We start from the raw sequence: 72,089 nt of genomic DNA, 5'->3' as shown, positions 1-72,089 counted from the left end.
GAAAACAGGCTAAACCCGGGAGAAAACATTGATTCGAAGCAGTAAACAGCTATGTTACTCTTTCTATGGTCAATATATGTAACAATCCAATGCATTAGACTAATTATATGAGTTCTGGTTGAATTTGGAGTGTTTAGACACCACTTTTACCCATTTTCTCCCGAAATAGGCTAAAACCGAGAAAACATTGTTTCGAAGCAGTAAACAGCTTTGTTACTGTTCTAGGGTCATAATGTGTGACAATCCAATGCTTTTGACTAATTGTAAGAGTTCGGGATGAATTTGGAGTGTTTAGACAACACTTAAACCCGTTTTATCCCAAAACAGGATTAAACCAAGAAAACAGGCTAAACCCGGGAGAAAACATTGATTCGAAGCAGGAAACAGCTACATTACTCTTTCTAGGTTCAAAATATGTAACAATCCAATGCATTAGACTAATTATAAGAGTTCGGGTTGAATTTGGAGTGTTTAGACACCACTTTTACCCATTTTGTCCCGAAATAGGCTAAAACCAAGAAAACATTGTTTTGAAGCAGTAAACAGCTTTGTTACTGTTCTAGGGTCATAATGTGTGACAATCCAATGCATTTGACTAATTGTAAGAGTTCGGGATGAATTTGGAGTGTTTAGACAACACTTAAACCCGTTTTATCCCAAAACAGGATTAAACCAAGAAAACAGGCTAAACCCGGGAGAAAACATTGATTCGAAGCAGGAAACAGCTACGTTACTCTTTCTAGGTTCAAAATATGTAACAATCCAATGCATTAGACTAATTATAAGAGTTCGGGTTGAATTTGGAGTGTTTAGACACCACTTTTACCCATTTTGTCCTGAAAGAGGCTAAAACCGAGAAAACATTGATTCGAAGCAGTAAACAGCTTCGTTAATGTTTCTAGGGTCATAATGTGTGACATTCCAATGCATTTGACTAATTCTAAGAGTTCGGGATGAAGTTGGAGTGTTTAGACAACAGTTAAACCCGTTTTATCTAAAAACATGCTTAAACCGAGAAAACAGGCTAAAACCGTGAGAAAACATTGATTCGAAGAAGTAAACAGATATGTTACTCTTTCTAGGTTCAAAATATGTAACAATCCAATGCATTAGACTAATTATAAGAGTTCGGGTTGAATTTGGAGTGTTTAGACATCACTTTTACCCATTTTGTCCCGAAACAGACTAAAACCAAGAAAACATTGATTCGAAGCAGTAAAAAGCTATACTACTTTTTCTAGGGTCAAAATATGTAACAATCCAATGCATTAGACTAATTATAAGAGTTCGGGTTGAATTTGGAGTGTTTAGACACCACTTTTACCCATTTTGTCCTGAAACAGGCTAAAACCGAGAAAACATTGATTCGAAGCAGTAAACAGCTTTGTTACTGTTTCTAGAGTCAGAATGTGTGGCAATCCAATGCATTTGACTAATTGTAAGAGTTTGGGATGAATTTGGAGTGTTTAGACAACACTTAACCCCGTTTTATCCCACAACAGGATTAAACCAAGAAAACAGGCTAAAACCAAGAGAAAATATTGATTCGAAGAAGAAAACAGCTATGTTACTCTTTCTAGGTTCAAAATATGTAACAATCCAATGCATTAGACTAATTATAAGAGTTCGGGTTGAATTTGGAGTGTTTATACACCACTTTTACCCATTTTGTCCCGAAACAGGCTTAAACCGAGAAAATATTGATTCGAAGCAGTAAACAGCTTTGTTACTGTTTCTAGGGTCAGAATGTGTGACATTCCAATGCATTTGACTAATTGTAAGAGTTCAGGATGAATTTGGAGTGTTTAGACAACACTTAAACCCGTTTTATCCCAAATTAGGATTAAACCAAGAAAACAGGCTAAAACTGAGAGAAAACATTAATTCGAAGCAGTACACAGCTATGTTACTCTTTCTATGGTCAATATATGTAACAATCCAATGCATTAGACTAATTAAATGAGTTCTGGTTGAATTTGGAGTGTTTAGACACCAGTTTTACCCATTCTGTGCCGAAATAGGCTAAAACCGAGAAAACATTGTTTCGAAGCAGTAAACAGCTTTGTTACTGTTCTAGGGTCATAATGTGTGACAATCCAATACATTTGACTAATTGTAAGAGTTCAGGATGAATTTGGAGTGTTTAGACAACACTTAAACCCGTTTTATCCCAAAACAGGATTAAACCAAGAAAACAGGCTAAACCCGGGAGAAAACATTGATTCGAAGCAGGAAACAGCTACATTACTCTTTCTAGGTTCAAAATATGTAACAATCCAATGCATTAGACTAATTATAAGAGTTCGGGTTGAATTTGGAGTGTTTAGACACCACTTTTACCCATTTTGTCCTGAAAGAGGCTAAAACCGAGAAAACATTGATTCGAAGCAGTAAACAGCTTCGTTAATGTTTCTAGGGTCATAATGTGTGACATTCCAATGCATTTGACTAATTCTAAGAGTTCGGGATGAAGTTGGAGTGTTTAGACAACACTTAAACCCGTTTTATCTAAAAACATGCTTAAACCGAGAAAACAGGCTAAAACCGTGAGAAAACATTGATTCGAAGAAGTAAACAGATATGTTACTCTTTCTAGGTTCAAAATATGTAACAATCCAATGCATTAGACTAATTATAAGAGTTCGGGTTGAATTTGGAGTGTTTAGACATCACTTTTACCCATTTTGTCCCGAAACAGACTAAAACCAAGAAAACATTGATTCGAAGCAGTAAAAAGCTATACTACTTTTTCTAGGGTCAAAATATGTAACAATCCAATGCATTAGACTAATTATAAGAGTTCGGGTTGAATTTGGAGTGTTTAGACACCACTTTTACCCATTTTGTCCTGAAAGAGGCTAAAACCGAGAAAACATTGATTCGAAGCAGTAAACAGCTTCGTTAATGTTTCTAGGGTCATAATGTGTGACATTCCAATGCATTTGACTAATTCTAAGAGTTCGGGATGAAGTTGGAGTGTTTAGACAACACTTAAACCCGTTTTATCTAAAAACATGCTTAAACCGAGAAAACAGGCTAAAACCGTGAGAAAACATTGATTCGAAGAAGTAAACAGATATGTTACTCTTTCTAGGTTCAAAATATGTAACAATCCAATGCATTAGACTAATTATAAGAGTTCGGGTTGAATTTGGAGTGTTTAGACATCACTTTTACCCATTTTGTCCCGAAACAGACTAAAACCAAGAAAACATTGATTCGAAGCAGTAAAAAGCTATACTACTTTTTCTAGGGTCAAAATATGTAACAATCCAATGCATTAGACTAATTATAAGAGTTCGGGTTGAATTTGGAGTGTTTAGACACCACTTTTACCCATTTTGTCCCGAAACAGGCTAAAACCGAGAAAACATTGATTCGAAGCAGTAAACAGCTTTGTTTCTGTTTCTAGAGTCAGAATGTGTGGCAATCCAATGCATTTGACTAATTGTAAGAGTTTGGGATGAATTTGGAGTGTTTAGACAACACTTAACCCCGTTTTATCCCACAACAGGATTAAACCAAGAAAACAGGCTAAAACCAAGAGAAAATATTGATTCGAAGAAGAAAACAGCTATGTTACTCTTTCTAGGTTCAAAATATGTAACAATCCAATGCATCAGACTAATTATAAGAGTTCGGGTTGAATTTGGAGTGTTTAGACACCACTTTTACCCATTTTGTCCCGAAACAGGCTTAAACCGAGAAAACATTGATTCGAAGCAGTAAACAGCTTTGTTACTGTTTCTAGGGTCAGAATGTGTGACATTCCAATGCATTTGACTAATTGTAAGAGTTCAGGATGAATTTGGAGTGTTTAGACAACACTTAAACCCGTTTTATCCCAAATTAGGATTAAACCAAGAAAACAGGCTAAAACTGAGAGAAAACATTAATTCGAAGCAGTACACAGCTATGTTACTCTTTCTATGGTCAATATATGTAACAATCCAATGCATTAGACTAATTAAATGAGTTCTGGTTGAATTTGGAGTGTTTAGACACCAGTTTTACCCATTCTGTGCCGAAATAGGCTAAAACCGAGAAAACATTGTTTCGAAGCAGTAAACAGCTTTGTTACTGTTCTAGGGTCATAATGTGTGACAATCCAATGCATTTGACTAATTGTAAGAGTTCGGGATGAATTTGGAGTGTTTAGACAACACTTAAACCCGTTTTATCCCAAAACAGGATTAAACCAAGAAAACAGGCTAAACCCGGGAGAAAACATTGATTCGAAGCAGGAAACAGCTACATTACTCTTTCTAGGTTCAAAATATGTAACAATCCAATGCATTAGACTAATTATAAGAGTTCGGGTTGAATTTGGAGTGTTTAGACACCACTTTTACCCATTTTGTCCTAAAAGAGGCTAAAACCGAGAAAACATTGATTCGAAGCAGTAAACAGCTTCGTTACTGTTTCTAGGGTCAGAATGTGTGACATTCCAATGCATTTGACTAATTGTAAGAGTTCAGGATGAATTTGGAGTGTTTAGACAACACTTAAACCCGTTTTATCCCAAAACAGGATTAAACCAAGAAAACAGGCTAAACCCGGGAGAAAACATTGATTCGAAGCAGGAAACAGCTACGTTACTCTTTCTAGGTTCAAAATATGTAACAATCCAATGCATTAGACTAATTATAAGAGTTCGGGTTGAATTTGGAGTGTTTAGACACCACTTTTACCCATTTTGTCCTGAAAGAGGCTAAAACCGAGAAAACATTGATTCGAAGCAGTAAACAGCTTCGTTAATGTTTCTAGGGTCATAATGTGTGACATTCCAATGCATTTGACTAATTCTAAGAGTTCGGGATGAAGTTGGAGTGTTTAGACAACACTTAAACCCGTTTTATCTAAAAACATGCTTAAACCGAGAAAACAGGCTAAAACCGTGAGAAAACATTGATTCGAAGAAGTAAACAGATATGTTACTCTTTCTAGGTTCAAAATATGTAACAATCCAATGCATTAGACTAATTATAAGAGTTCGGGTTGAATTTGGAGTGTTTAGACAACACTTTTACCCATTTTGTCCCGAAACAGGCTAAAACCGAGAAAACATTGATTCGAAGCAGTAAGCAGCTTTGTTACTGTTTCTAGGGTCAGAATGTGTGGCAATCCAATGCATTTGACTAATTGTAAGAGTTTGGGATGAATTTGGAGTGTTTAGACAACACTTAACCCCGTTTATCCCAAAACAGGATTAAACCAAGAAAACAGGCTAAAACCAAGAGAAAATATTGATTCAAAGAAGAAAACATCTATGTTACTCTTTCTTGGTTCAAAATATGTAACAATCCAATGCATTAGACTAATTATAAGAGTTCGGGTTGAATTTGGAGTGTTTAGACACCAGTTTTACCCATTTTGTCCCGAAATAGGCTAAAACCGAGAAAATATTGTTTCGAAGCCGTAAACAGCTTTGTTACTGTTCTAGGGTCATAATGTGTGATAATCCAATGCATTTGACTAATTGTAAGTGTTCGGGATGAATTTGGAGTGTTTAGACAACACTTAAACCCGTTTTATCCCAAAACAGGATTAAACCAAGAAAACAGGCTAAACCCGGGAGAAAACATTGATTCGAAGCAGTAAACAGCTATGTTACTCTTTCTATGGTCAATATATGTAACAATCCAATGCATTAGACTAATTATATGAGTTCTGGTTGAATTTGGAGTGTTTAGACACCACTTTTACCCATTTTCTCCCGAAATAGGCTAAAACCGAGAAAACATTGTTTCGAAGCAGTAAACAGCTTTGTTACTGTTCTAGGGTCATAATGTGTGACAATCCAATGCTTTTGACTAATTGTAAGAGTTCGGGATGAATTTGGAGTGTTTAGACAACACTTAAACCCGTTTTATCCCAAAACAGGATTAAACCAAGAAAACAGGCTAAACCCGGGAGAAAACATTGATTCGAAGCAGTAAACAGCTATGTTACTCTTTCTATGGTCAATATATGTAACAATCCAATGCATTAGACTAATTATATGAGTTCTGGTTGAATTTGGAGTGTTTAGACACCACTTTTACCCATTTTCTCCCGAAATAGGCTAAAACCGAGAAAACATTGTTTCGAAGCAGTAAACAGCTTTGTTACTGTTCTAGGGTCATAATGTGTGACAATCCAATGCTTTTGACTAATTGTAAGAGTTCGGGATGAATTTGGAGTGTTTAGACAACACTTAAACCCGTTTTATCCCAAAACAGGATTAAACCAAGAAAACAGGCTAAACCCGGGAGAAAACATTGATTCGAAGCAGGAAACAGCTACGTTACTCTTTCTAGGTTCAAAATATGTAACAATCCAATGCATTAGACTAATTATAAGAGTTCGGGTTGAATTTGGAGTGTTTAGACACCACTTTTACCCATTTTGTCCTGAAAGAGGCTAAAACCGAGAAAACATTGATTCGAAGCAGTAAACAGCTTCGTTAATGTTTCTAGGGTCATAATGTGTGACATTCCAATGCATTTGACTAATTCTAAGAGTTCGGGATGAAGTTGGAGTGTTTAGACAACACTTAAACCCGTTTTATCTAAAAACATGCTTAAACCGAGAAAACAGGCTAAAACCGTGAGAAAACATTGATTCGAAGAAGTAAACAGATATGTTACTCTTTCTAGGTTCAAAATATGTAACAATCCAATGCATTAGACTAATTATAAGAGTTCGGGTTGAATTTGGAGTGTTTAGACATCACTTTTACCCATTTTGTCCCGAAACAGACTAAAACCAAGAAAACATTGATTCGAAGCAGTAAAAAGCTATACTACTTTTTCTAGGGTCAAAATATGTAACAATCCAATGCATTAGACTAATTATAAGAGTTCGGGTTGAATTTGGAGTGTTTAGACACCACTTTTACCCATTTTGTCCCGAAACAGGCTAAAACCGAGAAAACATTGATTCGAAGCAGTAAACAGCTTTGTTACTGTTTCTAGAGTCAGAATGTGTGGCAATCCAATGCATTTGACTAATTGTAAGAGTTCAGGATGAATTTGGAGTGTTTAGACAACACTTAAACCCGTTTTATCCCAAATTAGGATTAAACCAAGAAAACAGGCTAAAACTGAGAGAAAACATTAATTCGAAGCAGTACACAGCTATGTTACTCTTTCTATGGTCAATATATGTAACAATCCAATGCATTAGACTAATTAAATGAGTTCTGGTTGAATTTGGAGTGTTTAGACACCAGTTTTACCCATTCTGTGCCGAAATAGGCTAAAACCGAGAAAACATTGTTTCGAAGCAGTAAACAGCTTTGTTACTGTTCTAGGGTCATAATGTGTGACAATCCAATGCATTTGACTAATTGTAAGAGTTCGGGATGAATTTGGAGTGTTTAGACAACACTTAAACCCGTTTTATCCCAAAACAGGATTAAACCAAGAAAACAGGCTAAACCCGGGAGAAAACATTGATTCGAAGCAGGAAACAGCTAAATTACTCTTTCTAGGTTCAAAATATGTAACAATCCAATGCATTAGACTAATTATAAGAGTTCGGGTTGAATTTGGAGTGTTTAGACACCACTTTTACCCATTTTGTCCTAAAAGAGGCTAAAACCGAGAAAACATTGATTCGAAGCAGTAAACAGCTTCGTTACTGTTTCTAGGGTCAGAATGTGTGACATTCCAATGCATTTGACTAATTGTAAGAGTTCAGGATGAATTTGGAGTGTTTAGACAACACTTAAACCCGTTTTATCCCAAAACAGGATTAAACCAAGAAAACAGGCTAAACCCGGGAGAAAACATTGATTCGAAGCAGGAAACAGCTACGTTACTCTTTCTAGGTTCAAAATATGTAACAATCCAATGCATTAGACTAATTATAAGAGTTCGGGTTGAATTTGGAGTGTTTAGACACCACTTTTACCCATTTTGTCCTGAAAGAGGCTAAAACCGAGAAAACATTGATTCGAAGCAGTAAACAGCTTCGTTACTGTTTCTAGGTCAGAATGTGTGACATTCCAATGCATTTGACTAATTCTAAGAGTTCGGGATGAAGTTGGAGTGTTTAGACAACACTTAAACCCGTTTTATCTAAAAACATGCTTAAACCGAGAAAACAGGCTAAAACCGTGAGAAAACATTGATTCGAAGAAGTAAACAGATATGTTACTCTTTCTAGGTTCAAAATATGTAACAATCCAATGCATTAGACTAATTATAAGAGTTCAGGTTGAATTTGGAGTGTTTAGACATCACTTTTACCCATTTTGTCCCGAAACAGACTAAAACCCAGAAAACATTGATTCGAAGCAGTAAAAAGCTATAATACTTTTTCTAGGGTCAAAATATGTAACAATCCAATGCATTAGACTAATTATAAGAGTTCGGGTTGAATTTGGAGTGTTTAGACACCACTTTTACCCATTTTGTCCCGAAACAGGCTAAAACTGAGAAAACATTGATTCGAAGTAGTAAACAGCTTTGTTACTGTTTCTAGAGTCAGAATATGTGGCAATCCAATGCATTTGACTAATTGTAAGAGTTTGGGATGAATTTGGAGTGTTTAGACAACACTTAACCCCGTTTTATCCCACAACAGGATTAAACCAAGAAAACAGGCTAAAACCAAGAGAAAATATTGATTCGAAGAAGAAAACAGCTATGTTACTCTTTCTAGGTTCAAAATATGTAACAATCCAATGCATTAGACTAATTATAAGAGTTCGGGTTGAATTTGGAGTGTTTAGACACCACTTTTACCCATTTTGTCCCGAAACAGGCTTAAACCGAGAAAACATTGATTCGAAGCAGTAAACAGCTTTGTTACTGTTTCTAGGGTCAGAATGTGTGACATTCCAATGCATTTGACTAATTGTAAGAGTTCAGGATGAATTTGGAGTGTTTAGACAACACTTAAACCCGTTTTATCCCAAATTAGGATTAAACCAAGAAAACAGGCTAAAACTGAGAGAAAACATTAATTCGAAGCAGTAAACAGCTATGTTACTCTTTCTATGGTTAATATATGTAACAATCCAATGCATTAGACTAATTAAATGAGTTCTGGTTGAATTTGGAGTGTTTAGACACCAGTTTTACCCATTCTGTCCCGAAATAGGCTAAAACCGAGAAAACATTGTTTCGAAGCAGTAAACAGCTTTGTTACTGTTCTAGGGTCATAATGTGTGACAATCCAATGCATTTGATTAATTGTAAGAGTTCGGGATGAATTTGGAGTGTTTAGACAACACTTAAACCCGTTTTATCCCAAAACAGGATTAAACCAAGAAAACAGGCTAAACCCGGGAGAAAACATTGATTCGAAGCAGGATACAGCTACGTTACTCTTTCTAGGTTCAAAATATGTAACAATCCAATGCATTAGACTAATTATAAGAGTTAGGGTTGAATTTGGAGTGTTTAGACACCACTTTTACCCATTTTGTCCTGAAATAGGCTAAAACCGAGAAAACATTGTTTCGAAGCAGTAAACAGCTTTGTTACTGTTCTAGGGTCATAATGTGTGACAATCCAATGCATTTGACTAATTGTAAGAGTTCGAGATGAATTTGGAGTGTTTAGACAACACTTAAACCCGTTTTATCCCAAAACAGGATTAAACCAAGAAAACAGGCTAAACCCGGGAGAAAACATTGATTCGAAGCAGGAAACAGCTATGTTACTCTTTCTAGGGTCGAAATATGTAACAATCCAATGCATTAGACTAATTATAAGAGTTCGGGTTGAATTTGGTGTGTTTAGACACCACTTTTACCCATTTTGTCCCGAAACAGGCTAAAACCGAGAAAACATTGATTCGAAGCAGTAAACAGCATTATTACTGTCTCCAGGGTCAGAATATGTGACAATCGAATGCATTTTACTAATTGTTAGAGTTTGCAATGAATTTGGAGTGTTTAGACAACACTTAAACCCGTTTTATCCCAAGGCAGGCTTAAACCGAGAAAACATGATAAACCCGGGAGAAAACATTGATTCGAAGCAGTAAACAGCTATACTACTTTTTCTAGGGTCAAAATATGTAACAATCCAATGCATTAGACTAATTATAAGAGTTCGGGTTGAATTTGGAGTGTTTAGACACCACTTTTACCCATTTTGTCCCGAAACAGGCTAAAACCAAGAAAACATTGATTCGAAGCAGTAAACAGCTTTGTTACTGTTTCTAGGGTCAGAATGTGTGGCAATCCAATGCATTTGACTAATTGTAAGAGTTTGGGATGAATTTGGAGTGTTTAGACAACACTTAACCCCGTTTATCCCAAAACAGGATTAAACCAAGAAAACAGGCTAAAACCAAGAGAAAATATTGATTCGAAGCAGTAAACAGCTTTGTTACTGTTTCTAGGGTCAGAATGTGTGACATTCCAATGCATTTGACTAATTGTAAGAGTTCAGGATGAATTTGGAGTGTTTAGACAACACTTAAACCCGTTTTATCCCAAATTAGGATTAAACCAAGAAAACAGGCTAAAACTGAGAGAAAACATTAATTCGAAGCAGTAAACAGCTATGTTACTCTTTCTATGGTCAATATATGTAACAATCCAATGCATTAGACTAATTAAATGAGTTCTGGTTGAATTTGGAGTGTTTAGACACCAGTTTTACCCATTCTGTGCCGAAATAGGCTAAAACCGAGAAAACATTGTTTCGAAGCAGTAAACAGCTTTGTTACTGTTCTAGGGTCATAATGTGTGACAATCCAATGCATTTGACTAATTGTAAGAGTTCGGGATGAATTTGGAGTGTTTAGACAACACTTAAACCCGTTTTATCCCAAAACAGGATTAAACCAAGAAAACAGGCTAAACCCGGGAGAAAACATTGATTCGAAGCAGGAAACAGCTACGTTACTCTTTCTAGGTTCAAAATATGTAACAATCCAATGCATTAGACTAATTATAAGAGTTAGGGTTGAATTTGGAGTGTTTAGACACCACTTTTACCCATTTTGTCCTAAAAGAGGCTTAAACCGAGAAAACATTGATTCGAAGCAGTAAACAGCTTCGTTACTGTTTCTAGGGTCAGAATGTGTGACATTCCAATGCATTTGACTAATTGTAAGAGTTCAGGATGAATTTGGAGTGTTTAGACAACACTTAAACCCGTTTTATCTAAAAACATGCTTAAACCGAGAAAACAGGCTAAAACCGTGAGAAAACATTGATTCGAAGAAGTAAACAGATATGTTACTCTTTCTAGGGTCAAAATATGTAACAATCCAATGCATTAGACTAATTATAAGAGTTCGGGTTGAATTTGGAGTGTTTAGACATCACTTTTACCCATTTTGTCCCGAAACAGACTAAAACCAAGAAAACATTGATTCGAAGCAGTAAACAGTTTATTATTGTCTCTAGGGTCAGAATGTGTGACAATCCAATGCAATTTACTAATTGTAAGAGTTATGAATGAATTTGGAGTGTTTAGACAACACTTAAACCCGTTTTATCTAAAAACATGCTTAAACCGAGAAAACTGGCTAAAACCGAGAGAAAACATTCATTCGAAGCAGGAAACAGCTACGTTACTCTTTCTAGGTTCAAAATATGTAACAATCCAATGCATTAGACTAATTATAAGAGTTCGGGTTGAATTTGGAGTGTTTAGACACCACTTTTACCCATTTTGTCCCGAAATAGGCTAAAACCGAGAAAACATTGTTTTGAAGCAGTAAACAGCTTTGTTACTGTTCTAGGGTCATAATGTGTGACAATCCAATGCATTTGACTAATTGTAAGAGTTCGGGATGAATTTGGAGTGTTTAGACAACACTTAAACCCGTTTTATCCCAAAACAGGATTAAACCAAGAAAACAGGCTAAACCCGGGAGAAAACATTGATTCGAAGCAGGAAACAGCTACGTTACTCTTTCTAGGTTCAAAATTTGTAACAATCCAATGCATTAGACTAATTATAAGAGTTCGGGTTGAATTTGGAGTGTTTAGACACCACTTTTACCCATTTTGTCCCGAAACAGGCTTAAACCGAGAAAACATTGATTCGAAGCAGTAAACAGCTTTGTTACTGTTTCTAGGGTCAGAATGTGTGACATTCCAATGCATTTGACTAATTGTAAGAGTTCAGGATGAATTTGGAGTGTTTAGACAACACTTAAACCCGTTTTATCCCAAATTAGGATTAAACCAAGAAAACAGGCTAAAACTGAGAGAAAACATTAATTCGAAGCAGTAAACAGCTATGTTACTCTTTCTATGGTCAATATATGTAACAATCCAATGCATTAGACTAATTATATGAGTTCTGGTTGAATTTGGAGTGTTTAGACACCAGTTTTACCCATTTTGTCCCGAAATAGGCTAAAACCGAGAAAACATTGTTTCGAAGCCGTAAACAGCTTTGTTACTGTTCTAGGGTCATAATGTGTGAAAATCCAATGCATTTGACTAATTGTAAGAGTTCGGGATGAATTTGGAGTGTTTAGACAACACTTAAACCCGTTTTATCCCAAAACAGGATTAAACCAAGAAAACAGGCTAAACCCGGGAGAAAACATTGATTCGAAGCAGGAAACAGCTACGTTACTCTTTCTAGGTTCAAAATATGTAACAATCCAATGCATTAGACTAATTATAAGAGTTCGGGTTGAATTTGGAGTGTTTAGACACCACTTTTACCCATTTTGTCCTAAAAGAGGCTTAAACCGAGAAAACATTGATTCGAAGCAGTAAACAGCTTCGTTACTGTTTCTAGGGTCAGAATGTGTGACATTCCAATGCATTTGACTAATTGTAAGAGTTCAGGATGAATTTGGAGTGTTTAGACAACACTTAAACCCGTTTTATCCCAAGGCAGGCTTAAACCGAGAAAACATGATAAACCCGGGAGAAAACATTGATTCGAAGCAGTAAACAGCTATACTACTTTTTCTAGGGTCAAAATATGTAACAATCCAATGCATTAGACTAATTATAAGAGTTCGGGTTGAATTTGGAGTGTTTAGACACCACTTTTACCCAATTTGTCCCGAAACAGGCTAAAACCAAGAAAACATTGATTCGAAGCAGTAAACAGCTTTGTTACTGTTTCTAGGGTCAGAATGTGTGGCAATCCAATGCATTTGACTAATTGTAAGAGTTTGGGATGAATTTGGAGTGTTTAGACAACACTTAACCCCGTTTATCCCAAAACAGGATTAAACCAAGAAAACAGGCTAAAACCAAGAGAAAATATTGATTCGAAGCAGTAAACAGCTTTGTTACTGTTTCTAGGGTCAGAATGTGTGACATTCCAATGCATTTGACTAATTGTAAGAGTTCAGGATGAATTTGGAGTGTTTAGACAACACTTAAACCCGTTTTATCCCAAATTAGGATTAAACCAAGAAAACAGGCTAAAACTGAGAGAAAACATTAATTCGAAGCAGTAAACAGCTATGTTACTCTTTCTATGGTCAATATATGTAACAATCCAATGCATTAGACTAATTATATGAGTTCTGGTTGAATTTGGAGTGTTTAGACACCAGTTTTACCCATTTTGTCCCGAAATAGGCTAAAACCGAGAAAACATTGTTTCGAAGCCGTAAACAGCTTTGTTACTGTTCTAGGGTCATAATGTGTGAAAATCCAATGCATTTGACTAATTGTAAGAGTTCGGGATGAATTTGGAGTGTTTAGACAACACTTAAACCCGTTTTATCCCAAAACAGGATTAAACCAAGAAAACAGGCTAAACCCGGGAGAAAACATTGATTCGAAGCAGGAAACAGCTACGTTACTCTTTCTAGGTTCAAAATATGTAACAATCCAATGCATTAGACTAATTATAAGAGTTAGGGTTGAATTTGGAGTGTTTAGACACCACTTTTACCCATTTTGTCCTAAAAGAGGCTTAAACCGAGAAAACATTGATTCGAAGCAGTAAACAGCTTCGTTACTGTTTCTAGGGTCAGAATGTGTGACATTCCAATGCATTTGACTAATTGTAAGAGTTCAGGATGAATTTGGAGTGTTTAGACAACACTTAAACCCGTTTTATCTAAAAACATGCTTAAACCGAGAAAACAGGCTAAAACCGTGAGAAAACATTGATTCGAAGAAGTAAACAGATATGTTACTCTTTCTAGGGTCAAAATATGTAACAATCCAATGCATTAGACTAATTATAAGAGTTCGGGTTGAATTTGGAGTGTTTAGACATCACTTTTACCCATTTTGTCCCGAAACAGACTAAAACCAAGAAAACATTGATTCGAAGCAGTAAACAGTTTATTACTGTCTCTAGGGTCAGAATGTGTGACAATCCAATGCAATTTACTAATTGTAAGAGTTATGAATGAATTTGGAGTGTTTAGACAACACTTAAACCCGTTTTATCTAAAAACATGCTTAAACCGAGAAAACTGGCTAAAACCGAGAGAAAACATTCATTCGAAGCAGGAAACAGCTACGTTACTCTTTCTAGGTTCAAAATATGTAACAATCCAATGCATTAGACTAATTATAAGAGTTCGGGTTGAATTTGGAGTGTTTAGACACCACTTTTACCCATTTTGTCCCGAAATAGGCTAAAACCGAGAAAACATTGTTTTGAAGCAGTAAACAGCTTTGTTACTGTTCTAGGGTCATAATGTGTGACAATCCAATGCATTTGACTAATTGTAAGAGTTCGGGATGAATTTGGAGTGTTTAGACAACACTTAAACCCGTTTTATCCCAAAACAGGATTAAACCAAGAAAACAGGCTAAACCCGGGAGAAAACATTGATTCGAAGCAGGAAACAGCTACGTTACTCTTTCTAGGTTCAAAATTTGTAACAATCCAATGCATTAGACTAATTATAAGAGTTCGGGTTGAATTTGGAGTGTTTAGACACCACTTTTACCCATTTTGTCCCGAAACAGGCTTAAACCGAGAAAACATTGATTCGAAGCAGTAAACAGCTTTGTTACTGTTTCTAGGGTCAGAATGTGTGACATTCCAATGCATTTGACTAATTGTAAGAGTTCAGGATGAATTTGGAGTGTTTAGACAACACTTAAACCCGTTTTATCCCAAATTAGGATTAAACCAAGAAAACAGGCTAAAACTGAGAGAAAACATTAATTCGAAGCAGTAAACAGCTATGTTACTCTTTCTATGGTCAATATATGTAACAATCCAATGCATTAGACTAATTATATGAGTTCTGGTTGAATTTGGAGTGTTTAGACACCAGTTTTACCCATTTTGTCCCGAAATAGGCTAAAACCGAGAAAACATTGTTTCTAAGCCGTAAACAGCTTTGTTACTGTTCTAGGGTCATAATGTGTGAAAATCCAATGCATTTGACTAATTGTAAGAGTTCGGGATGAATTTGGAGTGTTTAGACAACACTTAAACCCGTTTTATCCCAAAACAGGATTAAACCAAGAAAACAGGCTAAACCCGGGAGAAAACATTGATTCGAAGCAGGAAACAGCTACGTTACTCTTTCTAGGTTCAAAATATGTAACAATCCAATGCATTAGACTAATTATAAGAGTTCGGGTTGAATTTGGAGTGTTTAGACACCACTTTTACCCATTTTGTCCTAAAAGAGGCTTAAACCGAGAAAACATTGATTCGAAGCAGTAAACAGCTTCGTTACTGTTTCTAGGGTCAGAATGTGTGACATTCCAATGCATTTGACTAATTGTAAGAGTTCAGGATGAATTTGGAGTGTTTAGACAACACTTAAACCCGTTTTATCTAAAAACATGCTTAAACCGAGAAAACAGGCTAAAACCGTGAGAAAACATTGATTCGAAGAAGTAAACAGATATGTTACTCTTTCTAGGGTCAAAATATGTAACAATCCAATGCATTAGACTAATTATAAGAGTTCGGGTTGAATTTGGAGTGTTTAGACATCACTTTTACCCATTTTGTCCCGAAACAGACTAAAACCAAGAAAACATTGATTCGAAGCAGTAAACAGCTTATTACTGTCTCTAGGGTCAGAATGTGTGACAATCCAATGCAATTTACTAATTGTAAGAGTTATGAATGAATTTGGAGTGTTTAGACAACACTTAAACCCGTTTTATCTAAAAACATGCTTAAACCGAGAAAACTGGCTAAAACCGAGAGAAAACATTCATTCGAAGCAGGAAACAGCTACGTTACTCTTTCTAGGTTCAAAATATGTAACAATCCAATGCATTAGACTAATTATAAGAGTTCGGGTTGAATTTGGAGTGTTTAGACACCACTTTTACCCATTTTGTCCCGAAATAGGCTAAAACCGAGAAAACATTGTTTTGAAGCAGTAAACAGCTTTGTTACTGTTCTAGGGTCATAATGTGTGACAATCCAATGCATTTGACTAATTGTAAGAGTTCGGGATGAATTTGGAGTGTTTAGACAACACTTAAACCCGTTTTATCCCAAAACAGGATTAAACCAAGAAAACAGGCTAAACCCGGGAGAAAACATTGATTCGAAGCAGGAAACAGCTACGTTACTCTTTCTAGGTTCAAAATTTGTAACAATCCAATGCATTAGACTAATTATAAGAGTTCGGGTTGAATTTGGAGTGTTTAGACACCACTTTTACCCATTTTGTCCTGAAAGAGGCTAAAACCGAGAAAACATTGATTCGAAGCAGTAAACAGCTTATTACTGTCTCAAGGGTCAGAATGTGTGACAATCCAATGCAATTTACTAATTGTAAGAGTTCGGAATGAATTTGGAGTGTTTAGACAACACTTAAACCCGTTTTATCTAAAAACATGCTTAAACCGAGAAAACTGGCTAAAACCGAGAGAAAACATTCATTCGAAGCAGGAAACAGCTACATTACTCTTTCTAGGTTCAAAATATGTAACAATCCAATGCATTAGACTAATTATAAGAGTTCGGGTTGAATTTGGAGTGTTTAGACACCACTTTTACCCATTTTGTCCTAAAAGAGGCTTAAACCGAGAAAACATTGATTCGAAGCAGTAAACAGCTTCGTTACTGTTTCTAGGGTCAGAATGTGTGACATTCCAATGCATTTGACTAATTGTAAGAGTTCAGGATGAATTTGGAGTGTTTAGACAACATTTAAACCCGTTTTATCTAAAAACATGCTTAAACCGAGAAAACAGGCTAAAACCGTGAGAAAACATTGATTCGAAGAAGTAAACAGATATGTTACTCTTTCTAGGTTCAAAATATGTAACAATCCAATCCATTTGACTAATTATAACAGTTCGGGTTGAATTTGGAGTGTTTAGACACCACTTTTACCCATTTTGTCCCGAAACCGGCTAAAACCGAGAAAACATTGATTCGAAGCAGTAAACTGCTTTGTTACCGTTTCTAGGGTCAGAAAGTGTGACAATCCAATGCATTTGACTAATTGTAAGAGTTCGGGATGAATTTGGAGTGTTTAGACAACACTTAAACCCGTTTTATCTAAAAACATGCTTAAACCGAGACAACTGGCTAAAACCGAGAGAAAACATTGATTCGAAGCAGTAAACAGCTATGTTACTCTTTCTAGGGTCAAAATATGTAACAATCCAATGCATTAGACTAATTATAAGAGTTCGGGTTGAATTTGGAGTGTTTAGACATCACTTTTACCCATTTTTTCCCGAAACAGACTAAAACCAAGAAAACATTGATTTGAAGCAGTAAACAGCTTATTACTGTCTCTAGGGTCAGAATGTGTGACAATCCAATGCAATTTACTAATTGTAAAAGTTCGGAATGAATTTGGAGTGTTTAGACAACACTTAAACCCGTTTTATCTAAAAACATGCTTAAACCGAGAAAACTGGCTAAAACCGAGAGAAAACATTCATTCGAAGCAGGAAACAGCTACGTTACTCTTTCTAGGTTCAAAATATGTAACAATCCAATGCATTAGACTAATTATATGAGTTCGGGTTGAATTTGGAGTGTTTAGACACCACTTTTACCCATTTTGTCCCGAAATAGGCTAAAACCGAGAAAACATTGTTTCGAAGCAGTAAACAGCTTCGTTACTGTTTCTAGGGTCAGAATGTGTGACATTCCAATGCATTTGACTAATTGTAAGAGTTCGGGATGAATTTCGAGTGTTTAGACAACACTTAAACCCGTTTTATCTAAAAACATGCTTAAACCGAGAAAACAGGCTAAAACCGTGAGAAAACATTGATTCGAAGAAGTAAACAGATATGTTACTCTTTCTAGGTTCAAAATATGTAACAATCCAATCCATTTGACTAATTATAACAGTTCGGGTTGAATTTGGAGTGTTTAGACACCACTTTTACCCATTTTGTTCCGAAACCGGCTAAAACCGAGAAAACATTGATTCGAAGCAGTAAACTGCTTTGTTACCGTTTCTAGGGTCAGAAAGTGTGACAATCCAATGCATTTGACTAATTGTAAGAGTTCGGGATGAATTTGGAGTGTTTAGACAACACTTAAACCCGTTTTATCTAAAAACATGCTTAAACCGAGAAAACTGGCTAAAACCAAGAGAAAACATTGATTCGAAGCAGTAAACAGCTATGTTACTCTTTCTAGGGTTAAAATATGTAACAATCCAATGCATTAGACTAATTATAAGAGTTCGGGTTGAATTTGGAGTGTTTAGACATCACTTTTACCCATTTTGTCCCGAAACAGACTAAAACCAAGAAAACATTGATTCGAAGCAGTAAACAGCTTATTACTGTCTCTAGGGTCAGAATGTGTGACAATCCAATGCAATTTACTAATTGTAAGAGTTCAGAATGAATTTGGAGTGTTTAGACAACACTTAAACCCGTTTTATCTAAAAACATGCTTAAACCGAGAAAACTGGCTAAAACCGAGAGAAAACATTCATTCGAAGCAGGAAACAGCTACGTTACTCTTTCTAGGTTCAAAATATGTAACAATCCAATGCATTAGACTAATTATAAGAGTTAGGGTTGAATTTGGAGTGTTTAGACACCACTTTTACCCATTTTGTCCTGAAATAGGCTAAAACCGAGAAAACATTGTTTCGAAGCAGTAAACAGCTTTGTTACTGTTTCTAGGGTCAGAATGTGTGACATTCCAATGCATTTGACTAATTGTAAGAGTTCGGGATGAATTTGGAGTGTTTAGACAACACTTAAACCCGTTTTATCCCAAAACAGGATTAAACCAAGAAAACAGGCTAAACCCGGGAGAAAACATTGATTCGAAGCAGGAAACAGCTATGTTACTCTTTCTAGGTTCAAAATATGTAACAATCCAATGCATTAGACTAATTATAAGAGGTCGGGTTGAATTTGGAGTGTTTAGACACCACTTTTACCCATTTTGTCCCGAAACCGGCTAAAACCGAGAAAACATTGATTCGAAGCAGTAAACTGCTTTGTTACCGTTTCTAGGGTCAGAAAGTGTGACAATCCAATGCATTTGACTAATTGTAAGAGTTCGGGATGAATTTGGAGTGTTTAGACAACACTTAAACCCGTTTTATCTAAAAACATGCTTAAACCGAGAAAACTGGCTAAAACCAAGAGAAAACATTGATTCGAAGCAGTAAACAGCTATGTTACTCTTTCTAGGGTCAAAATATGTAACAATCCAATGCATTAGACTAATTATAAGAGTTCGGGTTGAATTTGGAGTGTTTAGACATCACTTTTACCCATTTTGTCCCGAAACAGACTAAAACCAAGAAACCATTGATTCGAAGCAGTAAACAGCTTATTACTGTCTCTAGGGTCAGAATGTGTGACAATCCAATGCAATTTACTAATTGTAAGAGTTCGGAATGAATTTGGAGTGTTTAGACAACACTTAAACCAGTTTTATCTAAAAACATGCTTAAACCGAGAAAACTGGCTAAAACCGAGAGAAAACATTCATTCGAAGCAGGAAACAGCTACGTTACTCTTTCTAGGTTCAAAATATGTAACAATCCAATGCATTAGACTAATTATAAGAGTTAGGGTTGAATTTGGAGTGTTTAGACACCACTTTTACCCATTTTGTCCTGAAATAGGCTAAAACCGAGAAAACATTGTTTCGAAGCAGTAAACAGCTTTGTTACTGTTTCTAGGGTCAGAATGTGTGACATTCCAATGCATTTGACTAATTGTAAGAGTTCGGGATGAATTTGGAGTGTTTAGACAACACTTAAACCCGTTTTATCCCAAAACAGGATTAAACCAAGAAAACAGGCTAAACCCGGGAGAAAACATTGATTCGAAGCAGGAAACAGCTACGTTACTCTTTCTAGGTTCAAAATATGTAACAATCCAATGCATTAGACTAATTATAAGAGGTCGGGTTGAATTTGGAGTGTTTAGACACCACTTTTACCCATTTTGTCCCGAAACCGGCTAAAACCGAGAAAACATTGATTCGAAGCAGTAAACTGCTTTGTTACCGTTTCTAGGGTCAGAAAGTGTGACAATCCAATGCATTTGACTAATTGTAAGAGTTCGGGATGAATTTGGAGTGTTTAGACAACACTTAAACCCGTTTTATCTAAAAACATGCTTAAACCGAGAAAACTGGCTAAAACCAAGAGAAAACATTGATTCGAAGCAGTAAACAGCTATGTTACTCTTTCTAGGGTCAAAATATGTAACAATCCAATGCATTAGACTAATTATAAGAGTTCGGGTTGAATTTGGAGTGTTTAGACATCACTTTTACCCATTTTGTCCCGAAACAGACTAAAACCAAGAAACCATTGATTCGAAGCAGTAAACAGCTTATTACTGTCTCTAGGGTCAGAATGTGTGACAATCCAATGCAATTTACTAATTGTAAGAGTTCGGAATGAATTTGGAGTGTTTAGACAACACTTAAACCCGTTTTATCTAAAAACATGCTTAAACCGAGAAAACTGGCTAAAACCGAGAGAAAACATTCATTCGAAGCAGGAAACAGCTACGTTACTCTTTCTAGGTTCAAAATATGTAACAATCCAATGCATTAGACTAATTATAAGAGTTAGGGTTGAATTTGGAGTGTTTAGACACCACTTTTACCCATTTTGTCCTGAAATAGGCTAAAACCGAGAAAACATTGTTTCGAAGCAGTAAACAGCTTTGTTACTGTTTCTAGGGTCAGAATGTGTGACATTCCAATGCATTTGACTAATTGTAAGAGTTCGGGATGAATTTGGAGTGTTTAGACAACACTTAAACCCGTTTTATCCCAAAACAGGATTAAACCAAGAAAACAGGCTAAACCCGGGAGAAAACATTGATTCGAAGCAGGAAACAGCTACGTTACTCTTTCTAGGTTCAAAATATGTAACAATCCAATGCATTAGACTAATTATAAGAGGTCGGGTTGAATTTGGAGTGTTTAGACACCACTTTTACCCATTTTGTCCCGAAACCGGCTAAAACCGAGAAAACATTGATTCGAAGCAGTAAACTGCTTTGTTACCGTTTCTAGGGTCAGAAAGTGTGACAATCCAATGCATTTGACTAATTGTAAGAGTTCGGGATGAATTTGGAGTGTTTAGACAACACTTAAACCCGTTTTATCTAAAAACATGCTTAAACCGAGAAAACTGGCTAAAACCAAGAGAAAACATTGATTCGAAGCAGTAAACAGCTATGTTACTCTTTCTAGGGTCAAAATATGTAACAATCCAATGCATTAGACTAATTATAAGAGTTCGGGTTGAATTTGGAGTGTTTAGACATCACTTTTACCCATTTTGTCCTGAAACAGACTAAAACCAAGAAACCATTGATTCGAAGCAGTAAACAGCTTATTACTGTCTCTAGGGTCAGAATGTGTGACAATCCAATGCAATTTACTAATTGTAAGAGTTCGGAATGAATTTGGAGTGTTTAGACAACACTTAAACCCGTTTTATCTAAAAACATGCTTAAACCGAGAAAACTGGCTAAAACCGAGAGAAAACATTCATTCGAAGCAGGAAACAGCTACGTTACTCTTTCTAGGTTCAAAATATGTAACAATCCAATGCATTAGACTAATTATAAGAGTTAGGGTTGAATTTGGAGTGTTTAGACACCACTTTTACCCATTTTGTCCTGAAATAGGCTAAAACCAAGAAAACATTGTTTCGAAGCAGTAAACAGCTTTGTTACTGTTTCTAGGGTCAGAATGTGTGACATTCCAATGCATTTGACTAATTGTAAGAGTTCGGGATGAATTTGGAGTGTTTAGACAACACTTAAACCCGTTTTATCCCAAAACAGGATTAAACCAAGAAAACAGGCTAAACCCGGGAGAAAACATTGATTCGAAGCAGGAAACAGCTACGTTACTCTTTCTAGGTTCAAAATATGTAACAATCCAATGCATTAGACTAATTATAAGAGGTCGGGTTGAATTTGGAGTGTTTAGACACCACTTTTACCCATTTTGTCCCGAAACCGGCTAAAACCGAGAAAACATTGATTCGAAGCAGTAAACTGCTTTGTTACCGTTTCTAGGGTCAGAAAGTGTGACAATCCAATGCATTTGACTAATTGTAAGAGTTCGGGATGAATTTGGAGTGTTTAGACAACACTTAAACCCGTTTTATCTAAAAACATGCTTAAACCGAGAAAACTGGCTAAAACCAAGAGAAAACATTGATTCGAAGCAGTAAACAGCTATGTTACTCTTTCTAGGGTCAAAATATGTAACAATCCAATGCATTAGACTAATTATAAGAGTTCGGGTTGAATTTGGAGTGTTTAGACATCACTTTTACCCATTTTTTCCCGAAACAGACTAAAACCAAGAAAACATTGATTTGAAGCAGTAAACAGCTTATTACTGTCTCTAGGGTCAGAATGTGTGACAATCCAATGCAATTTACTAATTGTAAGAGTTCGGAATGAATTTGGAGTGTTTAGACAACACTTAAACCCGTTTTATCTAAAAACATGCTTAAACCGAGAAAACTGGCTAAAACCGAGAGAAAACATTCATTCGAAGCAGGAAACAGCTACGTTACTCTTTCTAGGTTCAAAATATGTAACAATCCAATGCATTAGACTAATTATATGAGTTCGGGTTGAATTTGGAGTGTTTAGACACCACTTTTACCCATTTTGTCCCGAAATAGGCTAAAACCGAGAAAACATTGTTTCGAAGCAGTAAACAGCTTCGTTACTGTTTCTAGGGTCAGAATGTGTGACATTCCAATGCATTTGACTAATTGTAAGAGTTCGGGATGAATTTGGAGTGTTTAGACAACACTTAAACCCGTTTTATCCCAAAACAGGATTAAACCAAGAAAACAGGCTAAACCCGGGAGAAAACATTGATTCGAAGCAGGAAACAGCTACGTTACTCTTTCTAGGTTCAAAATATGTAACAATCCAATGCATTAGACTAATTATAAGAGGTCGGGTTGAATTTGGAGTGTTTAGACACCACTTTTACCCATTTTGTCCCGAAACCGGCTAAAACCGAGAAAACATTGATTCGAAGCAGTAAACTGCTTTGTTACCGTTTCTAGGGTCAGAAAGTGTGACAATCCAATGCATTTGACTAATTGTAAGAGTTCGGGATGAATTTGGAGTGTTTAGACAACACTTAAACCCATTTTATCTAAAAACATGCTTAAACCGAGAAAACTGGCTAAAACCAAGAGAAAACATTGATTCGAAGCAGTAAACAGCTATGTTACTCTTTCTAGGGTCAAAATATGTAACAATCCAATGCATTAGACTAATTATAAGAGTTCGGGTTGAATTTGGAGTGTTTAGACATCACTTTTACCCATTTTGTCCCGAAACAGACTAAAACCAAGAAACCATTGATTCGAAGCAGTAAACAGCTTATTACTGTCTCTAGGGTCAGAATGTGTGACAATCCAATGCAATTTACTAATTGTAAGAGTTCGGAATGAATTTGGAGTGTTTAGACAACACTTAAACCCGTTTTATCTAAAAACATGCTTAAACCGAGAAAACTGGCTAAAACCGAGAGAAAACATTCATTCGAAGCAGGAAACAGCTACGTTACTCTTTCTAGGTTCAAAATATGTAACAATCCAATGCATTAGACTAATTATAAGAGTTAGGGTTGAATTTGGAGTGTTTAGACACCACTTTTACCCATTTTGTCCTGAAATAGGCTAAAACCGAGAAAACATTGTTTCGAAGCAGTAAACAGCTTTGTTACTGTTCTAGGGTCATAATGTGTGACAATCCAATGCATTTGACTAATTGTAAGAGTTCGAGATGAATTTGGAGTGTTTAGACAACACTTAAACCCGTTTTATCCCAAAACAGGATTAAACCAAGAAAACAGGCTAAACCCGGGAGAAAACATTGATTCGAAGCAGGAAACAGCTACGTTACTCTTTCTAGGTTCAAAATATGTAACAATCCAATGCATTCGACTAATTATAAGAGGTCGGGTTGAATTTGGAGTGTTTAGACACCACTTTTGCCCATTTTGTCTTGAAAGAGGCTAAAACCGAGAAAACATTGATTCGAAGCAGTAAACAGCTTCGTTACTGTTTCTAGGGTCAGAATGTGTGACATTCCAATGCATTTGACTAATTGTAAGAGTTCGGGATGAATTTGGAGTGTTTAGATGATGTTCATATATTTTACCATGTTTTCCCTTAGTTTATTCACATCTTTTGCATCTTTTGCTAGCCATTTTCATCATTATTGTGTAGCTTTAGGACTAATCATGCATTAGAGTTTAGTTGCATTGCATTTGCATCTTTTCATGCATAAACAGGTGATTTTGGAGCTTAAGGAGCATGGAAACAATCCTGAAGAGAAGTGAAGCAATCTTGAAGGGAAAGCAAGAGAGTTAAGGCTGAAGAACCAAGGTCCAGAGTTCAACTCGACCAAGCACTCGACCGAGTGGGTAGATGGACTCGACCGAGTGGAGTGTGCACGAGAGAAGCCAGCTCGACCATGGACTCGACCGAGCACTGGTCGAGTTGACCGAGCTGTTGACTACTTTGACTTTTTCTATTTTTAGGGCTTCTACCTCCTCACCTATATAAGGCCTTGTACCTGCAGCCACCAAAGTGTGCAACTTTTTAGATATTCCCTAAACCTAGTTTTTACCTTTTTTAGTTTTATTCCTTTTGCATTTTTATTTTTAAGATCTTGTACTTCCTTATGAAAGAAGACTAGATTCTTATATTTTGTTGGTTCTATAACTTTCAAGATATTGAGAATTTGAGTTTCATCCTTTCATCAATATTGAAGATCTTTGTTTAATCTTTCTAATAATGCAAGTTTCAATATTTTCTGGGTTTTTGACTTTGATCACCATGTATTGTTGTGAGTAGTTTCCTTAGGATCTTGAGGATGGGTTAGGATGGATTGATCTTGTGGTTTGTGTGACTTGGTCAAGCTTGATTGTTGTAGATCTCTTCCAGGGTAGATGATCTTAATGCTGATTCTATATCTGAGAGGGTAGAGTCTGATTTCAAGCTTCTTAGCATCACACCAATGTTTAGGAAGCATAGATAAGGCTAGATCTAGAGCTTACCATTAGGCTTGCTAAGAGATTAGAGGTCTTGTTTGGTTTGAGATGTATTGCTTAATGCCTGCTTGTGTAGATTCTTTACTGTGTGAGAACAAGTCTAGAATTGCATAGGTTTGATTGTTTCTTGACCATGAGAGTGGGAGAAACTTGTCTTAGATTAATATGTCTAGAGGTTAGCTCAAAGTTTGCTTGAGATTTGTTGACCAAGTTAGATAACCACAATGATTAGTCCATCCCATGAATCCATCCTCAGGACCTTCTTTGTTTATTGAAATCTTAGTCCTAATCTTGTTGCTTGCTTGTTGTTTGATTGGATTTAGCATTACTCTGTTTTTATTGCATTGCTCTGTTTCTGCGTCTAGTCTAGCTCGACCACCTACTCGACCTACACTCGGTCGAGTGCTGCTCGAGTTCATCCCCAGAACTCTGTGTCTATGATTTGTGCTTGTCTTGTTTCATTCCTGTTTCATTCCAGTTGCATACATTTAGTTTTCAGTTCATTAATTATCTTGCATTAGTTCATTAGTAGTAGTCTCTGTTTCTGTTCTTGCTTTATCACTGTTTCAATCATTCAGTTTCATTTGCATCTAGTTGTTAGTTCTTGTAGTTTATTTTCTGCATTTTACATTTTCTTCCTAGGATTCTTAGTGACAAACAATATTTACATTTGTCTTAACTTAGATTCATATGCATATCTTAATTGTTCACAAACACTCATTTAGGATTGATACCTCTTGTACTGCAATAGCATAAGGGGAATTGAAACACCCATCCATCATTCCATTCATATCTCACCATTGCATACATCATCATTCACACCACTATATAAATCATGTTTCAATTTGGCGTTGTTGTCCATTTGAGTGTGTTTTTGTGACATTTAGGATCCATATTCGTCTAAGATTAAGTTCTTTTATACGCTTGTGAGGTTGCTGTACTCGAATCTTCTGTTTCTGGGTTGAAGTTCCATTTCAGGTACCACTCGACCAGTCACTCGACCATCACTCGACCGTGTGGTGATCGAGCACCTGCTCGAGCCAGAAGCCGGATCTCTATAACCATCATTTTCCAGTCGACTTGACCTCCTACTTGAGCCTGTGCTCAGTCGCTTGCCTAGCAAAAATCGTTTGTGTCTGTTAATGCACACAAGGTCTAAAGGAAAGGACAATCTTCTTAGGCCTATTGACAACATCAACAACAAGACCAAGAGTTTAGGAGCTAAGCAAAGGAGAGTTGTTCAGCAACAACAAGAGGTTATAGTAGCTATGGATCAACAGGATCAGGTTCAGAGACCAAGGAACATTGGTGCTGGAGATGCACCCAACACTCACAACCAAAGAGCTGGCATTGTGCCACCAACTGTTGCCAACAACAACTTTGAGATGAAGAGTGGATTGATCTCAATGATTCAGGCCAATAAATTCCATGGATTGCCTATGGAGGATCCACTAGATCATCTTGATGAGTTTGACAGAATCTGTGGTCTTACCAAGATCAATGGAGTAAGTGAAGATGGTTTCAAGCTGAGGTTGTTCCCTTTCTCACTTGGGGACAAGGCTCATTTATGGGAAAAGACTCTCCCTACTGGTGCAATCACTACTTGGGATGCATGCAAGAAGGCTTTCTTGGCCAAGTTTTTCTCCAATGCTAGGACAGCAAGACTAAGGAATGAGATCTCTGGATTTGCTCAAAGGAGTAATGAAAGCTTTTGTGAAGCTTGGGAGAGATTCAAGGGATACCAAACTCAGTGTCCTCACCATGGTTTCAGTGTGGAGTCTTTGTTGAGCACATGGTATAGAGGAGTGCTTCCCAAGTTCAGAATGCTTCTTGATACAGCCTCCAATGGAAACTTCCTCAATAAGAATGTGGAAGAAGGCTGGGAGTTAGTAGAGAACCTTGCACAGTCTGATGGGAACTACAATGAGGACTATGACAGAACCATAAGGTCATCATCAACTGATCAAGAAGACAAGTACAGGAAGGATCTGAAAATGGTGAATGAAAAGCTTGATAGGATCTTGTTAAGTCAGCAAAAGTCTATTCACTTTGTTAGTGAAGAGGAGCCTCCAGTTCAAGAGGGAGAGAATGAGTTTGCTGAGTTATGCTATATGCAAAACCAAGGAGGTTTCAAGGGTTATAACCAAGGAGGGTTTAGGAACAATAATCTGTCCTATAGGAGCACAAATGTGGCCAACCCACAAGATCAAGTCTACCTTCCTCAACAGCCTCAACAACACCAAAACTATGTCCCCAAACAACAGCAACAGGTGTTCCAGCCCCAGTTGTGTCCCCCACCAGGGTTTCAGACTAACCAAGGCCAGGAACAAGACCTTAGAGCCATGGTACAACAGCTGTTGATTGGTCAAACACAAGGGAAGATAGAGGAAGCCAAACAGTTTGCTGAGCTAAACCAAAGGCTCACATCTCAATACAATGATCTGAATATGTAGTTTGAGGGTCTGAATTCCAGAGTTAAGTACATGGAGAGTAACATAGCCTCTTCTTCAGCTCCAAAACCCAACCAACTCCCTGGAAAAGCTGTCCAAAATCCAAGGGAGTTCACAGCCAAAGCCATTCAAGTTCATGAGGAAGAAGCCACTGAGGACAGTGCAGTTCAAGTTTGGGGGAATTCATTAGTTACTGAAGCCCCAAGTGATGTTTGTAACAAGCAATTGGAGCTCGCACCTGAGCTCGACCATGGACTCGAGCAGCCACTCGACCGAGTGCGTGCTAGAGTGGTCGATCGAGCTGGACAGTCAGAAGCTGTCAAGCCTGCTAAGTACACTCCTCCTGCTTACAAGCCACCTCTTCCATTCCCAGGACGTTTCAAAGCACAAAAGATTAAGGAGCTTAGGGAAATCATTGAGAGAAAGGAGATGATGGCTAAGCAACAAGAGGATGAGAAGGCTTTGAAGGAAGTGGTTGTGATTGAAGAAGCTGTGGTTGAGGAAGTGTTGGCCATACAAGAGATCACCATTGCTTACCAAGAAGAGGGGAGAGGACCTGCCTTGGAACAGTATGATCCATATCCTCTCTACAAAGACTTTTTGCTTGATTTGTCAAAGAAGAAGGCTGAAGCTCAAGATGAGAAGGATCTTGAGAACCTTGGAGGAGTGATCATTCCAATAAAGCTTAAGGATCCAGGGCCAGTCTACTTGCCTTGCACAATCAGTTACCTCCACTACAATCAATGCCTTTGTGATTTGGGAGCTTCAACAAGTGTCATGCCATATTCCATAGCTCAAAAGCTTGGGAGAACTGACTTCAAATCTACTAAACTCCATGTGTGCCTAGCTGATGGGACAAATAGAGAGGTAGTTGGGAGGTTAGAGAATGTCCCAATCAAGATAGGAAGAGCAAGGATCCACACTGACTTTGTGGTGATAGAGATGGACAAGGAGCCTGAAGATCCAATCTTACTAGGGAGGCCATTCTTAGCTACTGTTGGAGCAGTTATTGATGTCAAGGAAGGTCTTGTGACCTTGAACATTGCTGAAGATGTAGTTATGAAGTTCAATATCTACAATCCAACCAACCTTCCCACCATTGATGACCAGCCTTTTACTATCAAGGACAAAGGTGGTCAAGAAGGGTTAAGTGATAAGGCAACTCCAAAAGCTGAGCTCCCACTTCAAGAGGATTCTGTGGAAAAGCTTAAGAGGTCAGTTCAAGAGTTGACTAGTATGGTTGAGGATCTTCAAGTAAAGCTGAACAAGAGGTCTTTGAGGAAAGCAAGACCAAGGCTCAAAATCAAGAAGAAATATGGTTTGTGTGCTAAGGGTAAGGTGATCAAGGATCAACTTCACAGTGACCAAGAGGTTCCAGGGAGGATTTCATCACCTCCTTGGTATCTAGATCAAGTCTAAGAAGGAAATCAAAGTCAAGCTTAGTGACTTTAAACAAGCTCACTAGAGAGGAAGTCCCTAAGGTATCCTTTGTAAATATGGTTTAATTTGTTAGTAGTTTTGATGTGTTTTCTTTTATGTTTTTGTTGGACAGGTTTTTTATTAAGAATGTAGTTGGGTAAGAAGAGATTTGGACTTGGGCAAGGAGGTTCGCAAGCCCACTCGACCAGGCCACGAGAGGTACTCGATCGAGCTGGGTAAGGATTAAGGCCCATTTCGTTTCCAAGCTTCTAGAACGATCGAGTGGAGGGAGAAAAGGAAGAAAAATTTTGAAATTTCAAATTGGTCAAGGAGCTCGACCACATGCTGGTCGAGTGTGGGGTCGAGTGGTAGCCAAAAAGCAGGTCAAAGATTTCCATTTCAAATTTGAATGGTATGGACGCTCCACCCTTATCTCCTTGTCCCCTTAGCTTCTTTATATACTCCTAGCACGAGATCATACCTCTCACACTCTCTCATTTGCTCAAAATATCTAAATTCAAGCTTTAAAGTCTCTCTCAAGTTCATCTTTTGCTCAAAGCTTAGTTCTTTCTAGTTTTTGGGTCACTAACCTATTAACTTTAAGCTTTGAGTTTATTCCTCTCAGTTTTTGTTCAAAAATGTCTTCCAAGATCACTAAGAAGTCCAAGCAAGCAGCTGCAATCTCTAAGGGTCGTCATGATGTTGATTTAGAATCAAGAGAGGATGCTGGAAGGTCCACTCGACGTCCCACTCGAGCATGCACTCGACCGAGTGGCCGTCCGAGTGACCGACCGAGCCAGCGTGCGAGTTCCAGAAACCCAGCTGTTGAGGAAGATCCTGAGAGAACTGAATCAGAGGAGGAAAGGGAGCCAACACTCAGTGAGTTTATGAGGAGAGCAAGGGCCAAAGGAAAGAGGCCAGCTGTTGAGGTTGAACAAGAGGGGAGTGAAAGTGAGAGTGAGGAAGAAGAAAGTGAGGAAGAAGAACTAATGGATGATGGAGAAGCTGAGTCTTGTGGATTGTCAAAGAAGCAGCTTTATGATGCTTTCATGAGGATGGAGTTCTTGGGAACCAGATATCCACATAAGGAGACCATGGAGAAGCTTGCCATTGATGAAGATGTGGAGTGTTTCTTTGAGAAGAGCAGCCTTACCAAGTTCATGGGGCTTTGTATGGAGGGGTATAGAGAGGAAAGTTGTGAGTTCCTAGCCACTGTCAAGCTGCACACATAAGTGAGGAAGGATGCTGTAGTAGGAGCTGGTCACATTTCTTTCACAATCAAAGGGAAGAAGCATGAGCTCTCAATGAAGAAGCTGGCTGATGTGTTTGGTTTTGAGGTTGGGAGCAATAGGAGCTTGATGGTTCCAAGAGAAGAACTGTATGCTGTGTGGGAAACCATTGGGGATAACAAGCTCTACTCATCCTCCAACTCCAAGAGCTCAAGGATTAGGAGCCCAGTCTTGAGGTACTACCACAAAGCTCTTGCCAACACCTTCTTTGCTAGGAAGGAAACTGGAAACATCAATGAGGGAGAGCTAAAGATGATTGACTTGGCTCTCAATGGAGTTCTTCTTCAAGCAAGGAATGGAACCATCATCCTTGGTAGCACTGTGGAGACTGATCTTGCAATGGTGCTGATAGACCATATGATATATTTGAGAAGTTGGGTAGGCAAGCTTGAGAACAAGGGTTCAAGAGGAGCACTTACCATTGGAGGCATCATTACTCCAATTCTTCAAGCTGCTAACATTCCACTTAGAGGAGAAGGGGTCTCACCAAGATGGATTGATTCCAGCTACCTAACCTCTACACTCATCCTAGCCAAGGAGATGCATCAAGGAAACCATATCTTTAACTTTGAGCTGCCAACAGTTGGGAAGAAACAAGTGATCCTACCAAACAAAGAGCTCACTACCATTCAAGAAGGAGCCAACATTGATTTTTGGCCAGCTGATGAGTACTTATTTGATGGAGTAGTACAGCCTAGAGTTGATGCAGTTGGAGATGTAGAGATGGGTGATGGAGAGGAGCAGTTCTACTTTGAGAACTATGAGCCCAATCCAAGGGATAGTAGAGGAGTGAGAGAGCATAGCAAGAGGTTGACATTGCTGCAAAAGTGGAACAAATGGCATGGGAAGAGGTTTGACAAGCTCAAGAAGAAGGTGACCAACATGGCTAAGTCCATTAGAGGCCTGAAGAAGGAAGTTGCTGACTTGAAGAGTGGAAACTCTTCACCAACTCCATCAAGCCCTTTGAGGAGGAGTGGCTCAACTAGAGCACTTTCAAGAGTTGCAAACCCTGTGGAACCAGCTAGGGCTTCAATGTATGAGCCAAATCAGAGGAAGAGGAGCTCAAGTACCCAAGAACAACAGTTTTCGAGGCATTCGACCGGGTCACTCGAGCACCCACTCGACCGAGCACCTTGGAGCCACTCGACCGAGTTCCAGCCTAGACCACCATTTGGCTTCCCACCTCCAGCTGCTTATCCAGGCTATCCAGGTTACCCCCCATACCACCCCAATACTTTATGGATCCAGCACTATACCATCAGTACCAGCAGTACTAGACTCAAGATATGGAGACTCGCGGTCCAGCTCGACCCCCCCCCACTCGGACATGCACTCGACCGAGTCACGGTCGATTGGCATTGTCGAGCTGCCCCAATCACCTTCCTCCAGTCACCAGCAGGACCCCAGCTACACCTTTGATAGTATGCAGGAGGATGTGGACAGCTTCTTCTCCAATCCTTGAGGTAACATTATCACCTTACCATTGTATATACCATAGCATTTCATATGTTGTGTTTTGTTTTAAGTCTTGAATCCTCAATCAAATTTCTTTCACACAAGGGACTGTGTGATTTAAGTTTGGGGGAGGGTTTGAGATAGCATTTGATGTTGTGTTTTGTTTTCTTATTTCAAATTTTTATCATCATCATGTTAGCACTTGCATAATCATCTAAGGCATAGGAAAACCATAAAAATTTGAAAATTTTTTGCAAAAATCTTTATAAAGAAAGAGTGTTCATGTAGTTTGCATTGCATATTTAAGTATTTTGTTTATCATATAGGACTGTTTGCATTAGGGATCTATGATGAGTTTTTCCTTGTTAGCTTGCTTAATTCACTAGACTAGGATCAATGCCCAAGTTAATAGTACTTTGATGCTAGTTGAGTGGTTAGAAGCATAAGATTGAACCAAGCCTTGAATTCCTGAATTGCATTTGGTCTAAATTGAAGCATGTTGTGATTTGATGCCATTTCCTATCTATAAGAACCTAATATTGACTGTTAATTATCAATGTATGCATTGCTTAACTCATGGATACCATATACTTATTTGGATCATCTTTCTCCTTTTGCCACTCTTGTTGATCCAAGTAGCTGATTTCACTTTTAAATCAGTTTCCCTACCCCTAACCAAACCTTCTTTCAAGCCATGTTTATTCTTGTGTGTGTGAGGCCTATTTTTTGGATTGAGCTTGGTAGAAAGTGTTAGGTTTGAACTGACAAGAGTAAAACCTTGTGTAGTTCTAGTTTGCATTTTTCAAACTAGATAGGACTAGGTGGTTCACTTGTTGGGTTTGGAACTTGGCTGTTTTGAAAAGAAAAGAAAGAAAAGAGAAAGAGAAAAAAAAAAGGGGGGTAGAGTCTTTAGGAGGGGAATGCGTTTAAGCAAAAACTAAAGTCTAGTGAAAGGATGGGAAGTAAAAATTGTTATCTAAGATGGTTCTAGTTAAAGAAAAGAAAAGAAAGCAAAGTGAAGTTTAGCAAAAAGCTTATATGTCTTAAGAATAAGAAGAAAAGAGAACCATAGCAATAAGAAAAAAATTCCCATTCCACTAGAAAGATCAATTAAGAAACCTCTCCTAAGACTTGAAAACCAAAAGAGAAAAGGGTGAAAGAGAAAAGAAGAAGTTAAAGGGTAGCACTAGGATCATTTGGGTTTAGATTGATAGGATAAAACACTTTGGGTACCTTTGGGTAGACAAGGCTTTATTCTTGTATGTGTCTAGGTGTTCTTACCTTTAGCATTCTTCTAAAAGTCAATCCATTTTTATGAGAGAACCTTGATATTGACAAGCCCCACTCTAAAAAAAAAAAAGAGACCATCATTGTCTCAAAACCCTTTATTACCAAGCCAAATGAGTTTAAGCATTGCATAGAATTGATTCATGTTCTTGATTAATGAATGTTAAAGGAATTGGTTGATTTGAATGCATGTGGATATCTAAGGCTTAAATCAGTAAAGGTTGTGAAATGCTTGTCTAAAATTTTTAATCCCAGCTCATTCAACTTGCATCATAGTATTAGTAACTTGGACATTGATTCTAGATGGTCTATTTGCAAGCTTTAGGAGCTGAGATCCCACTTTCAAACCTCATCTACCTTCTTATGTCTTGTTTATTTGCTTGAGGGCAAGCAAAGACTAAGTTTGGGGGTGTTGATGTTCATATATTTTACCATGTTTTCCCTTAGTTTATTCACATCTTTTGCATCTTTTGCTAGCCATTTTCATCATTATTGTGTAGCTTTAGGACTAATCATGCATTAGAGTTTAGTTGCATTGCATTTGCATCTTTTCATGCATAAACAGGTGATTTTGGAGCTTAAGGAGCATGGAAACAATCCTGAGGAGAAGTGAAGCAATCTTGAAGGGAAAGCAAGAGAGTTAAGGCTGAAGAACCAAGGTCCAGAGTCCAACTCGACCAAGCACTCGACCGAGTGGGTAGATGGACTCGACCGAGTGGAGTGTGCACGAGAGAAGCCAGCTCGACCATGGACTCGACCGAGCACTGGTCGAGTTGACCGAGCCGTTGACTACTTTGACTTTTTCTATTTTTAGGGCTTCCACCTCCTCACTTATATAAGGCCTTGTACCTGCAGCCACCAAAGTGTGCAACTTTTTAGATATTCCCTAAACCTAGTTTTTACCTTTTTTAGTTTTATTCCTTTTGCATTTTTATTTTTAAGATCTTGTACTTCCTTATGAAAGAAGACTAGATTCTTATATTTTGTTGGTTCTATAACTTTTAAGATATTGAGAATATGAGTTTCATCCTTTCATCAATATTGAAGATCTTTGTTTAATCTTTCTAATAATGCAAGTTTCAATATTTTCTGGGTTTTTGACTTTGATCACCATGTATTGTTGTGACTAGTTTCCTTAGGATCTTGAGGATGGGTTAGGATGGATTGATCTTGTGGTTTGTGTGACTTGGTCAAGCTTGATTGTTGTAGATCTCTTCTAGGGTAGATGATCTTAATGCTGATTCTATATCTGAGAGGGTAGAGTCTGATTTCAAGCTTCTTAGCATCACACCAATGTTTAGGAAGCATAGATAAGGCTAGATCTAGAGCTTACCATTAGGCTTGCTAAGAGATTAGAGGTCTTGTTTGGTTTGAGATGTATTGCTTAATGCCTGCTTGTGTAGATTCTTTACTGTGTGAGAACAAGTCTAGAATTTCATAGGTTTGATTGTTTCTTGACCATGAGAGTGGGAGAAACTTGTCTTAGATTAATATGTCTAGAGGTTAGCTCAAATTTTGCTTGAGATTTGTTGACCAAGTTAGATAACCACAATGATTAGTCCATCCCATGAATCCATCCTCAGGACCTTCTTTGTTTATTGAAATCTTAGTCTTAATCCTATTGCTTGCTTGTTGTTTGATTGGATTTAGCATTACTCTGTTTTTATTGCATTGCTCTGTTTCTGCGTCTAGTCTAGCTCGACCACCCACTCGACCTACACTCGATCGAGTGCTGCTCGAGTTCATCCCCAGAACTCTGTGTCTATGATTTGTGCTTGTATTGTTTCATTCCTGTTTCATTCCAGTTGCATACATTTAGTTTTCAGTTCATTAATTATCTTGCATTAGTTCATTAGTAGTAGTCACTGTTTCTGTTCTTGCTTTATCACTGTTTCAATCATTCAGTTTCATTTGCATCTAGTTGTTAGTTCTTGTAGTTTATTTTCTGCATTTTACATTTTCTTCCTAGGATTGTTAGTGACAAACAATCTTTACATTTGTCTTAACTTAGATTCATATGCATATCTTAATTGTTCACAAATACTCATTTAGGATTGATACCTCTTGTACTGCAATAGCATAAGGGGAATTGAAACACCCATCCATCATTCTATTCATATCTCACCATTGCATACATCATCATTCACACCACTATATAAATCATGTTTCATTAGACAACACTTAAACCCGTTTTATCTAAAAACAGGCTTAAACCGAGAAAACAGGCTAAAACCGTGAGAAAACATTGATTCGAAGAAGTAAACAGATATGTTACTCTTTCTAGGTTCAAAATATGTAACAATCCAATCCATTTGACTAATTATAAGAGTTCGGGTTGAATTTGGAGTGTTTAGACACCACTTTTACCCATTTTGTCCTGAAACCGGCTAAAACTGAGAAAACATTGATTCGAAGCAGTAAACTGCTTTGTTACCGTTTCTAGGGTCAGAATGTGTGACAATCCAATGCATTTGACTAATTGTAAGAGTTCGGGATGAATTTGGAGTGTTTAGACAACACTTAAACCCGTTTTATCTAAAAACATGCTTAAACCGAGAAAACTGGCTAAAACCGAGAGAAAACATTGATTCGAAGCAGTAAACAGCTATGTTACTCTTTCTAGGGTCAAAATATGTAACAATCCAATGCATTAGACTAATTATAAGAGTTCGGGCTGAATTTGGAGTGTTTCGACACCACTTTTACCCATTTTGTCCCGAAACAGACTATAACCAAGAAAACATTGATTCGAAGCAGTAAACAGCTTATTACTGTCTCTAGGGTCAGAATGTGTGACAATCCAATGCAATTTACTAATTGTAAGAGTTCGGAATGAATTTGGAGTGTTTAGACAACACTTAAACCCGTTTTATCTAAAAACATGCTTAAACCGAGAAAACTGGCTAAAACTGAGAGAAAACATTCATTCGAAGCAGGAAACAGCTACGTTACTCTTTCTAGGTTCAAAATATGTAACAATCCAATGCATTAGACTAATTATAAGAGTTCGGGTTGAATTTGGAGTGTTTAGACACCACTTTTACCCATTTTGTCCTGAAACAGGCTTAAACCGAGAAAACATTTATTTGAAGCAGTAAACAGCTTCGTTACTGTTTCTAGGGTCAGAATGTGTGACATTACAATGCATTTGACTAATTTTAAGAGTTCGGGATGAATTTGGAGTGTTTAGACAACACCTAAACCCATTTAATCCCAAAACAGGATTAAACCAAGAAAACAGGCTAAAACTGAGAAAAAAACATTAATTTGAAGCAGTAAACAACTATGTTACTCTTTCTAGGGTCAATATATGTAACAATCCAATGCATTAGACTAATTATATGAGTTCTGGTTGAATTTGGAGTGTTTAGACACCAGTTTTACCCATTTTGTCCCGAAATAGGCTAAAACCGAGAAAACATTGTTTCAAAGCAGTAAACAGCTTTGTTACTGTTCTAGGGTCATAATGTGTGACAATCCAATGCATTTGAGTAATTGTAAGAGTTCGGGATGAATTTGGAGTGTTTAGACAACACTTAAACCCGTTTTATCCCAAAACAGGATTAAACCAAGAAAACAGGCTAAACCCAGGAGAAAACATTCATTCGAAGCCGGAAACAGCTACGTTACTCTTTCTAGGTTCAAAATATGTAACAATCCAATGCATTAGACTAATTATAAGAGTTCGGGTTGAATTTGGAGTGTTTAGACACCACTTTTACCCATTTTGTCCTGAAAGAGGCTTAAACCGAGAAAACATTGATTCGAAGCAGTAAACAGCTTCGTTACTGTTTCTAGGGTCAGAATGTGTGACATTCCAATGCATTTGACTAATTGTAAGAGTTCGGGATTGAAACTGACTTTCTTTGTGGTGTATGAATGATTGATGTATGGAATGATGATGTATGGAATGAATAGAAGTCAGGGTGTTTCAATTCCCCTTATGCAGTTGCAGTATAAGAGGTGTCAATCCTATCTGAGTGATTGTGAACAATTAAGATGTGTATATGAGTCTAAGTCAAGCCAATTGTAAAGATTGTTTGTCACTAACAATCCTAAAATGAGATATGAAATGCAGAAAGTAAAAACAACTAGAACAGGATACTAAATGCAAACAGAACAAACAACTTGAAGCTATAATGAAACTAGAACAAAGATAGAAACTATGCTAATGGACTAATGCAAGACAAGTAATGAACAGGAAACTACGTGAATGCAATGGAAATGAAACAGGAATGAAACAAGACAATCACAAATCAAAAACACAAGTTCTGGGGATGAACTCGAGCAGCACTCGACCGAGTGCAGGTCGAGTGGGTGGTCGAGCTAGACTTAAACGTGAAAACAGAGCAACACAAGAAAAACAGAGCAAAGCTAAAACCAATCAAACAACAAACAAGCAATGATATTTAGATTAGGATTTCAATAAACAAAGAAGGCCTTGAGGAGGGATTCATGGGCTGAGCTAATCATTGTGGTTATCTAACTTGGTCAACAAATCTCAAGCAAACATTGAGCTGATCTCTAGACATACTATTCTAATACATGTTTAATCCACTCTCATGGCAAGAAACAATCAAACCTATGCAATTCTAGACTTGTTCTCACAAAGAAAAGAATCTACACAAGCAGGCATTAAGCAATACATCTCAAACCAATCAAGACTCCTAATCTCTTAGCAAGCCTAATGGTAAGCTCTACATCTAGCCTTATCTATGCTCCTTAGACATTGGTGTGATGCTAAGATGCTTGAAATCAAACCCTACCCTCTCAGATATAGGATCAGCATTAAGATCATCTAGCCTAGAAGAGATCTACAACAATCAAGCTTGACCAAATCAAAAAAACCACAAGATCAACCCAGCCTAACCCATCCTCAAGGTCCTAAACAAACTACTCACAAGAACACATGGTGAAATATGTCAAAAACCGAGAAAATAATGAAACTTGCATCATTAGAGAGATGAAACAGAGATCTACAATATTGATGAAGGAATAAAACTCGAAATCTTAATACTTTGAAAGTTATGAAACAAACAAAATATAAGAATCTAGTCTTTCTCTCTCAAACAAGTACAAGATCTAAAAATAAAATAAAAGTGCAAAAGGAATAATATCTAAAAAAGGTAAAAACTAGGTTTTAGACTCTCTAAAAAGCTGGACTCTTTTGTGGCTGCAAGTACAAAGGCCTTATATAGGAGGTGAGGTGGAAGCCCTAAAAATACAAAAAGTCATAGTGGTCAACGGCTCGGTCAACTCAACCAGTGCTCGGTCGAGTGGCTGGTCGAGCTGGCTTCTCTCGTGCATTCTCCACTCGGTCGAGTCCTCCTCAGCACACGGTCGAGTGGTGCGGTCGAGTTGGACTCCGGACCTTGATTCTACAGCCTTAACTCTCTTGTTTTCTCCTCAGGACAGCTTCACTTCTCCTCAGCATTGCTTCCATGCTCCTTAAGCTCCAAAATCACCTGTTTATGCATGAAAAGATGCAAATGCAATGCAACTACACTCTAATGCATGATTAGTCCTAAAGCTACACAATAATGGCCTAAATGGATAGAAAAAGATGCAAAAGTTGTGAATAAACTAAGGGAAAACAAGGTAAAATATATGAACATCAACACCCCCAAAATTAGTCTTTGCTTGCCCTCAAGCAAATAATCAAAGACAAAAGAAGGTAGGTGAGGTTTGAAAGTGGGATCTCAGCTCCTAAAGCTTGCAAATAGACTATCTAGAATCAATGTCCAAGTTACTAGTACTATGATGCAAGTTGAATGAGCTATACTTAAGGACTTTAGACAAGCATATCACAACCTTCACTGATTTGAGCCTTAGACATCCACATGCATTCAAATCAACCATTTTCTTTAACATTCATTAATCAAGAACATGAATCAATTCTATGCAATGCTTAAACTCATTTGGCTTGGCAGTAAAAGGTTTAGAGACAATGATGGTCTCTTTTTAGAGTAGGGCTTATCAATATCAAGGTTCTCTCATAAAAAATGAATTGAGCTTTAGAAGAATGCTAAAGGTAAGAACACTTAGACACATACAAGAACAAAACCTTGTCTACCCAAAGGTACCCAAAGTGTTTATCCTATCAATCTAAACCCAATTGGTCCTAGTGCTACCCTTTAACTTCTTTTCTTCTTTTTCACCCTTTTCTCTTTTGGTTTTAAAGTCTTAGGAGAGGTTTCTTATTTGATCTTTCTAGTGGAATGGGGGATTCTTACTTATTTGCTATGGTTCTCTTTTCTTCTTATTCTTAAGACATATAAGCATTTTGCTAGAATTCTCTTTCCTTTCTTTCTTTTCTTTAACTAGAACCATCTTTAAACAACCTTATTCTTCCCATTCTTTCACTAGACTTTAAATTTTCTTAAACACATTCCCCTCCTAAAGACTCTAACCTTTTCTTTCTCTTTTTCCTCTTTTCTTTTCATAATAGCCAAGTCCCAAACCCAACAAGTGAACCACCTAGTCCTATCTAGTTTGAAAAATGCAAACTAGAACTATACAAGGCTTTACTCTTGTCAGTTCAAACCTAACACTTTCTACCAAGCTCAATCCCAAAAATAGGCCTCACACACACAAGAATAAACATGGCTTGAAAGAAGGTTTGGTTTAGGGGTAGGGGAACTGATTCTTAATGAGGAAATCAGCTACTTGGATCAACAAGAGTGGTAAAAAGGAAGAAGATGATCCAAATATGTATGTGGTATCCATGAGTTTAAAACATTGCACACATTGATAATTGAAAGTCAATATTAGGTTCTTATAAATAGGAAATGGTTTCAAATCTCAACATGCTTCAATTTAGACCAAATGCAATGTAGGAATTCAAGGCCTGGTTCAATCTTATTCTAACCACTCAACTAGCATCAAAGTACTATTAACTTGGGCATTGATCCTAGTCTAGTGAATAAACAAGCTAATAAGGGAATACTCATCATAGATCCCTAATGCAAGTACTATACAATCCTACATGAAACATGCTAAACAAGATCCTAATGTGCAGTGCAAACTACATGAACACTCTTTTTTTTTTATAAGGATTTTTGCAAAATATTGACCCTGCTGCTGGTAGAACTGCTGGTAGAGTGCTGGATCCATGAAGTACTGGGGTGGGATGGGAGGGTAACCTTGATATCCTGGATAAGCAGCTGGAGGTGGGAAAACATAGGTTTATCTGGGCAGCTGAAGGGTACTTAGCCATGTTGGTCACCTTCTTCTTCAGCTTATCAAACCTCTTCCCATGCCATTTGTTCCATTTTTGCAGAAGGGTTAATCTCTTGGTAGCCTCCCTCACTCCTCTACTATCTCTTGGGTTGAGCTCATAATCCTCAAAGTAAAATTGCTCCTCCCCATCAGCCATTTGCACATCTCCAGCTTCATCAACTCTAAGTTGAACTATCCCATCAAACAAATGCTCCTCAGCTGGCCAAAAATCAATGTTGGCTCCTTCTTGAATGGTGGTGAGCTCTTGGTTAGGCAAAATCAGTTGCTTTTTCCCAAGTGTTGGAAGTTCAAAGTTGAAAATGTGATTCCCTTGATGCAGCTCCTTGGCTAGGATGAGAGCAGAAGTGAGGTAGCTAGAGTCAATCCATCTTGGTGAAACCCTTTCTCCTCTAAGTGGAACCTTAGCAGCTTGAAGGATTGGAGTAATGATGCCTCCAATGGTTAGTGCTCCTCTTGATCCTTTATTCTCCAACTTGCCTACCCAACTTCTCAAGTAAACAATGTGATCAATGAGCACCATTGCTAGGTCAGTCTCCACAGTGCTCCCAAGAATGATGGTGCCATTCCTTGCTTGAAAGATGACTTCATTGAGAGCCAAATCAATCATCTTTAGCTCTCCCTCATTAATATTCCCAGTTTCCTTCCTAGCAAAGAAGGTGTTGGCAAGAGCTTTGTGGAAGTACCTTAGGACTGGGCTCCTTATCCTTGAACTCTTGGAATTGGAGGATGAGTAGTATTTGTTGTCCCCAATGGTTTCCCACACAGCATAGAGCTCTTCTCTTGGAATCATCAAACTCCTATTGCTCCCAACCTCAAAACCAAACACATTGGCTATCTTCTTCATTGAGAGTTCATACCTTTTCCCCTTGATTGTGAAATCAATGTGGCCAGCTCCAAACTCAGCATCCTTCCTTGCATATGTATGCAGCTTGACTGTGGCCAGAAACTCACAACTCTCTTCTTTGTAGCCCTCCATGCAAAGCCCCATAAACTTGGTTAGGTTGCTCTTCTCAAAGAGGTACTCCACATCTTCACCAATGGCTAGCTTCTCCATGGTTTCCTTGTGTGGATATCTTGTCCCTAAGAACTCCATTCTCATGAAAGCATCATAGAGTTGCCTCTTTGACAACCCATAGGACTCAGCTTCTCCATCATCATCTATCTCTTCTTTTTCACTTTCTTCCTCACTCTCATTCTCACTCTCCTCTTGTTCAACCTCAACTGCTGGCCTCTTCCCTTTGGCCTTGTGTCTCCTCATGAACTCATTGAGAGTTGACTCCCTTTCCTCTTCACTCTCAGTCCTCTCAGGATCTTCCTCAACTCTCTCTCTCCTTGGACGCGGCATCTGGCTCGACCGGCTGCTCGAACCACCACTCGGCCGAGTGCATGATCGAGTGGGGCGTCGAGTGGCCCTTCCAGCTTCTCCTCTTGATTCAAGGCTAGCATCATGACGTTCCATGGAGGTTGCAGCGGTTTGTTGAGACTTCCTAGTGATTCTTGAAGACATTTTTCAAATAGAACTGAAGGGAATAGACTCAAAGCTCAAAGTTAATAGGTTAGTGAACCAAAAACTTGAAAGAACTAAGCTTGAGCAAAAGATAAGCTAAGAGAGAGATTTTAAAACTTGAATTCAATGGTTTTGAGCAAATGAGAGAATGTGAGAGGTATAATTTCGTGCAAAGTCTATATAAAGAAGCTAAGGGGACAAAGAGACAAGGGTGGAGCGTCCATACCATTCAAATTTGAAATGGGAATCTTTGACCTGCTTTTTGCTGCCACTCGACCCCACACTCGACTGTACACGGTCGAGCACCTTGACCAAATTTTGAAATTTCAAAATTTTTCTTCTTGTTCTTCCCTCCACTCGATCGTTCTAATGACTTGAAGATCAAATGGGCCTCAATTCCTTTCCAGCTCGGTCGAGTACCTCTCGTGGGTAGGTCGAGTGGGCTTGCGAGTCTCCTTCTCCAAGTCTAAACCTCTCCTTACCCAACTACATTCTCACCTAAAGGCCTGTCCAACACAAACAAAAAAGAAAACACATCAAAACTACAAGGAAAATAAACCATATTTACAAAGGATACCTTAGGGACTTCCTCCCTAGTGAGCTTGTTTAAAGTCACTAAGCTTGACTTTGGTGTCCTTTTTAGACTTGGTTTAGATACCAAGGAGGTGATGAAATCCTCCCTGGAACCTCTTGATCACTGTGAAGTTGATCCTTGATCACCTCACCCTTAACACACAAACCATGTTTCTTCTTGATTTTGAGCCTTGGTCTTGCCTTCCTTAAGGACCTCTTGTTCAGCTTAACTTGAAGATCCTCAACCATACTAGTCAACTCTTGAACTGACCTCTTAAGCTTTTCCACAGAATCATCTTGAAAGGAGAGCTTAGCCTTTGGAGTTGCTTCACCACTTGAACCTTCTTGACCTCCTTTGTCCTTGATAGTAAAAGGTTGATCATCAATGGTAGGAAGGTTGGTTGGGTTATAGATGTTAAACTTCATGGCTATATCTTCAGCAATGTTCAAGGTCACAAGACCCTCTTTGACATCAATAACTCTCCAACTGTGGCTAGGAATGGCCTTCCAAGAATGATTGGATCTTCAGGTTCCTTGTCCATCTCCAACACCACAAAATCAGTGTGAACCCTTGCCTTCCCTATCTTGACTGGGACATTCTCCAACCTTCCAACTATCTCCTTGTTTGACCCATCAGCTAAACAAATATGAAGGTTGGTGGACTTGAAATCAGTTCTCCCAAGCTTTTGTGCTATGGAGTATGGCATTACACTTGTTGAAGCTCCCAAATCACAAAGGCATTGGTTGTAGTGAAGATAGCTAAGTGTGCAAGGCAGATAGAATGGACCTGGATCCTTAAGCTTGATTGGAATGATAACTCCTCCAAGGTCCTCAAGATCCTTCTCATCTTGAGCTTCAACCTTCTTCTTTGACAAATCAAGCAAAAAGTCTTTGTAGAGAGGATATGGATCATACTGTTCCAAGGCAGGTCCTCTCTCTTCTTCTTGGTAAGCAATGGTGATCTCTTGTATGGCCAACACTTCCTCAACCACAGATTCTTCCTTTAAAACCCTCTCTTCTTCTTGTTGCTTAGCCATCATCTCCTTTCTCTCAATGATTTCCCTAAGCTCCTTAATCTTTTGTGCTTTGAAACGTCCTAGGAATGGAAGAGGTGGCTTGTAAGCAGGAGGAGTGTACTTAGCAGGCTTGACAGCTTCTGAGTCTGCAACTCGATCGACCACTCGAGCATGCGCTCGATCGAGTGGCTGTTCGAGTACTTGGTCGAGCCAGATGCCGGACTCCAGTTGCTTTGCACAAACGTCACTTGGGGCTTCAGTAACTAATGAATTCCCCCAAACTTGGACTTCACTGTCCTCAGTGACTTCCCCATCAGAGATATGAATGGCTTTTGCAGTGAACTCCCTTGGATTTTGAACAGCTTTTCCAGGGAGTTGGTTGGGTTTAGGAGCTGAAGTAGAGGCAATGTTACTCTCCATATACTTCATTCTGGAGTTGAGACCTTCAAACTTCATGTTCAGATCATTGTACTGTGATGTGAGCCTTTGATTCAACTCAGCAAACTGCTTGGCTTCCTCAATCTTGCCTTGTGTTTGCCCAATCAACAACTGTTGCATCATTGCTCTTAAGTCTTGTTCCTGGCCCTGGTTTGTCTGAAACCCTGGTGGGGGACACAATTGGGGCTGGAACACTTGATGTTGTTGCTTGGGGATGTAATTTTGTTGCTGTTGAGGTTGTTGAGGTGGATAGACCTGGTCTTGAGGGTTGGCCACATTGGTGCTCCTATAAGAGAGATTGTTGTTCTTGAAACCTCCTTGGTTGTAGCCTTTGGATCCACCCTGGTTTTGCATGTAGCACAACTCAGCAAATTCAGGCTCCCCCTCTTGAACTGGAGCTTCCTCTTCACCAATGAAGTGAATGGACTTGGATTGGCTGAGGAGGATCTTGTCAAGCTTCTCATTGACCATCTTCAAATCCTTCTTATACTTGTCCTCTTGATCAGTTGAGGAGCTCCTTATGGTCCTATCATAGTCCTCATTATAATTGCCATCAGATTGAGCAAGATTCTCAACTAATTCCCATCCTTCTTCCACATTCTTGTTGAGGAAATTGCCATTAGAGGCTGTGTCAAGAAGCATTCTTATCTTGGGAAGCACTCCTCTATACAAGGTGCTTAGAAGTGACTCATTGCTGAAGCCATGGTGAGGACACTGAGTTTGGAATCCTTTAAACCTCTCCCAAGCTTCACAAAAGCTCTCATTATTCCTTTGAGCAAACCCAGAAATCTCATTCCTCAGCCTAGCAGTCCTTGCATTGGAGAAGAACTTGGCCAGAAAAGCTTTCTTGCATGCATCCCATGTGGTGATAGCTCCAGTAGGTAGAGTCTTCTCCCAATGGTGAGCTTTGTCTCCAAGAGAAAATGGGAAGAGCCTTAATTTGAATCCATCTTCACTCACTCCATTGATCTTTGTGAGGCCACATATTCTATCAAACTCATCAAGGTGATCTAGTGGATCCTCCATTGGCAACCCATGAAACTTGTTTGCTTGTATCATTGAGATCAATCCACTCATGATCTCAAAGTTATTGTTTGATACTGAAGGTGGCACAATTCCAGCCCTTTGGTTGTGGGTATTGGGTGCATCTCCTGCACCAATGTGCCTTGGTCTTTGCTCATGGATATTGCTCCATGATGTCTTGACCTTGTTGTTGTTGAACTACTCTTCCTTGCTTATGTCTCAAACCCTTTTGTAGCCTGTGGATGTTGTCAATAGGCTGTTGAAGACAATCTTTGCCTTTTGACCTTGTGTGCATCAACAAAATCTAGTACAAACTCGAACAGGGACACGGTCGAGCGCAGGCTCGAGTGGGTGGTTGAGTCATGATGTTCATATATTTTACCTTGTTTTCCCTTAGTTTATTCACAACTTTTTCATCTTTTGCTATCCATTTAGGCCATTACTGTGTAGCTTTAGGACTAATCATGCATTAGAGTATAGTTGCATTGCATTTGCATCTTTTCATGCATAAACAGATGATTTTGGGGCTTAAGGAGCATAGAAGCAATGCTGAGGAGAAGTGAAGCTGTCCTGAGGAGAAAACAAGAGAGTCAAGGCTGTAGAATCAAGGTCCGGAGTCCAACTCGACCGCACCACTCGACCACCACTCGACCGTGTGCTAAGGAGGACTCGACCGAGTGGAGAATGCACGAGAGAAGCCAGCTCGACCAGCCACTCGACTGAGCACTGGTCGAGTTGACCGAGCCGTTGACCACTTTGACTTTTTGCATTTTTTAGGGCTTCCACCTCACCTCCTATATAAGGCCCTTGTACTTGCAGCCACAAAAAGAATCCAGCTTTCTAGAGAGTCTAAAACCTAGTTTTTACCTTTTTTAGATATTATTCGTTTTGCACTTTTATTTTATTTTTAGATCTTGTACTTGTTTGAGAGAGAAAGACTAGATTCTTATATTTTGTTTGTTTCATAACTTTCAAAGTAATAAGATTTCAAGTTTATTTCCTTCATCAATATTGTAGATCTCTGTTTCATATTTCTAATGATGCAAGTTTCATTATTTTCTGGGTTTTTGACATATTTCACCATGTGTTCTTGTGAGTAGTTTGCTTAGGACCTTGAGGATGGGTTAGGCTGGGTTGATCTTGTGGTTTGTTTGATTTGGTCAAGCTTGATTGTTGTAGATCTCTTCTAGGCTAGATGATCTTAATGCTGATCCTATATCTGAGAGGGTAGGGTTTGATTTCAAGCATCTTAGCATCACACCAATGTCTAAGGAGCATAGATAAGGCTAGATCTAGAGCTTACCGTTAGGCTTGCTAAGAGATTAGGAGTCTTGTTTGGTTTGAGATGTATTGCTTAATGCCTGCTTGTGTAAATTCTTTTCTTTGTGAGAACAAGTCTAGAATTGCATAGGTTTGATTGTTTCTTGCCATGAGAGTGGATTAAACATGTATTAGAATAGTATGTCTAGAGATCAGCTTAATGTTTGCTTGAGATTTGTTGACCAAGTTAGATAACCACAATGATTAGCTCAGCCCATGAATCCCTCCTCAAGGCCTTCTTTGTTTATTGAAATATTAGTCTAAATATCATTGCTTGCTTGGTGTTTGATTGGTTTTAGCATTGCTCTGTTTTTCTTGTGTTGCTCTGTTTTCACGTTTAAGTCTAGCTCGACCACCCACTCGACCTACACTCGGTCGAGTGCTGCTCGAGTTCATCCCCAGAACTTGTGTTTTTGATTTGTAATTGTCTTGTTTCATTCCTGTTTCATTTCCATTGCATTCACGTAGTTTCCTGTTCATTACTTGTCTTGCATTAGTTCATTAGCATAGTTTCTATCTTTGTTCTAGTTTCATTATAGCTTCAAGTTGTTTGTTCTGTTTGCATTTAGTATCCTGTTCTAGTTGTTTTTACCTTCTGCATTTCATATCTCATTTTAGGATTGTTAGTGACAAACAATCTTTACAATTGGCTTGACTTAGACTCATATGCACATCTTAATTGTTCACAATCACTCAGATAGGATTGACACCTCTTATACTGCAACTGCATAAGGGGAATTGAAACACCCTGACTTCTATTCATTCCATACATCATCATTCCATACATCATTCATTCATACACCACAAAGAAAAACCAGTTTCAATTTGGCGCCGTTGCCCATTTGAGTGTGTTTTGTGACATTTAGGATCCCTATTAGTCTAAGATTAAGTTCGTTTTACACACTTGTGCAGTTACTGAACTCGAATCTTCCTTTGCTTGGCTGTTTTGTGTTTCAGGTACCCACTCGACCACCTACTCGACCACCACTCGACCGAGCTGTGATCGAGCACTTGATCGAGCCAGCAGCCGGATCCAATTAGCCATAACTTCCCAGTCGACTCGACCACCCACTCGAGCCTGCGCTCGACCATGTACCTGTTCGAGTCCGTAGTAGAGTTTGTTGATGCACACAAGGTCAAAAGGCAAAGATAGTCTTCAACAGCCTATTGACAACATCCACAGGCTACAAAAGGGTTTGAGACATAAGTAAGGAAGAGTAGTTCAACAACAACAAGGTCAAGACATCATGGAGCAACAAGCTATCCATGAGCAAAGACCAAGGCACATTGGTGCAGGAGATGCACCCAATACTCACAACCAAAGGGCTGGAATTGTGCCACCTTCAGTAGCAAACAATAACTTTGAGATCAAGAGTGGATTGATCTCAATGATACAAGCAAACAAGTTTCATGGGTTGCCAATGGAGGATCCACTAGATCACCTTGATGAGTTTGACAGAATATGTGGACTCACTAAGATCAATGGAGTGAGTGAAGATGGATTCAAATTAAGACTCTTCCCATTTTCTCTTGGAGACAAAGCTCACCTTTGGGAGAAGACTCTACCTACTGGAGCTATCACCACATGGGATGCATGCAAGAAAGCTTTTCTGGCCAAGTTCTTCTCCAATGCAAGGACTGCTAGGCTGAGGAATAAGATTTCTGGGTTTGCTCAAAGGAATAATGAGAGCTTTTGTGAAGCTTGGGAGAGGTTTAAAGGATTCCAAACTCAGTGTCCTCACCATGGTTTCAGCAATGAGTCACTTCTAAGCACCTTGTATAGAGGAGTGCTTCCCAAGATAAGAATGCTTCTTGACACAGCCTCTAATGGCAACTTCCTCAACAAGAATGTGGAAGAAGGATGGGAGTTAGTTGAGAATCTTGCTCAATCTGATGGCAATTATAATGAGGACTATGATAGGGCCATAAGGAGCTCCTCAACTGATCAAGAGGACAAGTATAAGAAGGATTTGAAGATGGTCAATGAGAAGCTTGACAAGATCCTCCTCAGCCAATCCAAGTCCATTCACTTCATAGGTGAAGAGGAAGCTCCAGTTCAAGAGGGGGAGCCTGAATTTGCTGAGTTGTGCTACATGCAGAACCAGGGAGGATTCAAAGGCTACAACCAAGGAGGTTTCAAGACCAACAATAATCTCTCTTATAGGAGCACCAATGTGGCCAACCCTCAAGACCAGGTCTATCCACCTCCTCAACCTCAACAGCAACAAAACTACATCCCCAAGCAGCAATACCAAGTGTTCCAGCCCCAATTGTGTCCCCCACCAGGGTTTCAGACTAACCAAGGCCAGGAACAAGACTTAAGAGCAATGATGCAACAGTTGTTGATTGGGCAAACACAAGGCAAGATTGAGGAAGCCAAGCAGTTTGCTGAGTTGAATCAAAGGCTCACATCACAGTACAATGATCTGAACATGAAGTTTGAAGGTCTCAACTCCAGAATGAAGTATATGGAGAGTAACATTGCCTCTACTTCAGCTCCTAAACCCAACCAACTCCCTGGAAAAGCTGTTCAAAATCCAAGGGAGTTCACTGCAAAAGCCATTCATATCTCTGATGGGGAAGTCACTGAGGACAGTGAAGTCCAAGTTTGGGGGAATTCATTAGTTACTGAAGCCCCAAGTGACGTTTGTGCAAAGCAACTGGAGTCCGGCATCTGGCTCGACCAAGTACTCGAACAGCCACTCGATCGAGCGCATGCTCGAGTGGTCGATCGAGTTGCAGACTCAGAAGCTGTCAAGCCTGCTAAGTACACTCCTCCTGCTTACAAGCCACCTCTTCCATTCCCAGGACGTTTCAAAGCACAAAAGATTAAGGAGCTTAGGGAAATCATTGAGAGAAAGGAGATGATGGCTAAGCAACAAGAGGAAGAGAAGGCTTTGAAGGAAGTGGTTGTGATTGAAGAAGCTGTGGTTGAGGAAGTGTTGGCCATACAAGAGATCACCATTGCTTACCAAGAAGAAGAGAGTGGACCTGCCTTGGAACAGTATGATCCATATCCCCTCTACAAAGACATTTTGCTTGATTTATCAAAGAAGAAGGTTGAAGCTCAAGATGAGAAGGATCTTGAGGACCTTGGAGGAGTTATCATTCCAATCAAGCTTAAGGATCCAGGTCCATTCTATCTGCCTTGCACACTTAGCTATCTTCACTACAACCAATGCCTTTGTGACTTGGGAGCTTCAACAAGTGTGATGCCATACTCCATAGCACAAAAGCTTGGGAGAACTGATTTCAAGTCCACCAACCTTCATATATGTTTAGCTGATGGGTCAAACAAAGAAATAGTTGGAAGGTTGGAGAATGTCCCAGTCAAGATAGGGAAGGCAAGTGTTCACACTGATTTTGTGGTGTTGGAGATGGACAAGGAACCTGAAGATCCAATCATTCTTGGAAGGCCATTCCTAGCCACTGTTGGAGCAGTTATTGATGTCAAAGAGGGTCTTGTGACCTTGAACATTGCTGAAGATATAGCCATGAAGTTCAACATCCATAACCCAACCAACCTTCCTACCATTGATGATCAACCTTTTACTATCAAGGACAAAGGAGGTCAAGAAGGTTCAAGTGGTGAAGCAACTCCAAAGGCTAAGCTCTCCTTTCAAGATGATTCTGTGGAAAAGCTTAAGAGGTCAGTTCAAGAGTTGACTAGTATGGTTGAGGATCTTCAAGTTAATCTGAACAAGAGGTCCTTAAGGAAGGCAAGACCAAGGCTCAAAATCAAGAAGAAACATGGTTTGTGTGTTAAGGGTGAGGTGATCAAGGATCAACTTCACAGTGATCAAGAGTTTCCAGGGAGGATTTCATCACCTCCTTGGTATCTAAACCAAGTCTAAAAAGGACACCAAAGTCAAGCTTAGTGACTTTAAACAAGCTCACTAGGGAGGAAGTCCCTAAGGTATCCTTTGTAAATATGGTTTATTTTCCTTGTAGTTTTGATATGTTTTCTTTTTTGTTTGTGTTGGACAGACCTTTAGGTGAGAATGTAGTTGGGTAAGGAGGGAATTAGACTTGGAGAAGGAGACTCGCAAGCCCACTCGACCTACCCACGAGAGGTACTCGACCGAGCTGGAAAGGAATTGAGGCCCATTTGATCTTCAAATCACTAGAACGATCGAGTGGAGGGAAAAACAAGAAGAAAAATTTTGAAATTTCAAAATTTGGTCAAGGTGCTCGACCGTGTACAGTCGAGTGTGGGGTCGAGTGGCAGCAAAAAGCAGGTCAAAGATTCCCATTTCAAATTTGAATGGTATGGACGCTCCACCCTTGTCTCTTTATCCCCTTAGCTTCTTTATATAGACCTTGCACGAAACTATGCCTCTCACATTCTCTCATTTGCTCAAAACCATTGAATTCAAGTTTTAAAGTCTCTCTCTTAGCCTATCTTTTGCTCAAGCTTAGTTCTTTCAAGTTTTTGGTTCACTAACCTATTAACTTTGAGCTTTGAGTCTATTCCCTTCAGTTCTATTTGAAAAAATGTCTTCAAGAATCACTAGGAAGTCTCAACAAACCACTGCAACCTCCATGGAACGTCATGATGCTAGCCTTGAATCAAGGGGACAAGCTGGAAGGACCACTTGACGCCCCACTCGATCATGCACTCGACCGAGTGGTGGTTCGAGCAGCCGGTCGAGCCAGATGCCGCGTCCAAGGGGAGAGAGAGTTGAGGAAGATCCTGAGAGGACTGAGAGTGAGGAGGAAAGAGAGTCAACTCTCAATGAGTTCATGAGGAGACACAAGGCCAAAGGGAAGAGACCAGCAGTTGAGGTTGAACAAGAGGAGAGTGAGAATGAGAGTGAGGAAGAAAGTGAAAAAGAAGAGATAGAAGATGATGGAGAAGCTGAGTCTTGTGGGTTGTCAAAGAGGCAACTCTATGATGCTTTCATGAGAATGGAGTTCTTAGGGACAAGATATCCACACAAAGAAACCATGGAGAAGCTAGACATTGGTGAAGATGTGGAGTACCTCTTTGAAAAGAGCAACCTGACCAAGTTTATGGGGCTTTGCATGGAGGGCTTAAAGAAGGAGATTGCTGAGTTGAAGAGTGGGAATTCTTCACCTACACCATCAAGCCCTTTGAGGAGGAGTAGCTCAACTAGAGCACTTTCTAGAGTTGCGAACCCTGTGGAACCAGCTAGGGCTTCAATGTGTGAGCCAAATCAGAGGAAGAGGAGCTCAAGTACCCGAGAACAACCCTTTTCAAGGTACTCGACCGGGTCACTCGAGCACCCACTCGACCGAGCACCCCCAATGCACTCGGTCGAGTTCCAGCCCAGATCACCCTATGATTTCCCACCTCCAGCTGCTTATCCAGGATATCAAGGTTACCCTCCCATCCCACCCCAGTACTTCATGGATACAGCACTCTACCAGCAGTTCTACCAGCAGCAAGGACCGCATTTTGACACTCGTGGTCCAGCTCGACCCCCCTACTCGAGCACGTACTCGACCGAGTCCCGGTCGATCCCCATCGTCGAGCTGCCCCAATCTCCACCTCCAAGTCACCAACAAGACCCCAACTACTCCTATGATAGCATGCAGATGGATGTGGACAGCTACTTCCACAATCCCTAAGGCACCACTATCACCTTCCCTTGTAGATATCATAGCATTTGACATTGTGTTTTGTTTTTTGTTTTTCATCTTGAATCCTCAATCAAATATCTTTCACACAGGGACTGTGTGATTTAAGTTTGGGGGAGGGTTTGAGATAGCATTTGACATTGTGTTTTGTGATTCTTATTTCAAATTTTTAGCATAATCATGTTAATACTTGCATAGCATCTAAGGCATAGAAAAACCCTAAAAATTTGAATATTTTTGCAAAAATCTTTATAAAAAAAGAGTGTTCATGTAGTTTGCACTGCACATTAGGATCTTGTTTAGCATGTTTCATGTAGGATTGTATAGTACTTGCATTAGGGATCTATGATGAGTATTCCCTTATTAGCTTGTTTATTCACTAGACTAGGATCAATGCCCAAGTTAATAGTACTTTGATGCTAGTTGAGTGGTTAGAATAAGATTGAACCAAGCCTTGAATTCCTACATTGCATTTGGTCTAAATTGAAGCATGTTGAGATTTGAAACCATTTCCTATTTATAAGAACCTAATATTGACTTTCAATTATCAATGTGTGCAATGCTTTAAACTCATGGATACCACATACATATTTGGATCATCTTCTTCCTTTTTACCACTCTTGTTGATCCAAGTAGCTGATTTCCTCATTAAAAATCAGTTCCCCTACCCCTAAACCAAACCTTCTTTCAAGCCATGTTTGTTCTTGTGTGTGTGAGGCCTATTTTTGGGATTGAGCTTGGTAGAAAGTGTTAGGTTTGAACTGACAAGAGTAAAGGCTTGTGTAGTTCTAGTTTGCATTTTTGAAACTAGATAGGACTAGGTGGTTCACTTGTTGGGTTTGGGACTTGGCTATTATGAAAAGAAAAGAGGAAAAAGAGAAAGAAAAGGTTAGAGTCTATAGGAGGGGAATGTGTTTAAGAAAATTTAAAGTCTAGTGAAAGAATGGGAAGAATAAGGTGGTTTAAAGATGGTTCTAGTTAAAGAAAAGAAAGAAAGAAAAGAGAAGTCTAGCAAAATGCTTATATGTCTTAAGAATAAGAAGAAAAGAGAACCATAGCAAATAAGTAAGAATCCCCCATTCCACTAGAAAGATCAAATAAGAAACCTCTCCTAAGACTTTAAAACCAAAAAGAGAAAAGGGTGAAAAAGAAGAAAAGAAGTTAAAGGGTAGCACTAGGACCAATTGGGTTTAGATTGATAGGATAAACACTTTGGGTGCCTTAGGGTAGACAAGATTTTGTTCTTGTATGTGTCTAAGTGTTCTTACCTTTAGCATTCTTCTAAAGCTCAATCCATTTTTTATGAGAGAACCTTGATATTGATAAGCCCTACTCTAAAAAGAGACCATCATTGTCTCTAAACCTTTTACTGCCAAGCCAAATGAGTTTAAGCATTGCATAGAATTGATTCATGATCTTGATTAATGAATGTTAAAGGAAATGGTTGATTTGAATGCATGTGGATGTCTAAGGCTCAAATCAGTGAAGGTTGTGACATGCTTGTCTAAAGTCTTTAAGTATAGCTCATTCAACTTGCATCATAGTACTATTAACTTGGACATTGATTCTAGATAGTCTATTTGCAAGCTTTAGGAGCTGAGATCCCACTTTCAAACCTCACCTACCTTATTGTGTCTTGATTATTTGCTTGAGGGCAAGCAAAGACTAAGTTTGGGGGTGTTGATGTTCATATATTTTACCTTGTTTTCCCTTAGTTTATTCACAATTTTTTCATCTTTTGCTATCCATTTAGGCCATTATTGTGTAGCTTTAGGACTAATCATGCATTAGAGTATAGTTGCATTGCATTTGCATCTTTTCATGCATAAACAGGTGATTTTGGGGCTTAAGGAGCATAGAAGCAATGCTGAGGAGAAGTGAAGCTGTCCTGAGGAGAAAACAAGAGAGTCAAGGCTGTAGAATCAAGGTCCGGAGTCCAACTCGATCGCACCACTCGACCACCACTCGACCCTGTGCTGAGGAGGACTCGACCGAGTGGAGCATGCATGAGAGAAGCCAGCTCGACCAGCCACTCGACCGAGCACTGGTCGAGTTGACCGAGCCGTTGACCACTTTGACTTTTTGCATTTTTTAGGGCTTCCACCTCACCTCCTATATAAGGCCCTTGTACTTGCAGCCACAAAAAGAATCCAGCTTTTTAGAGAGTCTAAAACCTAGTTTTTACCTTTTTTAGATATTATTCCTTTTGCATTTTTATTTTTTTTTTAGATCTTGTACTTGTTTGAGAGAGAAAGACTAGATTCTTATATTTTGTTTGTTTCATAACTTTCAAAGTATTAAGATTTCGAGTTTATTTCCTTCATCAATATTGTAGATCTCTGTTTCATCTTTCTAATGATGCAAGTTTCATTATTTTCTGGGTTTTTGACATATTTCACCATGTGTTCTTGTGAGTAGTTTGCTTAGGACCTTGAGGATGGGTTAGGCTGGGTTGATCTTGTTGTTTGTTTGATTTGGTCAAGCTTGATTGTTGTAGATCTCTTCTAGGCTAGATGATCTTAATGCTGATCCTATATCCGAGAGGGTAGGGTTTGATTTCAAGCATCTTAGCATCACACCAATGTCTAAGGAGCATAGATAAGGCTAGATCTAGAGCTTACCATTAGACTTGCTAAGAGATTAGGAGTCTTGTTTGGTTTGAGATGTATTGCTTAATGCCTGCTTGTGTAGATTCTTTTCTTTGTGAGAACAAGTCTAGAATTGCATAGGTTTGATTGTTTCTTGCCATGAGAGTGGATTAAACATGTATTAGAATAGTATGTCTAGAGATCAGTTCAATGTTTGCTTGAGATTTGTTGACCAAGTTAGATAACCACAATGATTAGCTCAGCCCATGAATCCCTCCTCAAGGCCTTCTTTGTTTATTGAAATCTTAGTCTAAATATCATTGCTTGCTTGTTGTTTGATTGGTTTTAGCATTGCTCTGTTTTTCTTGTGTTGCTCTGTTTTCACGTTTAAGTCTAGCTCGACCACCCACTCGACCTACACTCGGTCGAGTGCTGCTCGAGTTCATCCCCAGAACTTGTGTTTTTGATTTGTAATTGTCTTGTTTCATTCCTGTTTCATTTCCATTGCATTCACGTAGTTTCCTGTTCATTACTTGTCTTGCATTAGTTCATTAGCATAGTTTCTATCTTTGTTCTAGTTTCATTATAGCTTCAAGTTGTTTGTTCTGTTTGCATTTAGTATCCTGTTCTAGTTGTTTTTACCTTCTGCATTTCATATCTCATTTTAGGATTGTTAGTGACAAACAATCTTTACAATTGGCTTGACTTAGACTCATATGCACATCTTAATTGTTCACAATCACTCAGATAGGATTGACACCTCTTATACTGCAACTGCATAAGGGGAATTGAAACACCCTAACTTCTATTCATTCCATACATCATCATTCCATACATCATTCATTCATACACCACAAAGAAAAGTCAGTTTCAAGTCGACTGGGAAGTAATGGCTAATTGTATCTGGCTTCTGGCTCGATCAAGTGCTCGATCACAGCTCGGTCGAGTGGTGGTCGAGTAGGTGGTCGAGTGGGTACCTAAAACACAAAACAGCCAAGCAAAGGAAGATTTCAGTTCAGTAACTTCACAAGTGTTTAAAACGAACTTAATCTTAGACTAATAATGATCCTAAATGTCACAAAACACACTCAAATGGGCAACGGCGCCAAATTGAAACTGACTTTCTTTGTGGTGTGGTGAAAGAAAGATGTATGGAATGATGATGTATGGAATGAATAGAAGTCAGGGTGTTTCAATTCCCCTTATGCAGTTGCAGTATAAGAGGTGTCAATCCTATCTGAGTGATTGTGAACAATTAAGATGTGCATATGAGTCTAAGTCAAGCCAATTGTAAAGATTCTTTGTCACTAACAATCCTAAAATGAGATATGAAATGCAGAAGGTAAAAACAACTAGAACAGGATACTAAATGCAAACAGAACAAACAACTTGAAGCTATAATGAAACTAGAACAAAGATAGAAACTATGCTAATGAACTAATGCAAGACAAGTAATGAACAGGAAACTACGTGAATGCAATGGAAATGAAACAGGAATGAAACAAGACAATTACAAATCAAAAACACAAGTTCTGGGGATGAACTCGAGCAGCACTCGACCGAGTGTAGGTCGAGTGGGTGGTCGAGCTAGACTTAAACGTGAAAACAGAGCAACACAAGAAAAACAGAGCAATGCTAAAACCAATCAAACAACAAGCAAGCAATGATATTTAGACTAAGATTTCAATAAACAAAGAAGGCCTTGAGGAGGGATTCATGGGCTGAGCTAATCATTGTGGTTATCTAACTTGGTCAACAAATCTCAAGCAAACATTAAGCTGATCTCTAGACATACTATTCTAATACATGTTTAATCCACTCTCATGGCAAGAAACAATCAAACCTATGCAATTCTAGACTTGTTCTCACAAAGAAAAGAATCTACACAAGCAAGCATTAAGCAATACATCTCAAACCAAACAAGACTCCTAATCTCTTAGCAAGCCTAACGGTAAGCTCTAGATCTAGCCTTATCTATGCTCCTTAGACATTGGTGTGATGCTAAGATGCTTGAAATCAAACCCTACCCTCTCAGATATAGGATCAGCATTAAGATCATCTAGCCTAGAAGAGATCTACAACAATCAAGCTTGACCAAATCAAACAAACAACAAGATCAACCCAGCCTAACCCATCCTCAAGGTCCTAAACAAACTACTCACAAGAACACATGGTGAAATAAGTCAAAAACCCAGAAAATAATGAAACTTGCATCATTGGAAAGATGAAACAGAGATCTACAATATTGATGAAGGAATAAAACTCGAAATCTTAATACTTTGAAAGTTATGAAACAAACAAAATATAAGAATCTAGTCTTTCTCTCTCAAACAAGTACAAATTCTAAAATAAAATAAAAGTGCAAAAGGAATAATATCTAAAAAAGGTAAAAACTAGGTTTTAGACTCTCTAAAAAGCTGGGCTCTTTCGTGGCTGCAGGTACAAGGGCTTTATATAGGAGATGAGGTGGAAGCCCTAAAAATACAAAAAGTCAAAGCAGTCAACGGCTCAGATCAACTCGACCAGTGCTCGGTCGAGTGGCTGGTCGAGCTGGCTTCTCTCGTGCATTCTCCACTCGGTCGAGTCCTCCTCAGCACACGGTCGAGTGGTGGTCGAGTGTGCGGTCGAGTTGGACTCCGGACCTTGATTCTACAGCCTTAACTTTCTTGTTTTCTCCTCAGGATTGCTTAACTTCTCCTCAGCATTGCTTCCATGCTCCTTAAGCTCCAAAATCACCTGTTTATGCATGAAAAGATGCAAATGCAATGCAACTATACTCTAATGCATGATTAGTCCTAAAGCTACACAATAATGGCCTAAATGGATAGCAAAAGATGCAAAAGTTGTGAATAAACTAAGGGAAAACAAGGTAAAATATATGAACATCATATCCCAAAACAGGATTAAACCAAGAAAACAGGCTAAACGCGGGAGAAAACATTGATTCGAAGCAGGAAAGAGCTACGTTACTCTTTCTAGGTTCAAAATATGTAACAATCCTATGCATTAGACTAATTATAAGAGTTCGGGTTGAATTAGGAGTGTTTAGACACCACTTTTACCCATTTTGTCCTGAAAGAGGCTTAAACCGAGAAAACATTGATTCGAAGCAGTAAACAGCTTCGTTACTGTTTCTAGGGTCAGAATGTGTGACATTCCAATGCATTTGACTAAATTTAAGAGTTCGGGATGAATTTGGAGTGTTTAGACAACACTTAAACCCGTTTTATCCAAAAACAGGCTTAAACCGAGAAAATAGGCTAAAACCGTGAGAAAACATTGATTCGAAGAAGTAAACAGATATGTTACTCTTTCTAGGTTCAAATATGTAACAATCCAATCCATTTGACTAATTATAAGAGTTCGGGTTGAATTTTGAGTGTTTAGACACCACTTTTACCCATATTGTCTCGAAACCGGCTAAAACCGAGAAAACATTGATTCGAAGCAGTAAACTGCTTTGTTACCTTTTCTAGGGTCAGGATGTGTGACAATCCAATGCATTTGACTAATTGTAAGAGTTCGGGATGAATTTGGAGTGTTTAGACAACACTTAAACACGTTTTATCTAAAAACATGCTTAAACCGAGAAAACTGGCTAAAACCGAGAGAAAACATTGATTCGAAGCAGTAAACAGCTATGTTACTCTTTCTAGGGTCAAAATATGTAACAATCCAATGCATTAGACTAATTATAAGAGTTCGGGTTGAATTTGGAGTGTTTAGACACCAGTTTTACCCATTTTGTCCCGAAACAGACTAAAACCAAGAAAACATTGATTCGAAGCAGTAAACAGCTTATTACTGTCTTTAGGGTCAGAATTTGTGACAATCCAATGCAATTTACTAATTGTAAGAGTTCGGAATGAATTTGGAGTGTTTAGACAACATTTAAACCCGTTTTATCTAAAAACATGCTTAAACCGAGAAAAATGGCTAAAACCGAGAGAAAACATTGATTCGAAGCAGTAAAAAGCTATGATACTCTTTCTAGGGTCAAAATATGTAACAATCCAATGCATTAGACTAATTATAAGAGTTCGGGTTGAATTTGGAGTGTTTAGACACCACTTTTACCCATTTTGTCCCGAAACAGGCTAAAACCGAGAAAACATTGATTTGAAGCAGTAAACAGCTTTATTACTGTCTCTAGGGTCAGAATATGTGACAATCCAATAAATTTTACTAATTGTAAGAGTTTGGAATGAATTTGGAGTGTTTAGACAACACTTAAACCCGTTTTATCCCAAGAGAGGCTTAAACCAAGAAAACATGATAAACCCGGGAGAAAACAGTGATTCGAAGCAGTAAACAGATATGCTACTTTTTCTAGGGTCAAAATATGTAACAATCCAATGCATTAGACTAATTCGGGTTGAATTTGGAGTGTTTAGACACCAATTTTACCCATTTTGTCCCGAAACAAGCTTAAACCGAGAAAACATTGATTCGAAGCAGTAAACAGCTTTGTTACTGTTTTTAGGGTCAGAATGTGTGAGATTCCAATGCATTTGACTAATTGTAAGAGTTCAGGATGAATTTGGAGTGTTTAGACAACACTTAAACCCGTTTTATCCCAAAACAGGATTAAACCAAGAAAACAGGCTAAAACTGAGAGAAAACATTAATTCGAAGCAGTAAACAGCTATGTTACTCTTTCTATGGTCAATATATGTAACAATCCAATGCATTTATGTAATTATATGAGTTCGGGTTGAATTTGGAGTGTTTAGACACCAGTTTTACCCATTTTGTCCCGAAATAGGCTAAAACCGAGAAAACATTGATTCGAAGCAGTAAACAGCTTTGTTACTGTTCTAGGGTCATAATGTGTAACAATCCAATGCATTTGACTAATTGTAAGAGTTCGGGATGAATTTGGAGTGTTTAGACAACACTTAAACCCGTTTTATCTAAAAAAGGATTAAACCGAGAAAACAGGCTAAAACCGAGAGAAAACATTGATTCCAAACAGTAAACTGCTTTGTTACCATTTCTAGGGTCAGAATGTGTGACAATCCAATGCATTTGACTAATTGTAAGAGTTCGGGATGAATTTGGAGTGTTTAGACAACACTTAAACCCGTTTTATCCCAAAACAGGATTAAACCAAGAAAACAGGCTAAACCCGGGAGAAAACATTGATTCGAAGCAGTAAACAGCTACGTTACTCTTTCTAGGTTCAAAATATGTAACAATCCAATGCATTAGACTAATTATAAGAGTTCGAGTTGAATTTGGAGTGTTTAGACACCACTTTTACCCATTTTGTCCCGAAACTGGCTAACACCGAGAAAACATTGATTCGAAGCAGTAAACAGCTTTGTGACTGTTATAGGGTCATAATTTTTGACATTCCAATGAATTTGACTAATTGTAAGAGTTCGGGATGAATTTGGAGTGTTTAGGCAACACTTAAACCCGTTTTATCTAAAAACAGGCCTAAACCGAGAAAACAGGCTAAAACCGTGAGAAAACATTGATTCGAAGCAGTAAACAGCGATTTTACTCTTTCTAGGGTCAAAATATGTAACAATCGAATGTATTTGACTAATTATAAGAGTTCGCGTTGAATTTGGAGTGTTTAGACACCACTTTTACCCATTTTGTCCCCAAACTGGCTAACACCGAGAAAACATTGATTCGAAGCAGTAAACAGCTTTGTTACTGTTCTAGGGTCATAATTTTTGACAATCCAATGCATTTGACTAATTGTAAGAGTTCGGGATGAATTTGGAGTGTTTAGACAACACTTAAACCCGTTTTATCTAAAAACAGGATTAAACCGAAAAAACAGGCTAAAACCGAGAGAAAACATTGATTCGAAGAAGTAAACAGATATGTTACTCTTTCTAGTGTAAAAATATGTAACAATCCAATGCATTAGAGTAATTATAAGAGTTCCGGTTGAATTTTGAGTTTTTAGACACCACTTTTACCCATTTTGTCCTGAAAAAAGGCTAAAACCGAGAAAACACTGATTCGAAACAGTAAACAGCTTTGTTACTGTTTCTAGGGTCAGAATGTGTGACAATCCAATGCATTTGACTAATTGTAAGAGTTCAGGATGAATTTGGAGTGTTTAGACAACACTTAAAAAAGTTTTATCCCAAAACAGGATTAAACCAAGAAAACAGGCTAAACCCGGGAGAAAAGATTGATTCGAAGTAGTAAACAGCTACGTTACTCTTTCTAGGTTCAAAATATTTAACAATCTAATACATTAGACTAATTATAAGAGTTCGGGTTGAATTTGGAGTGTTTAGACACCACTTTTACCCATTTTGTCCCGAAACAGGCTTAAACCGAGAAAACATTGATTCGAAGCAGTAAACAGCTTTGTTACTGTTTCTAGGGTCAGAATGTGTGACATTCCAATGCATTTGACTAATTGTAAGAGTTCAGGATGAATTTGGAGTGTTTAGACAACACTTAAACCCGTTTTATCCCAAAACAGGATTAAACCAAGAAAACAGGCTAAAACTGAGAGAAAACATTAATTCGAAGCAGTAAACAGCTATGTTACTCTTTCTATGGTCAATATATGTAACAATCCAATGCATTTATGTAATTATATGAGTTCGGGTTGAATATGGAGTGTTTAGACACCAGTTTTACAATTTTTGTCCTGAAATAGGCTAAAACCGAGAAAACATTGATTCGAAGCAGTAAACAGCTTTGTTACTGTTTCAAAATATGTAACAATCCAATGCATTAGACTAATTATAAGAGTTCGGGTTGAATTTGGAGTGTTTAGACACCACTTTTACCCATTTTGTCCCGAAACAGGCTAAAACCGAGAAAACATTGATTCGAAACAGTAAAGTGCTTTGTTACCGTTTCTAGGGTTAGAATGTGTGACAATCCAATGCATTTGACTAATTGTAAGAGTTCGGGATGAATTTGGAGTGTTTAGACAACACTTAAACCCGTTTTATCTAAAAACAGGCTTAAACCGAGAAAACAGGCTAAACCCTGGAGAAAACATTGATTTGAAGAAGTAAACAGCTACGTTACTCTTTCTAGGGTCAAAATATGTAACAATCCAATGCATTAGACTAATTATAAGATTTCGGGTTGAATTTGGAGTGTTTAGACACCACTTTTACCCATTTTGTCCCGAAACAGGCTAAAACCGAGAAAACATAGATTCGAAGCAGTAAACAGCTTTGTTACTGTTTCTAGGGTCAGAATGTGTGACAATCCAATGCAATTTACTAATTCTAAGAGTTCATAATGAATTTGGAGTGTTTAGACAACACTTAAACCCGTTTTATCTAAAAACATGCTTAAACCGAGAAAACAGGCTAAAACTGAGTGAAAACATTGATTCGAAGCAGTAAACAGCTATGTTACTCCTTCTAGGGTCAAAATATGTAACAATCCAATGCATTAGACTAATTATAAGAGTTCGGGTTGAATTTGGAGTTTTTAGACACCACTTTTACCCATTTTGTCCCGAAACAGGCTAAAACCGAGAAAACATTGATTCGAAGCAGTGAACAGCTTTGTTACTGTTTCTAGGGTCAGAATGTGTGACAATCCAATGCATTTGACTAATTGTAAGAGTTCAGGATGAATTTGGAGTGTAAAGACAAAACTTTAACCCGTTTTATCCCAAAACAGGACTAAACCAAGAAAACAGGCTAAACCCGGGAGAAAACATTGATTCGAAGTAGTAAACAGCTACGTTACTCTTTCTAGGTTCAAAATATGTAACAACCCAATGCATTAGACTAATTATAAGAGTTCGGGTTGAATTTGGAGTGTTTAGACACCACTTTTACCCATTTTGTCCCGAAACAGGCTTAAACCGAGAAAACATTGATTCGAAGCAGTAAACAGCTTCATTATTGTTTCTAGGGTCAGAGTGTGTGACATTCCAATGCATTTGACTAATTGTAAGAGTTCGGGATGAATTTGGAGTGTTTAGACAACACCTAAACCCGTTTTATCTAAAAACATGCTTAAACCGAGAAAACTGGCTAAAACCGAGAGAAAACATTGATTCGAAGCAGTAAACAGCTATGTTACTCTTTCTAGGGTTAAAATATATAACAATCCAATGCATTAGACTAATTATAAGAGTTCGGGTTGAATTTGGAGTGTTTAGACACCACTTTTACCCATTTTGTCACGAAACAGGCTAAAACCGAGAAAACATTGATTCGAAACAGTAAACTGCTTTGTTACCGTTTCTAGGGTCAGAATGTGTGACAATCCAATGCATTTGACTAATTGTAAGAGTTCGGGATGAATTTGGAGTGTTTAGACAACACTTAAACCCGTTTTATCTAAAAACAGGCTTAAACCGAGAAAACAGGCTAAACCCTGGAGAAAACATTGATTCGAAGCAGTAAACAGCTACGTTACTCTATCTAGGGTCAAAATATGTAACAATCCAATGCATTAGACTAATTATAAGATTTCGGGTTGAATTTGGAGTGTTTAGACACCACTTTTACCCATTTTGTCCCGAAACTGACTAACACCGAAAAAACATTGATTCGAAGCAGTAAACAGCTTTGTTACTGTTATAGGGTCAGAATGTGTGGCAATCCAATGCATTTGACTAATTGTAAGAGTTCAGGATGAATTTGGAGTGTTTAGACAACACTTAAACCCGTTTTATCCCAAAACAGGATTAAACCAAGAAAACAGGCTAAAACTGAGAGAAAACATTAATTCGAAGCAGTAAACAGCTATGTTACTCTTTCTATGGTCAATATATGTAACAATCCAATGCATTTATGTAATTATATGAGTTCGGGTTGAATATGGAGTGTTTAGACACCAGTTTTACAATTTTTGTCCTGAAATAGGCTAAAACCGAGAAAACATTGATTCGAAGCAGTAAACAGCTTTGTTACTGTTTCAAAATATGTAACAATCCAATGCATTAGACTAATTATAAGAGTTCGGGTTGAATTTGGAGTGTTTAGACACCACTTTTACCCATTTTGTCCCGAAACAGGCTAAAACCGAGAAAACATTGATTCGAAACAGTAAAGTGCTTTGTTACCGTTTCTAGGGTTAGAATGTGTGACAATCCAATGCATTTGACTAATTGTAAGAGTTCGGGATGAATTTGGAGTGTTTAGACAACACTTAAACCCGTTTTATCTAAAAACAGGCTTAAACCGAGAAAACAGGCTAAACCCTGGAGAAAACATTGATTTGAAGAAGTAAACAGCTACGTTACTCTTTCTAGGGTCAAAATATGTAACAATCCAATGCATTAGACTAATTATAAGATTTCGGGTTGAATTTGGAGTGTTTAGACACCACTTTTACCCATTTTGTCCCGAAACAGGCTAAAACCGAGAAAACATAGATTCGAAGCAGTAAACAGCTTTGTTACTGTTTCTAGGGTCAGAATGTGTGACAATCCAATGCAATTTACTAATTCTAAGAGTTCAGAATGAATTTGGAGTGTTTAGACAACACTTAAACCCGTTTTATCTAAACACATGCTTAAACCGAGAAAACAGGCTAAAACTGAGTGAAAACATTGATTCGAAGCAGTAAACAGCTATGTTACTCTTTCTAGGGTCAAAATATGTAACAATCCAATGCATTAGACTAATTATAAGAGTTCGGGTTGAATTTGGAGTTTTTAGACACCACTTTTACCCATTTTGTCCCGAAACAGGCTAAAACCGAGAAAACATTGATTCGAAGCAGTAAACAGCTTTGTTACTGTTTCTAGGGTCAGAATGTGTGACAATCCAATGCATTTGACTAATTGTAAGAGTTCAGGATGAATTTGGAGTGTAAAGACAAAACTTTAACCCGTTTTATCCCAAAACAGGACTAAACCAAGAAAACAGGCTAAACCCGGGAGAAAACATTGATTCGAAGTAGTAAACAGATACGTTACTCTTTCTAGGTTCAAAATATGTAACAACCCAATGCATTAGACTAATTATAAGAGTTCGGGTTGAATTTGGAGTGTTTAGACACCACTTTTACCCATTTTGTCCCGAAACAGGCTTAAACCGAGAAAACATTGATTCGAAGCAGTAAACAGCTTCATTATTGTTTCTAGGGTCAGAGTGTGTGACATTCCAATGCATTTGACTAATTGTAAGAGTTCGGGATGAATTTGGAGTGTTTAGACAACACCTAAACCCGTTTTATCTAAAAACATGCTTAAACCGAGAAAACTGGCTAAAACCGAGAGAAAACATTGATTCGAAGCAGTAAACCGCTATGTTACTCTTTCTAGGGTTAAAATATATAACAATCCAATGCATTAGACTAATTATAAGAGTTCGGGTTGAATTTGGAGTGTTTAGACACCACTTTTACCCATTTTGTCACGAAACAGGCTAAAACCGAGAAAACATTGATTCGAAACAGTAAACTGCTTTGTTACCGTTTCTAGGGTCAGAATGTGTGACAATCCAATGCATTTGACTAATTGTAAGAGTTCGGGATGAATTTGGAGTGTTTAGACAACACTTAAACCCGTTTTATCTAAAAACAAGCTTAAACCGAGAAAACAGGCTAAACCCTGGAGAAAACATTGATTCGAAGCAGTAAACAGCTACGTTACTCTATCTAGGGTCAAAATATGTAACAATCCAATGCATTAGACTAATTATAAGATTTCGGGTTGAATTTGGAGTGTTTAGACACCACTTTACCCATTTTGTCCCGAAACTGACTAACACCGAAAAAACATTGATTCGAAGCAGTAAACAGCTTTGTTACTGTTATAGGGTCAGAATGTGTGGCAATCCAATGCATTTGACTAATTGTAAGAGTTCAGGATGAATTTGGAGTGTTTAGACAACACTTAAACCCGTTTTATCTAAAAACAGGCTTAAACCAAGAAAACAGGCTAAAACCGTGAGAAAACATTGATTCGAAGCAGTAAACAGATATGTTACTCTTTCTAGGTTAAAAATATGTAACAATCCAATGCATTAGACTAATTATAAGAGTTCGGTTGAATTTGGAGTGTTTAGACACCACTTTTACCCATTTTGTCCTGAAACAGGCTTAAACCGAGAAAACATTGATTCGACGCAGTAAACAGCTTTGTTACTGTTTCTAGGGTCAGAATGTGTGACAATCCAATGCATTTGACTAATTGTAAGAGTTCAGGATGAATTTGGAGTGTTTAGACAACACTTAAACCCGTTTTATCCCAAAACAGGATTAAACCAAGAAAACATGTTATACCCGGGAGAAAACATTGATTCGAAGTAGTAAAAAGCTATGTTACTCTTTCTAGGTTCAAAATATGTAACAACCCAATGCATTAGACTAATTATAAGAGTTCGGGTTGAATTTGGAGTGTTTAGACACCACTTTTACCCATTTTGTCCCGAAACAGGTTAAACCAAGAAAACATTGATTCGAAGCAGTAAACAGCTTCATTATTGGTTCTAGGGTCAGAGTGTGTGACATTCCAATGCATTTGACTAATTGTAAGAGTTCAGGATGAATTTGGAGTGTTTAGACAACACTTAAACCCGTTTTATCTAAAAACAGGCTTAAACCGAGAAAACAGGCTAAAACCGAGAGAAAACATTGATTCGAAAAAGTAAACAGATATGTTACTCTTTCTAGGGTCAAAATATGTAACAATCCAATGCATTAGACTAATTATAAGAGTTCGGGTTGAATTTGGAGTGTTTAGACACCACTTTTACCCATTTTGTCCCGAAACAGGCTAAAACCGAGAAAACATTTATTCGAAGCAGTAAACAGCTTTGTTACTGTTTCTAGGGTCAGAATGTGTGACATTCCAATGCATTTGACTAATTGTAAGAGTTCGGGATGAATTTGGAGTGTTTAGACAACACTTAAACCCATTTTATCTAAAAAGAGGCTTAAACCAAGAAAACTGGCTAAAACCGAGAGAAAACATTGATTCGAAGAAGTAAACAGATATGTTACTCTTTCTAGGGTCAAAATATGTAACAATCCAATGCATTAGACTAGTTATAAGAGTTCGGGTTGAATTTGGAGTGTTTAGACACCACTTTTACCCATTTTGTCCCGAAACAGGCTAAAACCGAGAAAACATTGATTCGAAGCAGTAAACAGCTTTGTTACTGTTTCTAGGGTCGGAATGTGTGACAATCCAATGCAATTTACTAATTCTAAGAGTTCGGAATGAATTTGGAGTGTTTAGACAACACTTAAACCCGTTTTATCAAAAAACATGCTTAAACCGAGAAAACAGGCTAAAACTGAGTGAAAACATTGATTCAAAGCAGTAAACAGCTATGTTACTCTTTCTAGGGTCAAAATATGTAACAATCCAATGCATTAGACTAATTATAAGAGTTCGGGTTGAATTTGGAGTTTTTAGACACCACTTTTACCCATTTTGTCCCGAAACAGGCTAAAACCGAGAAAACATTGATTCGAAGCAGTAAACAGCTTTGTTACTGTTTCTAGGGTCAGAATCTATGACAATCCAATGCATTTGACTAATTGTAAGAGTTCAGGATGAATTTGGAGTGTTTAGACAACAATTTAACCCGTTTTATCCCAAAACAGGATTAAACCAAGAAAACAGGCTAAACCCGGGAGAAAACATTGATTCGAAGTAGTAAACAGCTACGTTACTCTTTCTAGGTTCAAAATATCTAACAACCCAATGCATTAGACTAATTATAAGAGTTCGGGTTGAATTTGGAGTGTTAAGACACCACTTTTACCCATTTTGTCCCGAAACAGGCTTAAACCAAGAAAACATTGATTCTAAGCAGTAAACAGCTTCATTATTGTTTCTAGGGTCAGAGTGTGTGACATTCCAATGCATTTGACTAATTGTAAGAGTTCGGGATGAATTTGGAGTGTTTAGACAACACCTAAACCCGTTTTATCTAAAAACATGCTTAAACCGAGAAAACTGGCTAAAACCGAGAGAAAACATTGATTCGAAACAGTAAACAGCTATGTTACTCTTTCTAGGGTTAAAATATATAACAATCGAATGCATTAGACTAATTATAAGAGTTCGGGTTGAATTTGGAGTGTTTAGACACCATTTATACCCATTTTGTCACGAAACAGGCTAAAACCGAGAAAACATTGATTCGAAACAGTAAACTGCTTTGTTACCGTTTCTAGGGTCAGAATGTGTGACAATCCAATGCATTTGACTAATTGTAAGAGTTCGGGATGAATTTGGAGTGTTTAGACAACACTTAAACCCGTTTTATCTAAAAACATGCTTAAACCGAGAAAACAGGCTAAACCCTGGAGAAAACATTGATTCGAAGCAGTAAACAGCTACGTTACTCTTTCTAGGTTCAAAATATGTAACAATCCAATGCATTAGACTAATTATAAGAGTTCGGGTTGAATTTGGAGTGTTTAGACACCACTTTTACCCATTTTGTCCCGAAACTGACTAACACCGAGAAAACATTGATTCGAAGCAGTAAACAGCTTTGTTGCTGTTATAGGGTCAGAATGTGTGGCAATCCAATGCATTTGACTAGTTGTAAGAGTTCGGGATGAATTTGGAGTGTTTAGACAACACTTAAACCCGTTTTATCTAAAAACAAGCTTAAACTGAGAAAACTTGCTAAAACCAAGAGAAAACATTGATTCGAAGCAGTAAACAGCTATTTTACTCTTTCTAGGGTCAAATTTTGTAACAATCCAATGCATTTGACTAATTATAAGAGTTCGGGTTGAATTTGGAGTGTTTAGACACCACTTTTACCCATTTTGTCCCGAAACTGGCTAACACCGAGAAAACATTGATTCGAAGCAGTTAACAGCTTTGTTACTGTTCTAGGGTCATAATTTTTGACAATCCAATGCATTTGACTAATTGTAAGAGTTCGGGATGAATTTGGAGTGTTTTGACAACACTTAAACCCGTTTTATCTAAAAACATGCTTAAACCGAGAAAACAGGCTAAAACAGAGAGAAAACATTGATTCAAAGCAGTAAACAGATTTGTTAATGTTCTAGGGTCAGAATGTGTGACAATCCAATGCATTTGACTAATTGTAAGAGTTCGGGATGAATTTGGAGTGTTTAGACAACACTTAAACCCGTTTTATCTAAAAACATGCTTAAACCGAGAAAACAGGCTAAACCCTGGAGAACACATTGATTCGAAGCAGTAAACAGCTACATTACTCTTTCTAGGTTCAAAATATGTAACAATCCAATGCATTAGACTAATTATAAGAGTTCGGGTTGAATTTGGAGTGTTTAGACACCACTTTTACCCATTTTGTCCCGAAACTGACTAACACCGAGAAAACATTGATTCGAAGCAGTAAACAGCTTTGTTACTCTGTTATAGGGTCAGAATAGGTGGCAATCCAATGCATTTGACTAATTTTAAGAGTTCAGGATGAATTTGGAGTGTTTAGACAACACTTAAACCCGTTTTATCTAAAAACAGGCTTAAACCAAGAAAACAGGCTAAAACCGTGAGAAAACATTGATTCGAAGCAGTAAACAGCTATGTTACTCTTTCTAGGTTAAAAATATGTAACAATCCAATGCATTAGACTAATTATAAGAGTTCGGTTGAATTTGGAGTGTTTAGACACCACTTTTACCCATTTTCTCCTGAAACATGCTTAAACCGAGAAAACATTGATTCGAAGCAGTAAACAGCTTCGTTACTGTTTCTAGGGTCAGAATGTGTGACATTCCAATGTATTTGACTAATTGCAAGAGTTCGGGATGAATTTGAAGTGTTTAGACAACACTTAAACCCGTTTTATCCCAAAACAGGCTTAAACCGAGAAAATAGGCTAAACCCGTGAGAAAACATTGATTCGAAGCAGTAAACAGCTATTTTACTCTTTCTGGGGTCAAAATATGTAACAATCCAATGCATTTGACTAATTATAAGAGTTCGGGTTGAATTTGGAGTGTTTAGACACCACTTTTACCCATTTTGTCCCGAAACAGGCTAAAACCGAGAAAACATTGATTCGAAGCAGTAAACAGCTTTGTTACTGTTTCTAGGGTCAGAATGTGTGACATTCCAATGCATTTGACATATTGTAAGAGTTCGGGATGAATTTGGAATGTTTAGACAACACTTAAACCCATTTATCCCAAAACAGGATTAAACCAAGAAAACAGGCCAAAACTGAGAGAAAACATTAATTCGAAGCAGTAAACAGCTATGTTACTCTTTCTAGGGTCAATATATGTAACAATCCAATGTATTTATGTAATTATATGAGTTCGGGTTGATTTTGGAGTGTTTAGACACCAGTTTTACCCATTTTGTCCCGAAATAGGCTAAAACCGAGAAAACATTGATTCGAAGCAGTAAACAGCTTTGTTATTGTTCTAGGGTCATAATTTGTGACAATCCAATGCATTTGACTAATTGTAAGAGTACGGGATGAATTTGTAGTGTTTAGACAACACTTAAACCCGTTTTATCTAAAAACAGGCTTAAACCAAGAAAACAGGCTAAACCCTGGAGAAAACATTGATTTGAAGCAGTAAACAGCTACGTTACACTTTCTAGGGTTAAAATATGTAACAATCCTATGCATTAGACTAATTATAAGAGTTCGGGTTGAATTTGGAGTGTTTAGACAACACTTAAACCCGTTTTATCCCAAAACAGGATTAAACCAAGAAAACAGGCTAAACCCAGGAGAAAACATTAATTCAAAGCTGTAAACAGCTACGTTACTCTTTCTAGGTTCAAAATATGTAAGAATCCAATGAATTAGACTAATTATAAGAGTTCGGGTTGAATTTGGAGTGTTTAGACACCACTTTTACCCATTTTGTCCCGAAACAGGCTAAAACCGAGAAAACATTGATTCGAAGCAGTTAACAGCTTTGTTACTGATGCTAGGGTCAGAATGTGTGACAATCCAATGCATTTGACTAATTGTAAGAGTTCGGAATGAATTTTGAGTGTTTAGACAACACTTAAACCCGTTTTATCCCAAAACAGGCTTAAACCGAGAAAACAGGCTAAACCCGTTAGAAAACATTGATTCGAAGCAGTAAACAGCTACGTTACTCTTTCTAGGTCCAAATATGTAACAATCCAATGAATTAGACTAATTATAAGAGTTCGGGTTGAATTTGGAGTGTTTAGACACCACTTTTACCCATTTTGTCCCAAAACAGGCTTAAACCGAGAAACATTGATTCGAAGCAGTAAACAGATTTGTTACTGTTTATAGGGTGAGAATGTGTAACAATCCAATGCAATTTACTAATTGTAAGAGTTTGGGATGAATTTGGAGTGTTTAGACAACACTTAAACCCGTTTTATCTAAAAACATGCTTACCCCGAGAAAACAGGCTAAAACCGAGAGAAAACATTGATTCAAAGCAGTAAACAGCTATGTTACTCTTTCTAGGGTCAAAATATGTAACAATCCAATGCATTAGACTATATATAAGAGTTCGGGTTGAATTTGGAGTGTTTAGACACCACTTTTACCCATTTTGTCCCGAAACAGGCTTAAACCGAGAAAACATTGATTCGAAGCTGTAAACAGCTTTGTTACTGTTTCTAGGGTCAAAATGTGTGACATTCCAATGCATTTGACTTATTGTAAGAGTTCAGGATGAATTTGGAGTGTTTAGACAACACTTAAACCGGTTTTATCCCAAAACAGGATTAAACCAAGAAAACAGGCTAAAACTGAGAGAAAACATTAATTCGAAGCAGTAAACAGATATGTTACTCTTTCTAGGGTCAAAATATGTAACAATCCAATGCATTAGACTAATTATAAGAGTTCGGATTGAATTTGGAGTGTTTAGACACCACTTTTACCCATTTTGTCCCGAAACATGCTTAAACCGAGAAAACATTGATTCGAAGCAGTAAACAGCTTCGTTATTGTTTCTAGGGTCAGGATGTGTGACATTCCAATGCATTTGACTAATTGTAAGAGTTTGGGATGAATTTGGAGTGTTTAGACAACACTTAAACCCGTTTTATCTAAAAACTGGCTTAAACCGAGAAAACAGGCTAAATCCGAGAGAAAACATTGATTCGAAGCAGTAAACAGCTATGTTACTCTTTCTAGGGTCAAAATATGTAACAATCCAATGCATTAGACTAATTATAAGGGTTCAGGTTGAATTTGGAGTGTTTAGACACCACTTTGACCTTTTTTGTCTCGAAACAGGTTAAAACCGAGAAAACATTGATTTGAAGCAGTAAACAGCTTTGTTACTGTTTCTAGGGTCAGAATGTGTGACAATCCAATGCATTTTACTAATTCCAAGAGTTCGGGATGAATTTGGAGTCTTTAGAGAACACCTAAACCCGTTTTATCCTAAAACAGGCTTAAACCGATAAAACAGGCTAAACCCGGGAGAAAACATTGATTCGAAGCAGTAAACAGCTATGTTACTCTTTCTAGGGTCAAAATATGTAACAATCCAATGCATTAGACTAATTATAAGAGTTCGGGTTGAATTTGGAGTGTTTAGACACCACTTTTATCCATTTTGTCCCGAAACTGGCTAACACCGAGAAAACATTGATTCGAAGCAGTAAACAGC

The 72,089-nt window shown here is 38.1% G+C and overlaps 3 non-coding genes across 3 annotated transcripts; 1 reads left to right on the top strand and 2 right to left on the bottom strand.

The window, feature by feature from the left end:
* Nucleotides 1-27,046: 27,046 nt before the first annotated feature.
* LOC147947536 (small nucleolar RNA R71) lies at nt 27,047-27,153 on the bottom strand. The gene has a single exon (XR_015595594.1). It is a non-coding gene; the product is annotated as a small nucleolar RNA R71 (small nucleolar RNA).
* A 17,602-nt stretch (nt 27,154-44,755) lies between these two features.
* On the top strand, nt 44,756-44,862 carry LOC147947535 (small nucleolar RNA R71). The gene has a single exon (XR_015595598.1). It is a non-coding gene; the product is annotated as a small nucleolar RNA R71 (small nucleolar RNA).
* A 3,182-nt stretch (nt 44,863-48,044) lies between these two features.
* Nucleotides 48,045-48,151, bottom strand: LOC147947534 (small nucleolar RNA R71). Its single transcript, XR_015595611.1, has one exon. It is a non-coding gene; the product is annotated as a small nucleolar RNA R71 (small nucleolar RNA).
* Between the last annotated feature and the right edge of the window lie 23,938 nt (nt 48,152-72,089).

The sequence above is a fragment of the Camelina sativa genome, chromosome 3, assembly GCF_030686135.1.
Source record: "Camelina sativa cultivar CO46 ecotype springtype chromosome 3, ASM3068613v1".
Lineage (NCBI taxonomy): Eukaryota > Viridiplantae > Streptophyta > Magnoliopsida > Brassicales > Brassicaceae > Camelina > Camelina sativa.
The sequence above is the reverse complement of the archived record's forward strand: the minus strand, read 5'-3'. Positions and strand labels throughout refer to the sequence as shown.